This window comes from Stenella coeruleoalba, assembly GCF_951394435.1.
Source record: "Stenella coeruleoalba genome assembly, chromosome: 11".
NCBI lineage: Eukaryota > Metazoa > Chordata > Mammalia > Artiodactyla > Delphinidae > Stenella > Stenella coeruleoalba.
Window position 1 is genome coordinate 6,772,911 of NC_137157.1, and position 70,178 is coordinate 6,843,088.

Below are 70,178 nucleotides of genomic sequence, written 5' to 3' on the forward strand. Positions count from 1 at the left end.
AAAAATGAAACATAAATTCAGGAGAGCGGGTTCAGAGCCTAAGAGCATCAGCTCTTCCCAAGGCATCTATGTGCCCATACCATGGGGACATAGGGAGCAGAAACTGTCTGCTGAGACAGTGCAGGGATTCTCATTTCTCCAGACAGCTGTCTTCAGCAGACATTCGTGGGGGAAAGGCAGAAGTCTGGAGCAGCACTGTCAGAGATGATAGCTCTGGGGCTTTGGTTTTCTGAATGGCTCCCAAATGCTTTTGAACTGGGATTTCTGATCGGGTCTCTTGTCCAAATGTTCTACTGTTTTATGTTCTCAGTATAGTAGGTATAACAAGGCAATAAACGGTAAGGCCTTTCATACCCAAGAATTGATTCTGGATGAAATCAATAAGTTCAGGTATATTTATGGATGCCATGCCCTTAACAGGTTATTAAAAGATGTCTTTCAAGTTACACTGCTGATTGTTGAGGTTAACAGCAAGGAAATGCTAGCTGTTGCTAAATAAATCCCAACTATTAAGAGTTTAACACAAAAAGACATGTGTCTCACCCCTATAACAGACCGATATGAGCGTTCACAGTTGGTGGGAGGTGTTTCTCCATTCAGTGATTCAGGGACCATAGCCTTTCCATCTTTCGGCTCCACTACCCCCTAAGGCTTCATCACCTGCCTCCATCATAGAAAGGGAGAGGATGAAGAAAGAATATTTATTTCTTAACTTCATTGGCTTGGAAGTGGCATACAGCACTTCTCACACTCCATTGGCAAGAACTGTTCATACTGCCTCACCAGAGACAAGGACAACTTGGAAACTTAGTCCCTGGTTGTGTAGCCGCTTCCTGGCAACACATCTATGCCGTTGAGGGGAAGAGCATGCCTTTTGGTAGATAGCTGTCTTTGTCTCCTCCAAACATCTTGGTGCCACTTTAAAAAACAATCCTCTACAAAGAACTGAAAATGAAAATATGTGTGGGATGCAGGTTAAGTGGAGCTGAAAGGGAATATATAGCATGAAGTGCTGACATTTGAAAGGAGGAATGTCTCAAATCAATAACCTAAATTCCTACCTCAAGAAACGAGAAAAAAGGCAAACAAGATACACCCAAAGCAAGCAGAAGGAAAGAAATGATAAAGAGTAGAAATCAATGAAATTGAAAACAATACAGAAAGTCAATGAAACAAAAACGGGTTCTTTGAAAAAAATAATAAACCTCTAGAAAGACTGACAAGGTGAAAAGAGAGAATACACAAGTCACCAGTATCAGGAATGACACAAGGGTATCACCACAGATCCTACAGCCATTAAAAGGATAATAAAGGAATACTATAAATAACTTTACACTTATAAATTGATAATTTAGATGAAACAGACCAATTCCTTGAAAACCTCAGACTACCAAAACTCAAGCAAGATGAGATACATAATCTGAAAAGACCTATAACCATTAAAGAAATTGAATTCGTCATTTTAAATCTCCCATAAAAAACCCTCTAGGTCCAGGTGGGTTCAATAGAGAATTCTACCGAACATTTAATGAAAAATTAACACCAATATTATGATGCAATCTCTTCCTGAAATAGTAGAGAAGAGAATACTTCTCAAATCATTTTATGAGGCCAGTATTGCCCTGATATAAAAACCAAAGGTAGCATGAAAAAAAGAAAACTACAGACCAATATATTTCACAGACATAGAGAAATCCTCATCAAAATGTTAACAAATCAAATTTATAACAAATATAAAAAGAATTATGTACCACAATCAAGCGGAACACATTCTACGTATGCAAGTCTGTCTCAATATTCAAAAATCAATTAATGTAACCCACCATATCAATAGGCTAGAGAAGAAAAATTATACGATCATATCAATGAATGCAGAAGAAGCATTTGACAAAATCCAACATCCATTCATGATTTTAAAATAACCCAGGACTTCCCTGGTGGTCCAGTGGTTAAGAATCCGCCTTCCAACACAGGGTACTGGGGTTCGATCCCTGGTCGCGGAACTAAGATCCCACACACCACAGGGCAACTAAGCCCGAGCGCCACCACTACTGAGCCTGCACGCTGCAACTAAGACCCGACACAGCCAAAAACAGACAAACAAACAAATAAATAATTTTAAAAAATAAAATAAAATAACCGAAAACTCTTAGCAAACTGGGAATAGACGGGAATTTCTTCAACTTGATAAAGAGCATCTGCAAAATATCTATAGCTAATAGTCCCACAAATTTTGTTTTTGTTTTGTTTTTTTTGTTTTTGCGGTACGCGGGCCCCTCACTGTTGTGGCCTCTCCCGTTGCGGAGCACAGGCTCCGGACGCGCAGGCTCAGCCGCCATGGCTCACGGGCCCAGCCGCTCCGCGGCATGTGGGACCTTCCCGGACCGGGGCACGAACCCGTGTCCCCTGCATCGGCAGGCGGATCTTAACCACTGCGCCACCAGGGAAGCCTATCCTTTTGCTTTTGTTTTTTTAGGGGATTTCTTTCATTTCAATTTAATGTATTTATAATTAAATAAGGCAGTTACATGGTTCCAGAGTCAAAACTACAAAACAAGGTATGTTTAGAGAGGTCCCGTTCTACCCCTATCCTCCCTACACTGTTCCCTCTCTCCCACTTCGTGTGATCCTATTTTTTAGGTTTTCTTTCTTTTTTTTTTTTTTTAAAGAACTAGCATTTTATTTATTTATGGCTGCGTTGGGTCTTCGTTGCTGCACACGGGCTTTCTCTAGTTGTGGCGAGTGGGGGCTACTCTGTTGCAGTGTGCGGGCTTCTCATTGTGGTGGCTTCTCTTGTTGTAGAGCACGGGCTCTAGGCGCACGGGCTTCAGTAGTTGTGGCATGTGGGCTCAGTAGTTGTGGCTCGCAAGCTGTAGAGCGCAGGCTCAGTAGTTGTGGTGCATGGGCTTAGTTGCTCTGCGCTATGTGGGATCTTCCCAGACCAGGGCTCGAACCCATGTCCCCTGCATTGGCAGGCGGATTCTTAACCACTGCACCACCAGGGACGTCCTTGGTTGTTTTCTTCTTAAGAAGGAGAAAATCCAGTGTATTTGCATGTTTGTACACTGATGGAAATGACCCAACAGCAAGCGGGGAATGATGCAGGAGCCAGGGAGAATTTCCAAAGCAGTGGGTTGAGTTGGCAAGAAGGACAGGATACGGCCCCAGGAGAGGTCCCGGGTGGGCGCGGGCAGCGCAGGAGAGCAGAAACTTATTGAGTTCCTGCTATGTGCCAGGCATTGCGACAGTGCTGGGAACTCAGCAGTGGGCAAATGACAACTCACTGGTCTCGTGGAGCTCATGTTCCAGTAAAGGGAGATGGACAGCAAACAAGGTAAAAATAGATAAAAAAAGACACTGCAGTAGTGCCAAAGAAGAATACGGGCAGAGAGGAAGACGCAGCTTGGAGAAGGTGCCATTTTAGATGGGGTGGCCTGGGAAGACCTCCCCAGGAGGGGACCCTTTTAGTGAAGCTGGGAAACAGTGACGGGAGGGACTGTCATGGATATTGTTGGGGGGCAGGGCTCAAGGCAGAGGGATCAGCAAGTACCAAGGCTCAGAGGGGAGCGAGTTTGGCTGGAGAACCAGCAAGGAGGCCAGTGTGGCGAGTGGGTGAGCCTGAGAGAGAAGGGGAGGAGGCTGGACGGAAAGTAACAGGTGGGGTGGCAGCAGGTCCTAGAGAGCCTGTGAGGGCTCAAGGACACTGGCTTTGACCCCGAGTGACATGAAGGGTGTGCAGGTGTGACGCGACCCGGCTTAGCCCTCTGCTGCTGAGCACAAGCTGGGGAAGGACACGTAGGCAGAGGCGGGCGCTCGGTGGGGAGGCTCCACGGTGAACCGGGTGGGAGACAGGGGCTCGGAGGGGGCCGGTGGCGTGGAGGGGACGTGAGGGGCTGTATTGTGGGGATACTTTCAGGTGGAGGGGTGGGGTGTGAGAGGAGGCGGGGACGTGAGGACGACCCTGAGGTTTTAGTCTGAACAAGCAGAAGGGTGGAGGCAAGGGATCTTGAGGGATCCTGAGTTCTTTGCTGGCCGGTTCTCCTTTTCCTCAGGGAAGTACAGCAGGTGGGCGAAGCAGAGAGGGGAGGTGGGGTTATTCCCCAAAGAGCGGGGGCAGGAACTGGACCAGGTGGCAGCGGGGCCCCTTCGGGGTGGGCGATTTGGATCGTGAGTGAGAGTGGTCCATGGGGATGTGTGTTGGCCTCCAGCCACCTTGGGGAGAGTGGGCGTCTGCACAGGTGGGTGGAGGGTGGGATCTAACCAGAGCCGGGCTCTCCCCAGGCAAGTAGGATGAGGATGGAGAGGGGGCTTCCAGGTGTCAGAGTGGCTGTGGTGTTGAGTGAGGATGGGGTGAGGGTAAGATCATGGCTCGTAGGCCCTGAGGTAGCCAAGGATTGTTGGAAGCAGGAATCTGGAAGCAGGAAGTGGATGGTAAGAGGTGGTGACGAAGAAGTGCTAGAGATTGAGGGGCTGAAGGATCTGGGCACAGGTGCAAGGTCCAGAGCGTGCCTTGGGTCCTTGGGCTTCAAGGAGGACAAAGCCATTGGAGGAGAGAAAGTGAAGGACTGAGAGGCCTAAGGACTATCGACACGGATTCTGGAATCACTGAGAAGACAGGAGCAGTTGGTGGATGGGACAGGAGGCCATGCTCTAGGATCTTCAAGGACCGGGGGCGGCGTGGCCTGGAGGTCTGGGTACCTGCCGCAAGGAGAGGTAACAGGTGACACGTAAGGAGAGCTGAGGACGGGAGGCGCAGAGGGAGGCTTTGTAAGGAAGAGGGAGGAGAATAGTCCAGAAACAGCCGCGAGAGCAAGGATGGCGCAGACCCACCTGCAGGCCCAGTAGCGCCAGAACTAAACAGAGCTGCTCCCACCTCCCCACCCCAGAGGGCTGCAGCGGAACATATGGATTATACCACAAAGCTCGGTTTAGTCCCAGGGCCCGTCGCTGGCCACCCTCCTCCCCACCCTGGCCTGGTCGTTCCAAGAGAAGGGAAGCAGACCTGGAGGAGGCTGAAGTGACAGCAGTGCTCCTCAGTTGGTTGACCTTTGTCATCCCTGAGCTGCGACAGGGACCCAGATCTTCCCAGACCGTGCTCCTCTCTCTACCCCACCTCTGAGCAGGTCTGACTCAGAGGCCATTAGAAACCTGATGGGAACCTGGAACCCCACTCTCAGGTGTTACCCAAGGGAAATGGAAACTCATGTTCACACGAAAACCCAGACATGAATGCTTATAGCAATTTTATTCATAGTCACTGAAATCGGGGAAGAGCCCGCATCCTTCACCTGGAGGGGTCAGCCACTGTGGTCATCCACACAGGAGCACACTCGGCGGGAACCCCTCCTCAATACGGGGGAAGCCGCACGACAGCATGGACGGACCTCAGAAGCGTATGTCCGGTGAAAGAATCCAGACGCGATAGGCCACGTGCTTGCGATTCCACGTCTATGAACCTCTTTTTGGAAAAGACAAAAGGAGAACAGGCCAGTGGTTCCTGAAGGCTGCGGCGGGGGTCTGACCACAAAGGGGCTGCAGGAGGGAATTGGGGAGGTGATGGACTGTTTTTTGTTCTTTTTTTTAAATTATCTATTTATTTTGGCTGCGCTGGGTCTTAGCCGTGGCACGCGGTATCTTCGTTGCGGTGTGCGGGATCCTTTTTTTTAGTCGGGCAGGCGGGCTCCTTAGTTGCGGCATGCATGCGGGATCTAGCTCCCTAACCAGGGATCGAACCCCGGCCCCCTGCATTGGGAATGTGGAGTCTCAGCCACTGGGCCACCAGGGAAGTTCCTGGAATGTTCTTTATATTGACTATGGTAGTGGTTACACGACTCTATGCACTTGTCAAAACCCAGAGAATTATATACCCAAGAGAGTGAATTTTATTGTATGTAAATTTAAAAATAAATCTTTCTAAAAGTTAAAAAAAAAAAACAAACCATTGTTTCCAAATAAAGGAAGAAGAAAGTTGTGGTACATCCACATTTAGGGATTTTAAAATGAACTCAATCTCATCATTTTGGAGCTTTTTATCAGAGAGGGGGAGGAACCAGTATTCATCAAGCACCTTACTAAGATTTGGTGAGTAGCCAGGCACGTGCTAGGACCTAGTGTGTATTTTCTTGTTTAATTCTAATAAATTTGGGGGGGGGGCAGGATTATTATCCCCACTTTACAGATGAATAAACTGAGGCTCAGAGAAGTGAATTACGTTCAAGTCAAAAGGAAGATGGAGCAGGGATTTGAACCCAGGTCTGTAGACTCCAAAGGGTATCATGGGATAACAGGTAAATGTGCTTTTCTATTTTCCAGACTTTTCATAAGGTTATGTGGCTTTATAATAAAAGGTTACTGACTTCTCTCTTACTACTCCTTGTTGTAAAAGGGTTGCTCCCAAGTGGATTCAGAGGTGTTTAAAATCCCTTGCCTGCCTCTTCTTCAGGAGAGTCATCATCCTCCCTAATGATCCCTGCTTGGTTTCTTTATTCAGTGGATTCGTTTCCTGAGGCTGCTGTGACAAAGTACCACGAACTGAGTGGCTTCAGACAACAGACACTTGTTCTGGAGGTAAGTGCTCCAAAGTCGAGATGTCGGCAGGGTCATGCTCCTGCTGAAGGTTCTGGGGGAGAATCCTTCCTTTCCTCTCCCTGCTTCTGGTGGCCCCCAGCATCCCTTGGCTTGTAACTACATCACCCCAGTCTCTGTCTCCACCTTCACGTGGACTTGCTTCCTGTGTCTCTGTGTGTCCCCTCCTCTTCTTACAAGGACACCAGCCACTGGATTTAGGGCCGACCCTAAATCCAAGATGATTTCATCTCAAGATGAAAGGAACTAATGATATCTGCAAAGACCCTATTTCCAAATAAAGTCACATTCACAGGGAGTTAGTCTTTGAACATATCTTTTGGGGAACACAGTTCAACCGACTACATTCAGTAAGACTGTCTCAGAGAGGGCGGAGAGAAGCTGGGGCCCTGGTGCTCGCTGGTGGCCCTGTAGCCTTCGCTGCCCCATGCTGTCACGCCCAGACCTCGGGCTGGGGCTGCGCCTCACTCTCCCCTCTCCTCTGTCCGGCAGGCGGGGGGAGGGCAAGCTAGTGTTACCGCTTAGCAGCAGAAAATCACAAAGTCACCATTCCTAATAAACCCCATTGCTTCTCCCTCCTTCCTTCTCCCAGCAATTTCCCCAGTGGTGTCTGTGGTGAAACAAGGCGACCGGGAGAAATGGGGGGGAGGGGAGTCTGGATTAGAAAAGAGCCTGACGAGAACATATCCTTTTATGATGGGGGCGGTTCTGCCAGTTTTTGCTGGGCCTCCCCTGTTCCCCCTGCCGCCCCACCCCACCCTAGGAACAGCCTTGACTGTACTGTGGGGACTCCTGCCCTCTCCAGGTCAGTCAATCGGGCAGGGCTGTCCCCACCGCAGCTGGCTTCTTTCAGTTCCCTGCCCTCTGCCTCTTCCCCCAGGGCCAGTCCCCCCAACCCCACCCCGGGGAGAGCAGATCAACAGATCTTTGCTTTTCTGCAGCCTTGCCTGGCCCTCCCTCCCGATTTAGCTCACCGGCCAGGCGCAGGCTGGAGCAGCCCACACCGGCCTGCCCACCGGCCCGAAGCAGGATGCATTCAGGTGAAAAGGGCGAGGATGGCCCTACCGCAGTAAAAACCAACAAACCCAGTTCCCTGGCTGTGTGTGGCTCTGTGCTTTATTTGTTTGCAGGTCAGAAGAGTGAGGAAGGTTGCAGGTGAGCCTGAGGGTGTAGACCCCTTTGGGGGAGAGGGACTGAGGGGTGAGAGGGCGGGTGTGATGAGCTTTGTCTTTATAGATCTTTGATTATTACACTTTCTGAGCTCTGATTTCACTCTGTCCCCCAGCATCCTCACTGGGCCCTTGTTTCTGCCCTGCTCTGTTCGTCCTCCTTCCTCACCCTTGGGATTTCAGAGCTTCCATCCTGAGCCCTGGTCCAAGGTCCACTGCCACCACCCACAACCTTGCCTACCAGGCCCCTGGCTCCCTGCCCTGACGCCCGCAGCTCCCAATCAGGGTACCCCTGGCTTTTCTGTTGCTGGATCAACCTATGAGCATCCTTGACAGTAACTCATGAACTTGCCACAGCTTCTCCGATGCCTGGCTCCCTTCTCTGAAAAGTTGGGGAGCTGCTACCTTACAGGGGTCTGTGCACAAGGGGAAAAAATGGTTGAAAAAGTGCTTTGTAAAACTGGGATTTGCTGTCAAATGAGAAAGCTTATTACTAAAGATGTGAGATGCAGAACACTTAACCAGCACTGAAACAATCTTTTTTTTTTTTTTTTTTTTTTTTTTTTTTACTGTCACGAAGGCTGAGCAGAGGGGCCGTGGAATCCAGGATGTCAGGACGGAGATGCCACCTTGTTGTATGCTACCCCAACGCCCCTCCCGCCCCACCCCTCCCCTCCCAGCTGACCTGGGGGTGGGGCGGGACAGAGGATCCCCACCCGGTGAGGACACGTTCACCGCCTCTCTGACCCTCTGCTAAGCGCATTCAGCTGACCCTCTGTCCCTCACGGTGGCCCTGGCAAAGAGGAGAGAGCCAGGGGCTGTGGGGGCCATGGCGGGGGCCGTGAGGGGATGAAGGGGCTGTCAGAGAGCAGGGCATCTCCAGTATCAGCTTTGGGGCTTCATCAATATCTTGCCAGGGTGCAACACGTACAGTTCTGCAAGATTCAGAATAGCCTCAAATCACCACATTTTCGGAAAACGGATGAAAAGCTGATCAAACAGACGTTTGGTGCCAGGATGAAGGGGAGCTGGGTCCTGCACGATCGAGTTGGAGGCAAAGTGCGGGCTGGAGTTCTCTACAGCTGGAGGAGGAGCCGTCAGTCATCCGTCAGGTCTGAAAGGGAAAGGAAACGAGGCGGAGCCTGGCTGCCGAGGTGGCCGGGTGGGCTGGTCAGAGCGCCCCCGTGTGGAGGGCAGGCCGAGGCCAGGGCGGGAGGCTGGCGCCCCGCCTGCTGGGAAACCACAGCCTAGTTGGAACTGGTTCAGAATCCTGATCAGAGACATCACCCCCTTCTCCATGCCTGGGGAGACAGAGGAGCTCCCAGCACCGGGCTCCTGGGCCCCCCTGCAGAGCCCCAGACGGCAGGATCCCCGGACAGAAGTGAACAGCCCCGTGCACGTCCACAGGCTCTCACTCACAGGCACTCCCGTTCCTTGTGGCTGTTCTTTTCATCGGCCTCATGGAGGAGGAAGGGGAGGCTCAGAGGACCCTCATGACTTGCCCAAGTTCCCGCAGGTAGGAAGAGGCCGGGCTGGGCCTTGAACCCAGATCTCCTGCCTCCAAGTCCAGACTCAGTTTCCTATAAGGCAGAGAGGCCACCCCTACCTGCAAGGGTTATTTCCAAGGCTGCGCCTTTTGAGAGAGACGGAAAACTAGCAGGAGTTTGGCTGCCGCATCCTCTTTGGGGCAGTTTCTCTGGAACAGCCAAGGAGTGGCTTGGTTCCGCCTGCCTGGATGTACCTGCTCAGTCAGTGCCATTCAGTCAAAATTCAGGCTTTATTTCGGCCACTGAATTGCAATATGTAACTGCATTGCGTTCACATGACCATAGGTTTCTGTAAGGTTTGCAGATGTGAGACGTTTCAACCTCAGTTAGTTAAACCTCTTTCCCCTCGATTCCCTTCTCTTCTCTCTTCCAGGCGGCTGGCGCTGGACTGGCCCTGGGTTATGTGGCTCCCAGTTACCTCCACGTGGAGGCCAGTTCTTGGGCCATTGAGGGTCCAGATGGCTTCCAGGAATTCTCCCACCGATGAATGAAGAAGAGGACATCCGATGAACACGATGGAATAAGGTTTAAATCTCCTGGTGATTTGACATGAAATATTGACATCAATGAACATAACTCACAATAGGCCCCTGCAGAGAGGACAGCACAGCCACACTGGGTATGGAGGGTCGTCCATCCAAGGAGCAGGGGAGTCCCCGCGTGAGGAACCTGGACATGCCCTGAATTCTTCCTGCTCATCTATGAAGGAAACTTGGTCGAAGTTTATATTCTCTCGATAGAATATGACGTTCCAGAATCCTTGTCCAACAAAGAGGTGATCAGTGTACAAAATCACAGGGAATGCATTGTAGAGGTGGGCGGACAGTCCATACACAATAGTCTATGTTCCTGGGTTGCTTAATGTTATGGTTCTGTCAGCCTTTTAGAACTTGTAACTTGTGGGTTCTGTTCTCACAAGAAGGGGAAGTTAATATTCACAGTCATACCTAAAGTTGGCTTTGCACTTGTAGGGATTTTTTCCAGTGAAAATCCCCTGGAAATTGTAAGCCTCAGACCCCAGTTTCCTCTGTGCTGAGAGCAGGCGGTTTACAGAGAAGAGAGGGGCTTGTTCCTACCACTGCCTCGCTCTGGGTCCTGGCTGGCCGGGTTCCCCAGCTCGGTGCTTTCTCTGTCAACAGGGGGATCGCGTCCCTCCTGGGGGGCTGTGACATCACGTGTGTGAAGTGCCTGCAGGCCTCTGCGTCCGTAACAGATGCCAGTTCTTAGCCCCTTCCCTCCGTCTTTTCCTGGCGCATGTCTCACAAAGATGGTTTCAGTTCCTCCCATGGGCCCCGCTAAGAGGGTGAGTATTATCTTTGCCTTTGCTCTGAACTTCCGCATAGAGAGCGGATCCCGAGAGCCCGAGAAAGCCTTTTTCTAAATCAAAATGACCTGTGAACAATCTCAGCCAATGATGTGAGGGGTTGGGATCAGCCTGTCGGGATAAAGAGGGGGTCTTCTGCGGCAGTGCCTCTCCCTTCGGGCCGCCCTAATGGGCCCCTTCAGGGAAGGGCAGGCTTTGCCACGTGAGAGGCAGACGTTAGTCAACATCATGAGTTACTTCAAAAGAGGACCCACGTGGGGGGTGGCCTCTGGGGCATAGAGGTGGCACAGCAGAGGGTCGACCAGCAGCTCAGGGGAAACAGGGGACCCAGAAGGAGGTAGGGGATTCTCAGGAGGCATCTGTCCAGAATGTGGGCGGGGCCATGGTCCCATTGACCTCAGCCCTGGTCAGACCCCAGCTGGGCACTAGGGAGATGCAGGCTGGAGGAGCCCTCTATGGGGAAGGGTCTGGAAGCCGGGTGGGGGGAATGATCAGGACCAGGGATGTCCTGGCCTGAAGAGGGGAGGCAGGACACCACACCCCCCTGTCCTCACCTGTGAGAAGGAAAGAGACCTGCTCGGGAAATGGAAGAAGAAAGACCTGGAGGTGAAAACTCCGAGGGAAAGGGCTTCCCTGGTGGCGCAGTGGTTAAGAATCCGCCTACCCGTGCAGGGGACATGGGTTCAAGCCCTGGTCTGGGAAGATCCCACATGCCGTGGAGCAACTAAACCTGTGTGCCACAACTACTGAGCCTGTGCTCTAGAGCCCATGAGCCACAGCTACTGAGCCTGCGTGCTGCAACTGCTGAAGCCCGCGCGCCTAGAGCCCGTGCTCCGCAGCAAGAGAAGGCACTGCAATGAGAAGCCCACGCACCGCAACAAAGAGTAGCCCCCGCTCGCCGCAACTAGAGAAAGCCTGCACGCAGCAACGAAGACCCGACGCAGCCAAAATTAAGTAAATTTAAAAAAAAAAAAAAAGGAGGACTTGTATCCTTCTTAAAAAAAAAAACAACTCCGAGGGAAAGACATTTCATCCAGGGCAGGGGCAGCTCTGTGAGCCTGAGAGCCTCCCGTCAAGGGAACACAAGCAGAGGGAGGGGTGGGGGGGGGAGGGAGCAAAGCCATAGGGACTCCAGGGAGAGGTGGCAGGAGCCCCAGGCCACCTGCAGACCCCAGGAAGCCCACTGAACCCATCCCCCCTCATCTCCTCCTCCCCCAGTGTGTTCCGCAAACAGCCAAGGCCTCCTGCTCTCACCCCTGCTTCCACCCTTCCCACCTGACCCCAAGCACAGCTGTCCCCTCAGCTGCCCGGACCCCAGCACCATTTGCTAGTCTCCTCCCCTCCCCCTCTGGGGGGGAGGGGGAAGGATGGTGTCAGAGGGGACCCTTGCCTGGGTCCAGGCCCTGGGCCAGGTGACAATGGGCCTCCTGCCTACTCTGAGGTCAGCTGCATCTGGCAAGGAGCCCAGCCCCGGTCCCATGGGCAGCTCAGGGATGGCCATGGCCTGCGCATGGCTCATCTTCCAGAAGGTGGTGACACAAAGATCAGCAGCTAGATTCAGGGAGGGAAGAAAGGAAAAGAAGTGGCCAGCAGGGCGCAGGGATGCGGTGACTCAGGCCCGGGCTCCCAGCCAGGCTGGGCCGCTGCTTGGGAATACTTTCACCCAAGTCCAATGGAAGAAGCCTGAAAATACTTTCCTTTGGGCTCCGTGGGGGTGGGGGAATTTCCTGGGGAGGAGGTTTCTGGGTGAGTGAAATCTTTGGGCTCTCAGGCTGCTGCCCATCTGCTGTGACCTGGTGGAAATTTCACGGTGCAGCATCCAAAGGTCTAGACTCAGTTGACTTTTCCCCTTTCTTTTTCTACCTGGACGAAGAGCAGACTGTGGTCCTTCTCGATCAGCACGCCCCATGAAGATTTCTGGTCCTAAAAAGCCCACCGCCTCTCCTCAGTGTTGCAGGCGGTTTTGTAAAGAACGGGATTTTCACTGCAGTGAACGCAGGAAATCTCTTTACTTCCAAATGAGCTGTGTCTTCTGGAGAAAGTCTTTCCACTCAGAAACCGTGTCATAAATGATGCCGGGCTTCCAGGAACAGCCAGGAATCTGCTTAACTCAGAGTGTGGCTGAAAATCTGTACTGTGAAGTGAAAACAGTAGGAATCTATACTAGTTGCAATACCAGTAATTTTTTAATAGAAAAATAAATGGTTTCATTCATCTGATTGTTGACACTGGAGAGAGAAGGTAGCTTCGTCAGAGGATGGGGGAGGAGGGAGTCCGTCCCAGTCTGGCTCCCCTGGACCCCTGTCCTGTCTCAGCTTCTTAGCCTGGACCTGACGTCCCAGCCCCTCCTGCCAGCCCTCTCTCTTCTACTCCTGGAGCATCTTACCAAGACTCTGTGAATGTTGTGGCCTTGGTTTCCATGGCAGGCTCAGCCTGATCTGGGCTTGTGTCCCCTTCACACTGGGTTCCCACTGGGTTGTGACTTAGATGTGTGGGTGTCAAGCTCTGTCCTAGATGGAAAGTGCCCAGGACAGGGCCTGGCTCAGAGCAACGCCCTGGAGATATTTGCTGAATGAATGAATGAGCGAACCAAAGTTCCTTGTGGGCCATTGGAGGGACTTCTGGACTCCTGTAGGAACTAGAGGTGCTGGCTTGGGTTCTTTGCTGTTTGTGGACCTAAGGCCTTCTGACCTTGACCCAGGTCTCCCCAGGCAGAGGGTATGAGGGAGCGGGCCTAGACACAGTTCGATGGGAAGAGAAGTGAGAGGAAAGGTACCTCTGGGCAGGGAGGAGAGGGGAGAGCAGAGCTTTCCTGAGGGGTCAGCTGGTGGGAGAGTCACCGGATGCTGCCCAGCCCCCTGCACCCTGCTCTGGAACCTACCAGGGGTCCAGCTCGAGGACTCCAGGCTGCCTGGAAGGCCTCCCGTCCCGTTCCAACTCTCCAACCTTCCCGCGTGTCTCCCTGCTGCCCCCAGACCCGCCCCCCAGGCAGAGTTCCTCATCCATAACCGCTTACCTTTGGGGGCTACACCTGCCTCATCTCCTGATGCTGGACGCTTGTTCTCTGCAGAACCTGCTCCCCTCCGAGCCGCCGGCCCACCTCTTGTAAAGAGACCTACTCGAGAGAGGCTCAAAGGCTGAGGCAAAACAGCTACTTCCAATCAACATCTCATTCTTTGCCAAGCACTCTCACCTGTGTTACCACAACTGTTCCTCATCCAATCCGTGCAAGGAGGGTACTTCACCCCCATACTGTAGGTGAGGAAACTGCCCCCACTGGCTTAGGAGGTAGGGCTGGGATGCAAATGGAGGGGGCTTGTTCCAGTCCCACCACACCGGCCTTCCAAGGGGGAGGGAGAAGGGAGGGAGGACAAGTGGAGGAGAAGGGGGGAGAAGGAAGGAAGGAGGGACGACCCAGCCTCTTCGAAGGGCTCCTGCTGGCCAGTGGCCCCTTCAGAGCAGGGCCCCTGGAGAGCTGCCCATCACCCTACCCACAGCCCCTTGGAAATCTGCCTTGGGAAGCACTTCGGGCAGTTTCTCAAGTGTGACAACCAGCCTCTGTTAAAACACAGGTCCTCTGGCCTCCCGAAGCCTTGTGGAGCTGGATCGCTGGTGTGGGACCAGGAATCTTTGTAAGGAGTGGCTGCCACACAGCCCGCTCCGCCCGCAGGGAGCTGAGGCCCTCTGTCCCAAAGAACCACAAAGCTGTGTGAGGTGCCAGTGCATGAATCAGCCTCGGGGGAGGCTAATTGCGTCCTTAATTGGCTGAACTCTATGGGGAGCCCTGCTGGGGGCCATGGGCTGGTTTTCCTGGCGCCCAATAACTGGCTCCTATGAAGCTTTCCAAGAGGAATTTCTAAGGTGTTCCCAGCCAAAGCAGCTGTTAGGACAGAGTGGGGCGGGCTCTGAAGGAGGCTCCTGTGTGTGCCCAAGGAGGCAGGCGGGCTGGGGCCCTGCAGCCGCATGCCCTGCCCTCTGTTCCCACAGGCCCCCAGCGCATGCCTGGTCCCGCCGGCCCTGTCCACCCCCTGCCCCCTGCGACTTTATCACGTGGCCTCTCAAGTCCTGCTCTGACCTTGCTGAGTAGTGGCCTCTGGGCAGCCCAAGACCCCAGAGAGGGAAGAAGTGACCTGGGGAGGAAGACATTACAGGTGAGAGCCACATGTGCCACCAGGTGGCACCATCAGCACAGGACAACCCAGGGGCTGTCCTCGTGGCTGGAGGGGGTGGCGGCTTGAGTACGGGACCTTCAAGCTCTGGTCCCCGCCGCCCAAGGACCTCCAGTGATTAGCCTCCTGGTCGGTGCTTGTCTCTGCTGGGGACACAACGGTACCAAGAGCCTAATCCTAACAAGGCCTTGGCACGTGGTGAACATGGAATAAAGGTTGAAAACTGATGCCACCTTTGTTTTTCAGATCTTCAGGATTATTTTCAGTGTGGCAGGGGCTGGGGAGGGGGCACTAGCTCCTTGCTGCCTCCCCCCAACAGAGTTAGCAAGGAGAGTCTTATCTAACTCTGAGTATGTGTCCAATAGGAAAACCCTGCACTGTGGTCCCCTCTGGGACCCCCAAGCAGGCCACTTTATTTTTCTCCATCACTAAATGAGGGTTGTAATACGAGCCCCCCCTGGGAGAATCAAATGAATTGCAGGAGAGCGTAGTGATTAGAAGTGCAGCCGAGGAGCTCAAGTCCTTGTTCCACTGCTTACTAGCTGTGTGGACTTAGGTTAGGTGGCTTACAGTCTCTGAACTTCAGTTTCCTCATCTGTAAAATGGGGGCAATAATAACACCTACCCACATGAGGTTTCTGTGAGGACTGAAGTATTCGATACACGTAAAGCCTTTAGAATGATGTCTGGCATGAAACAAATATTTCATAAACAGGCCAAAATCGGAGCAGCTTGAACGGAGAAGGGACTTTGGAGATGGGCCAGGTCAGCATTCCAGGCCAGGTAGGCATCTTCCAGCAGCGTGCGGGTGGATGGTTTGCACGGCTACAGCAACAGAGAGCTCGTTCCCTCCTGAGAAAGTTCACAATTAGATGGGTCTCGTTCGACTGAGTTATAGCCAGTTCTCAGGCCCCCTGGGCTTGGTGGTCAGGTCCACTCTCAGACTGAGGTCAGCGGTGGGGGGTCCGTCAGCACCACCCACCTGCAGGCTGCTACATGGTGCAGAAAGGGGGCCTCCAAGGCGAACCTGAGTATTGCTAGGAGAGGAGGGAGGCTGCCCTCCGCACCGCTCTCTCCAGTGTGGGGGTGCTTGAGGGAGAGGATGGAAGGAAACAAGGAGCCGACCCAGCTGCCCCTGGTACCCCGGGCAGTGGGGACGTAGAGGCCCGACAGAGGGGGACATTTTCCATCTCGACCAGCAGGCCAGTTCAGAGGGCGTTCTCGGGGGCCCCTCCAACTGGTGGGCTCCTCTGGTGCTGGCGTCTATACCGAGGAAGGAAGTGACTTCCTGCAGGTGGGAAAGGGAGGAGAATGGAAACGCAGAGAAGACACAGAAGATCCTGAGCGTCGGAGCCAAGCGCGGCTCCAGGGGCCTCACCTCACTCGATCACTCACCCTCACTCACTTGGGGCAGTTGGAAATCCTGTCTGGGGCTTCTGTTTTCCTCCCTAGACAGGGAGCACCTTAAGGGCAAAAGTAAGATTTATGTTTTATACTCCCACTGCCTGGCATACAGTAGGCACTTAATATGTGTATGGAGGCCAGCAATTGTGGTCCAGTTTGGAAAGCTTTAGTCTTTGTGTGGACAAGGCACCTTAGGACTTTAGGGGATGTGTGTGCTCCCCCATTTCCTCTTCCTTCACAGCTGCCACCTCCTCCATGAAGTCCTCCTGGGTAGCCCCTCCTCTCCACCCCGAGTAGTTCACTTCTTCCCTTGCCTCCCTCTTTGCTCTGTACACACTTCTGCCATTGAGGCGGGCTGGAGCAGTGGTTAGGAGCAGAGGCTGGGTCATTTCCCCTGGACACATTTCTTAGCTGTGTGACCTTGAGCAAATTTTATTTTAACCTCCTTGTGCCTCAGTGTCCTTATCTGTAAAATGGTAGTGATTATAGTACCTGCCTCGTAGAATTGCAGTGAGGATTAAATTGATTAAAATCATTTTGGATGGTGTATGGCATTGAGTAACTGCTCTGAACTGTGATGTGATTGTATAATTGTGTTGATTATATTATATTATCTGGAGGCCTATATATTAGGCCTCTCTCTCTCTCTCTATCTCTCTCTATATATATATATTATAGTTCTCCCCCTGCCCGGAGACATGGGCTCCTCGAAGCTGGGGTCTTTCACTTCTGCATCCTTCTGTTGAGGCCAGTGCCTGGTGAAGAACAGGTGCTCAGCAAAATGTGAAGGGATGGATGGATGGATGGGTGGACAGGCAGACAGATGACTGGACAAGAGCAGGGGCTGAGTCCGCCGGCCCCAGGGCCCTCGCCTGCAGACTCAGCTGTGGAGGCCTGGCCCAAAGGCCGCGAAGCTCCTGGCTGCCCACTGGAGATGCCAACAGAGCCTCATGTCCTCTGCTCTTCCTTTCACCCACTTATTCGAAGCTCCTACCGAGGGCAGGGAAGAGGAGAAGCCTATGGACCAAAGTCCAGCAAGTTCATTGCTTGGTGGCCACTTCAGTGAGAGGAGGTGGAGAGTCTTGAAGAAAATGAGGTTTCTGGATGTGCTGTGGTTTCTCTTCCATCACCCTTGTTCCTGAGGCCCAGACAGTACAACCTGGGCCCTCTGGCTCCCCACCCAAGGTCCATGCCTGCCTCTCCCCAGGAGACTGGGTGGCTTCAGAACATCTACGAAACTCAACAATGACCCAAGACCCCCAGCCACTTCTTTTCAGGTCACATCTGCCCGGGGAGGGCATGGCCCTCCTCCTGCCCCACCCTGGAGTCCAGCCATCCCACGGGGGCCTGAAGGGAGCCTACTATGAGCCAGGCTCGATGTTAGGCACCCACCTTCAGAGCAAGCCTGGGCAGGAGGCACTTTACCCCCGTCTTATGCTCATTCATGCATCATTCATGCACCAGTATTTATCGAGCACATACTAGGTGCCGGCACTGTGCTAGGCTCGGGGGGGTCAGAGGTAAAGAAGACAAACAAGGCCACAGGCAGGCAAGAGGCCGTGGGCTGGACTTGGGCTCAGAGGTGGCAAAGCTCCTGGGGCTCCGAGCGTGCAGATCCGGAGGTGGGCTGCCCCGTTAGGGGGCCCAGGGCCTTGTGTTGATGGCCGGGGGAAGGTAGAGCAGGCCCGGAGTGGACAGGCAGGTGTGGAGGCAGAGCCCGGGTCCGTGTTCCGAGGCTGCCTGGCGCTCGGCTGCCTTCCGATGCCGAGTCCTAAAGAGACCCCAGAGGCACAGACTGATGCCTTTACAGTGCTCCCTCCGTGCGTGGAGGCATTAACATGACGTCTATCACCATGGCATCGAGGTGCTTAGACAACCTGCTCCCCCCAGGAGCTCGGAAACAGCGTGAAGCAGATTATCTGTGTCTCGCTGTGACATATGCTATCATGTATCACTGTGATAGATCAACAGTCAATACCACTGGGGTCCCTGCCGCCCCCCAGCCAGTAGGAAATGTCTTGTGTTCATACGTCTTCCTCACCTGGTGGGCGGGCCCTGCTGCTTGCCATCCTCCTGGCACTCCTGGAGTTGGTGGGAAACGGCTTCTGGTTTTCATTGTTTGTGTGCTAAGTGGCTGAGGGGAAAGCACTCAGACGAAGGGCGGAAACTGGACCCCGTCCTGCCATCCCTGGGGGCCGCGTCAGGGGTGGGGAGAGAGGTTCCGGCTTCACACAGCTGGGCACTGAATGCCCGCCCCAGGTACCCACCCTGATCTCGGCAAGTTGCTTTGCCTCTCGGGGGCGTAGTTTGTCAAATTGGGATAAAAACCTTTATCTTGAGGGTTGATGGGCACTAATGGGGAAAGGAGGGGAAGCGCTCAGCTTGCGCTGAAACACATCACCTTCCATTCAGCCCGCCTTCCTCCCGTGCCAGCTGGCTCCTCTCACCACCTCCCCAGACCCCTTCCCTCTGCCACTCCGGACACGCGGCAGACCTCTGTCCCCCCACATTCGGCCCTGCCCGGTGCTGGGCTCCAGAAGGCCAGGCCGAGCGGCTCCCAGTCTGCGGGGGAAAGGGGCCCAGGCGGCAAAGAATTACCTGTGCTGGGGCCTGTGGAGGGGGGACAGGGGCTGCTGTTCTGGCTGGATGGGGAAGAAATTCACGTGTCTCCTGGTAGAGAAGCGGTGGCTCAAGTTTAGGGAAGCTGCAGTGAGGAAAGACATCTCACGTGAGGTCGGTCAGAGGGGAGGCGTTGGCTGGGCCTCTGCGGGGCACCCAGGGTGGCCTTCACTGGACTAATGACGGGCTCTTTGGCCCCGTGGAAAGCTGGGAACTTGTGGCTCCTGCCCTCCCCCTGACGGCCTGCCCCGTCCCATCCTCCCGACCACTTCCACCCCCTGCTCCCACACCCAAAACCCTACTCTTGGAGGAGCACCTTAATCCAACGGGCTCCTGGACTATTTCCGAGGGGAACTTTCTGTGAATGGGGTTGGTTTTTTGTTTTTGTTAAGAGTTTCAGGCGTGAGCAGCTAAACCAGCCCTGTAAATCCCATGGAAATCCTGTGCCCACCTCTGTCACCAGTGTCTTCTGGACAGGCCACTAGCTGGAAAGGGGCTGAGGAGGGAGAAGCCCACCCCCCGGGGGGATTGGGAGGCCTAGCCCCTCCCAACTCTTCCCCTGGACAAGATCCTCACCTGGAGGCCGGCCACCTGGCCTGGGGCTGTTCCCACTACTTGAGTGGAAATTCTGGGGTTATTTTTTTTATTTTTATTTTTTTTTGGTACGCGGGCCTTTCACTGTTGTGGCCTCTCCCGTTGCGGAGCACAGGCTCCGGACGCACAGGCTCAGCGGCCATGGCTCACGGGCCCAGCCGCTCCGCGGCATGTGGGATCTTCCCGGACCGGGGCACGAACCTGTGTTCCCTGCATCAGCAGGCGGACTCTCAACCACTGCGCCACCAGGGAAGCCCAATTCTGGGGTTATTGAGAGGACAAGGGGGCCAACTGAGGCCTTGAGGAAGCGGAAGAGCGGCCAGGGAGGAGCTTATTGGCTAAGCCAAGGGGAACTGTGGATGCCAGCAGGCTGTCTCCTCACGTGAGCTAAAGAGGAAGGACGGACACTGACCCGGGGGCCCCGATGGAGAGCCGGCCTCCTTGGTGGCGGGCCCCACCGGGCCCCATCCCAGCCCCCCGGCTCCTGGGCTTGTTCCTGCTCCCCTGGACCCTGCAGCTCGCAGGCACAGGTACGCCATCCTCCTTCCCACGCGCTCCTCTCTGGCTCGTGTTGCCCCGCGGCTAGTTCCCGGGACCTGTCTCGGGGGATTTGCTGGTTGCGTTTGAACATTGCAGACTTCACAGGGGAAGCCTTCAGGGACCAGGAGATGTTTAGCTAAGGCCTTGCCAAGGTGGCTTTGAAGAGGCGGGGGCAGCGTTCCCCACCCTCGCTGCTGAAACAGCCTCCCTCCCAGCACAGCCTGACCTCCTGGCCCTTCAAAGAGGTGGGTGGGCGTTGCTGCGGCCTGGGGGCATCCAGTTGGGTGGGCAATCCCTGGGGAGGGACAGCTCCCTCCCAAGGCAGCTTACAGTGGAGCCACCGCATGGAACCTGCCCAGGTGTGGCCCCTCTTAGCTGGGGGAGGAGGGAGGCAGCTGCTGGCCATGGGAGCACAATGCCTGGGGCACAGAATTGCCACTGTTGCCAGAAAGGGGGCACCTCCCACTTCCTGAAATACAACCAGAGGCCACATCATTACTTTCCGGGGGCTGACACTGTGCCCCTTTCCTGGTCCCAGGTTCCCTCAGAAGCTGGGTGGACTGGATCCAAGCCAGGCGCTGGGATGAGTGGCTTTGGGGCGAGTTCATCCAGGCCAGGGAACTCCCAGGAGCGTCCCTGGCCAGGGCTGCCCACCCCGGGGTCCCTGAGGCTCGGTCTCACCTGGGCAGTGCCGTCTCACCTGGGCAGTGCCGACCTTCTTGCAGCCCCAGGAGTCCTCCCCCTGCCCCCCGCGGTGCAGGCTGGGTGCTTTCCTTCCCCTTCCCCTTGACTTTTATGAGCTTTCCAGGAGCTGCTCTCCACCCTCTACTTCATCCTCTGCCTTTCGGTTATACCATAAACAATAACAGCTATTCTTATTATCACGAATTAGCCTCTTTGAGCACATAAGCTGGGCTTCACATGCATACTCAGGCCCCCTCGAGGCTCCCTTGGGGTGCTGTCCCCACTGGCACCATTCAGGAACCGGGAAATTGAGGCCCAGGGAGGCCAGGTAGCTTGCCCATGGCCTGGAGGGTAAGTAGAGGCCAGGTTCAGCCCGGAGCCAGGACTCTTGGCAGTGGGCTCTGGGGGGTCCTCTTACCTTTCTTTGTAAAGAACATTCTTCACAGAAAGATCTACCCCCCTGGGGAGGCAAGACTTGACTGTGTGGCACCTACTGCAGGCCTCGAGGCCCGGCCCCCTGTGAGGTCATCTCCTTTCATCTGGGCACCTCACACACCCCCCCTCACCCACCCATGGACAGATGCAAAGATGGCCTGAGGAAATGTGGCTTGTGGGTGACAATGTGTTGGAACGCCTACTTTTTCATTTTTAACTTAATTTCCCCCCAATTCCCATCATTTCTCTTTGTGTGGTCCCTCCTCCCCAGAAGGGACCTGGCACATCCTAGTACCTGAGTGGAAGAGGCTTTTCGGGGTGCTGCTGTTGGCACATCCTAGTACCTGAGTGGAAGAGGCTTTTCGGGGTGCTGCTGTGAGAAGCATTTCTGTAACTCTCTTGACTGGAAAGAAACAACAGATTTCCCCCCCAGTATTGCAGCAAACATGCAGAAGAGAAACTGCTCTTTCGCAAGAGATGGAAACACCTTGTGGTCTCCTAGAAACTCTCTTAGTTTGGGGCAGCGCCTTGCAGCATGCGGGATCTGGGACCTTAGTTCCTCGACCAGGGACAAAACCCATGCTCCCTGCATTGGGAGCGTGGAGTCTTAACCACTGGAGCACCAGGGAGGTCCCTTCTAGAACCTCTTGGAGCAGCAGACAGCACCCCATTATTCCTGGTCCTTCCCCTGTGGGCACCTGGCTCTGTCTCTCTGCTGTGCCACACCCCTTCCCCACCCTCTTGTCTCTGAGCTTTGAGGGTTTGGTGGAGGGAATCCTACCCCTCCTATGTCCCCCAAACCTCCCCTGACCTCACCCATCAGCCTGGTGCAAACAGCTCCACCACTGCCAGCACCAAGACCCAGCCTGTGGCCTCAACTGTGTCCACCGGGGGCCTTGCGGAGCATATTGTCCATAAAGCTTTGGCTCGATGCACCGTTTCCCTGAACTGCCTGATGCAGCGTTGAGTGCAGGCCAGGGGCGTTTGCAGGCCTGAGTTTGGGTCTGAGCTCTGCAACTCATCCTGGGCCCCTGGGCAGGTTCTTAATGTTGCTGTGCCTCGATGGCCTCATCTGTCAAGTGGGTGCGACAGGAGTGCTTGCTCGTGGCCCATCCCCAGACTGAGGTTAGGGCATGTGGTTAGGGCTCAGAGAATGTCAGCCACCTGCCAGCCTAGAGGAGCCAATCGAAATGCAAGGTTCAGTTGGCTGGCTCTACATCTTGGGGAGCCCACGGGTTCCTTGGGGTCACTTCGACTTTTCCAGGGGTCTCCAGCACACCCTCGGATGGCACCTCAGGACCTCTGTTGCTCCCAGCCCTCCTCCTCCTGCTCTCCTCTGGGCTCTTGAGCCCTCGGCAAATTCTACTTTTCTCAAAGGGTTTAGAAGCCACCTCTGGTCTCGTGGACACCTGCTCTCCTCAGAGGTGAATCATCTGAGTCTGAGGCTCAGCTTTCCTGGGAGCAGCTGCACACCTGCTCTAGCCCTGCTTCCACCAAGCCTCAAGTCACCTGCAAGGGCTCTGAGGCCAGACAGACCATGTTCAAGTCCTGCCTTCTTATATTGACTGCTGTGTGACCTCAGGCAAGTTACTTAACCTTTCTGAGCCTCAGTGTCCTCAAAAAAGTCAGTCCTCTTTCTCTCCCTGGCCTTTCCAGAGCTCTGGGCTGTATTTATCTCTCAAATATTCATTGAAGAGGACCAGTTCTAGGCACTGGGGGGACCTGGTGGTGAACAAGCCACAGCCCCCACCCCAAGCCTGGTGGAGTCCGTGAGACTCACCCGCAGAACAAGACCCAAGGCCAGAGTACCGATGCAGGCTTGCCTCCCCTCCCCCGTTTGCTCTGGGCTCAGGGTCACCGCTCCCTTTGTTGTCCACAAGATGCTCGGGAGCCTGCTGCCTCCCTTCCCGCAGCTCTGGGCCTCTGTCAGGACTGGCCTCTGCTTTTCATCTTCGTCTAATCCCAATAAAGAGCTTTCAAGTCTTGGCGGACGAGAAGCACCTCTCTGCTGGAGGTGGGGCAGGGGGAGTGTTGGAAGGGGAGACAGGGAGGAGACAGAGCAGGTGGGCGGGTGGCAGCACAGCATGAATAAAGGCTGGGAGGTCGGAAGGCAGAGCCAGGGCGAGGGAACGGTGAGAGGTTCAGTCTGACTGGGGAGGAGGGTCTCTTAGCAGAGCTGTGGGATACAACTCCCACTGAGATATGATTCCAGGTGGATTATAAATGCTCGTCAGGTAGGGGTTCAGATGCCATTCCAGTTGGTCCTGTTGTCATTGCTTTCTTTTTTAAAATTGTGAAATAGCATAGATACACAGGAAAGTACAATAGATATTATAGAACAAAATCCTGTGTGTCTACCCCCCAGGTCAAGAAAGAGAACATGCTAGTGCCCCAAAGCCTCTGGACACCCCCAAGACAACCCCTCTCCCCTCAGAGGCACCACGATCCTGAATTTGGGGCAATCGCTTCCTGGCATTTCTTTATACTTGTATCCTTTAGTTTGCGTCCCCAAGTAATATAGATGGGTCTGGCTTGTTTTTGAACTTTGTATAATCAAAATGATACTGTGGGTGTTCTTTGCGACCTACATCTTTCACTCAACATTATGTTTTTTTGTTTTGTTTTTTAAAATAATTTTATTTATTTATGTTAATTAATTAATTAATTAGGCTGCTCCAGGTCTTAGTTGCGACACGTGGATCTTCATTGCGGCGTGTGGGATCTTTAGTTGTGGCGTGCGGACTTCCTAGTTGCGACATGCATGCAGGATCTAGTTCCCTGACCAGGGATCGAACCTGGGCCTGCTGCGTTGGGAGCGTGGAGCCTTAGCCACTGGACCGCCAGTGAAGTCCCTCAACATTATGTTTTTTAAGATATATCCAGTTGACGGTCTATGCCATTTTATGAATCCTATGCCATTATATCATGAAAAATAATACAGACACAGAAAAGTACAATACATATTAAATAAATAGCCCTGTGTGTCTACCACCCAGCTCAAGAGAGAGAACATTCTAGTGTCCCAAAGCCCCTGTACCCCTCAACCCGCACAAGATACCCCCTCTCTTGAGCATCTGTGGATTTTAGTATCCATGATGGGTCCTGGAACCAATGCCCCGTGGATACCGAGTGATGACGGTATCCCCTTTTCCGTGTCCACAAGTAAAGTTTTATTGGAACAGAGCCATGCGTAGCCATTCACGGCTCATCTATGACTGCTTTTGCCCCACAGCAGCAGAGTTGAGTAGCTGTGATAGAGACCATATGGCTCGCAAAGTGTAAAGTATTTAGTACTTGGCCCTTTACAGAACATGTTTGTCAACCCCTGCTGAGGAGCGTCCCATTGAATGAATATACTGCGATCTATTTAGTTATGATTGACGTCCCAGGTGTTCCCGTCTGTGGCTGTGAATACTCATGTGTGGTCTCCAGGCACACGTGTATTCGGTACCTCCAGGGGGTATATTCCCATTAAGGCTGCTTCTCTCTGCGCTGTCCGCCTCCCTGTCTGGACTGTTAGCTTCGAGAGGGCAGAACACGTGCGGACCTACCTGGCTTCGAATCCTTGACTCCCAGCATGGCCTGGCACCCAGAGGATGCCCAGGAGACACTAACAGTAACAGGATGAATTCAACTCACAGCCAGACAACCCCTGGAGTTCTGAGCAGGGTGGAGGTGTGATGCCACCAGGAGAGGAGTGACAGAACCCTCCTGATCCGTGAATGAGGGGGTGGATGTCGGGGTGCTGGGTAAACGTAAGCCGGGAAACAGGATTTGACCCTCCACCTGATTGCTTGCTTGTTAAGGATCTAGGTGGGGCCTCACGGTAGTGGGAGTGCGGGTGTCAGGCACTGGGGTGGGGGCCAAAGCCAGAGGAAAGGAAGGGGGCGATTGAAATGAGCCTGGAGAGGTGGAGGGAGAGGGAGTAGATGTGACATTGGCAGGTGGAGCAGCTCCCTGGCTTCCTGAGCTACCTGGGTTTGAGTCCTGGAAGACTTTGTCCGAGTCACCTGACCGCTCTGAGCTCCTATGTCCCTGTCATGGCGCTCAGCACCCTCCTATGCAGGCCTCTTGCCAGTGGCAAGAGGAGGGCACATCCAGGACCACCGATGGCCCCAGGGCTGGCACCTGGGACCCCGCAGGGAAGGTTTGTGGGTCTCCATCGTGGGGACAGGCTGCCTGGAGGAGGGGGTGGGCCTGGTATCTGCTCCCCCGTCAGCACACACAGCCACCCCAAGACTGCGTGGGCTGTGGTGGAGGCAGGGTAGGGCCGGAGCTGGCGCCCTCTTGAGGCTCTAGGCCTGGTCCCTGCTTGCTGCTCACGGGCAGGTTGTGGGGTAGGGGTGGGGGCAGGAAGGAGGCACCAAGTGGGTGCAACCCAAGCTCAAGTGCAGGTTTGGCCTCCTCCCCTCAGGCAGCCCATCCTCAGACAGTCAGGCGAGACACTTGCTACAGCGTTGGTCATAGGGTCCGAGGGCACGTTTCCGAAGGCAAGTTCATACTTGGCAACACGTACCAAAATTTAAAACATGCATACCCTTTAAATCAGAACCTCCCCTCTCAGACCTGTCCTATGGAGCTAAGGGCCCAAGAGAGAATGTGTATATATAAGGATGATCACCCCTGGGTCCATGGAGCACAGCTGCAGACAGCCTCATTGCCATCAGCTGGTTCTTGCTGTGGAGAATTTCGGTAGAACCCTCCCCCTCCCGCATCCCCCCCTCCCTGGCCCTGGGCTACCCTTTCCTCCCAGGTTCCTGCCCCCCTTCCCCACACCCCACTTTGAGCCGTGCTGGTGACTGTCTGCCCCTGAGCTTTCGTTCCTGCTGCTCCCTTGGCCTGGAAGGTGTCCTTTCACTTGCCTACCTGGTGACTCCAACCTGTTGGCCAAGGTCAAGCTCTGGTACTTTCTTACTTTCTCTGTGGTGCCCTTTCTGGTCAACTCTCCCAGTCCCTGATGAACCAGCCTTGCTCCCCAGGGTGTTCACCTGTGGTTCTGAATGTGCAGGAGCTCAGAGGTGTGGAGCACGACTGAGCTTACCTGGGGCAGGTGAGGGTACAGACAGCCGAGGAACAAGTACCCAACCTTAGGAGGTGGCTGTGTAAGAAAGAGAGAAGGGGAAGGCTGGAGAGGAAGGGGTCTCTGGGGCCAGGGTCAAGGCCAGAAAGAACAGGAGCCACAGCTTAGCCACCAGGGTCTTTGCTGACCTCCTGGGCGGAAAGCATCAGATGTTGGGAGGGGAGGGGATGGGGCAAGAGGGAAGGACCAGGCTGGCAGATGGGAGGATGCGGAAGGGGTGGGAGAGGAAGATGGAGGGCAGTTGAGTGATTCTGTGCCCGGAGGGTATAGGATCTTTGGGGAGGGGGAGATTTAAGAGAAGTCAGGATAGAAGTGTGCTCTGGCGGAGGCATCCACAGGAAGGAGTTAGTGTGTTGTCAGCCAGAAGCATTTATATTTTAAAAGGAGGCTGGAGGTGGGGGCGCCGAGTCCCACAGAACGAGTCACTAATGCGAGGGTTTTAGGCAGCTGAGGAAGGCTGCTTGGAGCTCTCTAGTACTTCTCTTGTCATTTCCCTAACATCAAGTGTGACCGTGTCACTTCCCGATTTTGAGGCCCACAGAGGCTCCCCAGGTTTCCAGGACAACATTCAACCCCCCACCTCCCTCTGGTCCCGACTCAAACCCTTTCTTTCAACTCCACCACGGCTCTGGAGTCCCCCAACTCCTTGGCCTGGTTCAAGCCTTATAGAAGCTTCACCCAGGAGCTTTCCTGTGCTTAAACCCCCTCGCGTGCACCCTCCCCTCTAAACCTGGCTGCCTCCGATGACTCTTTCTCCAAAGCTCAGCTCGGTAAAGAGATGGGAAAGAAAGACCAGAATGCTCACAGCTGTGATGTCACGGGGGCGGGGGGTGGGGGGAGAGAACTGCACACAAGCCTGACGCCCTTATGATCCTTCGCTGCGGTTTCTAGAATTTATACAGTGAGCATGTTGCGCTTTCATAATGCGGGGGCGGGGGGAGGGGTGTGCCCTAAAGAGTTATAATTAAAAAAACAAAGCACCAGCTCCAAGGGTCGCCTCTCCAGGAAGCCCCTGCCCCTTCTGTGTGGGCTGGGTCTCCTCCCCTGGGTTTCTGCCATCCCTGAGACTCCCCTTTATCTCACCACTTGCAGCTTTGTCCGGCAGGTGCCTTCCCAGTGGCAGTGGGACTTTGGGGGGGACACACATTCCTTGCTGAAGGATGCGTCCTGGTGGGGTCTATCCCCCTTGCTCCATTTCTCCCCTTTCAGAGACAAGGAGCAAAACCTCACTCCAGCCGTTGGCTCTATGATGCCTCCAACCACATCCTGACCCCCTACTTTAAGGGTAAAGCCGGTTGTAAAGGGAGAAACAGAGTCCCCAGGCCACACCCTCCAACGAGCTCCAAAGTTTGAGCAACTTGCCTTTCAAAACAGGCCAGGAGGGAGGTGACTGCTATAAAAATACCAATTAACACGGTGAAACTTGTACATTTCTGGGACTAAACATTTGACATTCTGCACTCGGTTTGTGTCCCCGTGTGGTCCCTGTGCACCCAGGGTCCAGAGTCTGGAGGCCTGAGAACAGCATGCAGGCAGGCATGGAAATGCCCTCCCCCCCACCCCCAGGCAAGCCACATCCGTGAGCATCTTTGTCAGTTGGAGGTGTTGAAAGATGTGACAGCCAGTCTGATGGCAGTGTTCCGAGGGCATCAGCGCTAAAAGCTCCAGGATACACACGCTCTGTTCAAAGATTGCCTTCCAACGCCTGCTCTGTGCTTCTCCCTAATCAGCTGCTTGGCCACGCACCGTCATGTTTGATGCATGTGTCCTGAAGGACTCACCTGTTTTTCTGTGGCATCCCGGGATTCAGGCTCAGGCAAATGGCCAGAGCTCTGTGATAAAACCAGCAGCCCCGCATCTGTGTCTTCCTAGCAGCCCATCAGAAGGGCCTTGAAAAAAAGGCATGGCTCTGAGAGATGCCAGAATTAAACTGGAGGGCAAAGCTCCATGCCTAAAATAAAGACCGTGGGAACTGCTCTCTTCTGTAGCTGGACAAAGCGTTTTCATTTAAAATCGACCTAAGTTGGAACGGATACCTTTGATCACCACCTCTGGGCTCTCATACCCTTGGCTCGGTGCCCTGGAAGGGATTGAGTTCCAGGCAGAGGGGGAAGCTGGGGCCAGGGCCTGGCTCTGGGGTTGGATGGCGAGAGGAACAGTGAGTGGCCCAGGACAGCTGGAGAGGCTGGGGAGGGAGGGGCGTGTGGGGGAGAGTGCCAGGTTCTAGGGGTGAGAGGATATCTGTGCCGCGGTGAGGGAGGGACTCTGGCTGGCCCCGCCACAGCACCAGTCTGTACAGGGCTCCTGGGGCCACTGGTTTCTGCTCTGGGAGCCACAGGCTCTCTTGAGCTGGGCAATGGTCTCGGTCCCCCTAATGCTGCAGGGTTACTCACCACCCTCAGACCCCCTTCGGGCTGTCAGATGTGTTTCCCTATTAGATGACCCAAATTTAGGGGAAAGTCCTCTGAATTTTTATCTCCCTTTAAAAAAGAGGGCAGTTCTTTCATTTGAAAAGGTTTTTCTTTTGCTTGCTTTGAGATTTTAACATTGTAGCCCAGAGTAGTGGATAAGAGTGTGGGGTTATCTGCTCGAAGAGACACAGCTTAAAATCCCATTTCCTCCACTAGTAACTACTGTGCCGATTGGGCAAACCTCCTCCCTTCTCTGAGCCTCAGTTTTCTCATCTGCAAAAGGGAACACGCCCAGTGGAGGTTAGTCCTTGTCATCGGAGGCTTGACAGCGAAGACTGAGGGTCTGTGCTCTACGGGCAGGGCCATGCACCCAGGAGTGGCTCAGGGAGGAGGTGAGCGAGTCCTGCAGACTGAGAGGGTGACTCCACAGCCTGGGGAGAGGAGGGGAACAGACGGGCATTCTGAGCAGCTGGAATAGTGTGGGCAAAGGCTCAAGAGCCTGGTAGACTTGGCGTCTGTCGGGGAGCGAGTGAGTGAGGACCGAGGGCAGCTGAGTGGGGCTGCACAGGGCCTGAGGGAATTAACTGGATCCGCCAGGACAAGGACTTAAAAGAAATTTTTTTAACAGCGGCCTAAAGTTAAGGGATGCACGTTCTAGCGTGACCCTGTCTGAATCCAGTTGTAGGAATGTAACAAACCAGAAGGTCACAAACAGCGTCCTTACTACAAACGAGATGCTCCATGTTCTGTGTTTCTTAATTGCATGTCTTGACCCTGTAAATTGATTTCAGACTCCTTCCTGGGCCTCCTCTGGTGAGGGGTCCAGGCAGGGCCAGGCAGGGCAGGATCAGGATGGCTGGTGGATCCCCCTCGAGGGCAGTGCCCGGCAAGCCTGGCTGGGGAGAAGAGGAGGATGGATGCTGGAGCTGCCAAGGTGGAAGAGGGGGCTGCTGTGCTGGGGATGGAAAGGTCTGATGGCGTGGGCACCCCCCCCCCACACCCCGTCAAGTTCCTTGATTACAGATCCCTGCCCCAGAGACTCAGCATGGAGTCCCTGGGCTGGAGTGGGGAGTGAGGCACCAACTGCCAGCCAGCTCTCAAACCCACAGTTCAAGCGCCCACAGATTCAAAAGAAGAACCGGAAAAGGGAGGAATCAGGTGCCGGCGGGTGGTAGATAAAGTCTTTCCCAACAGGGGCGGCAGACAAGCAGGCAGGATGGGGGAAGAGCAGCTGGAAGCTGCTGGGGCGAGAGGGCCTCCCGGCTCAGAACCCCTGCACACACACTGCTCTCCCAGGCAGGCGAGCCTCGAGGGCCAGGCCAGGGTCCACGCCCCACGGTGTCGCCTACCCCTGGTATCCGGCCCAGCACAGGGCCTGAGGTGTTAGACAGGCTTGGGGCAGGAGGCAGGGAGTCCCTGGGGGTCCTGTCATGCCCGGAGGCCACCCTGTGCTGCAGTGCCCTGTGCTGTGGGCTTCTCACTTACGTGGGCAGAAGAGTCAGGCTGGCATTTGCCTTTCCACGTTCACGGTGAGGACTTAGGACTGGTCTGGCTTCCCTGCCTCCTTGTCACTGGGGAAAGGCAGCCTGACCCTGTGGCAGGCATACTGTGTTCTTGGACCCATTTTTTCTCATGACAACCCTGCAAGTTTGGCATTGTTTTTCTCCCCTTGTTGCAGGGAAGATACCGAGGTTCAGAGAAGTAAAGTCACTTGCCTAAGGTTGCACAGTTTTTAATGGCAGAGCCAGGATCCAAACCCAGGCCTGCTACCTCTGGAAACTGGTCTTCTCCCAGGCACTCCTCCCCCGCCCCCCCGCCCCCCGCCATTTCTGTTCAGGCCGCAGGCTTCCTAGCAGTCCCTGGAGCTGCCAATAAGTGAGGGATGGAGGATGTACCATCCCTGAAAACACCATCTCCTGCAAAGTAGGAGTGGGCAGGGCTTGGGGTGTAGCCGTGCTGCCCAGTGCAAGCTTCTGGGTGCTTGCAGTTGTGTGGGGCTGGGGTGGTGGCCCTGGGGAGTGGAGCCCTCCCAGACGCCCAGCTGCAACTCTTTCCCAATCCTTCTCTCCTCCGACTCGCCATGGACCTCACCCAACAGTGCTGCACCCCCTCCCGGGTCCCGAACCATCCACACTGACACAGGCTCACAGTTCTCCCATCCAGAAAAACTCCCCCTGGACTCGACCTTCAAATTCTCCCTGCGCCTCCCGCCCCATCTTGTCCTTTCAGACCTGCATTGGGAAGAACAGCCACCTCCAGCCCCTTCTCCCTTGTGCCACCAATCCGTCCCTCCTGCAGAAAACACTCCAGGCTCCTTGAAGTGCTTTCCTCCCGGTGCCTGTCCGGGCCTGTAGGCTGCACCGGGATGCACAGAATTAGCCAAAAGCAGCTTTGTGGTGCTGCTGCAGCCCAGATCTCTTGGTGTGCGGAGGTTCCTCCGCGCCTGGAGCTGCTGCAGCCATCCTGAGCACCGCAGAGCCCTGCGGTCATTTACCGTCGCAGATGAGTTCTTCAAGTCTCCAAACCCGAGTTACAGCCAAGATTCAGAACTGACTGACGCCGAACTCATTCCTGGTGCCATGGGGTGAGAGTAAGGGGTGAGGGCCCTCTTCCCTCCTTCTCTGCTCAGATCCCCTCTTCGAGCGTCCCCACGTGTTAACCGGGTGGAGCGGGAAGGAGCGAGAAGCCCTGCCCATCAGGTATTGCGGACACGGGGCCTGTCTCTGGGTGCAGGGTGTGGGGTGGACTCTCTTGGGCACTTTCGTGGCCACTCAGGGGCCCCCAATCGGGCTCCTGTGGTTCTCCCTCCTGCTACAGCCTCAGGAATCCAAGGTCCGCCCCAGTCCTCTTCCCTGGGCCGTTTGCCCCTCTTGACAGCCCATGAATCTAAGAGAATCCCCAGGCTGGCCCACTCGGCCCTGGCCCACCTTGTCCCCCGGGAGACACACTCCCTTTGCTGAACTAGGGCCAAAGCATGATGCAGCTGATACAGGGCTTGAGACAGGCGCCAGCCAGCGTGCCATCCCTGTGGCGCTCAGGGGGCACACCTCAAGCTCTGTGAGCATCCCAAGGAAGCCCCTCTGCATCTAGGGTGAGAAGCAGGCCCCCGCAGGGCAGGTTGGGTGCCCCAGCAGCTCTGTCCAAGCCCTCTCTTCACCCACACTGTCTGGTCCGTGGTTTCCATGTGATCTTGCAGCCGTGCAGCCACCTGTCAGCCTCCAACTGTGGAAAAGTATGCCTCCTACCAGGCGTCTGACAAAGCCCTCTCTTAGCATCTGATGTCTCCTGTGCTTGGTGCTACCGCGAATGCTCACAGTCTGGCACCGGTCACACTTGGCTGGGTCTGACTCCGCTGCCTGGCCCGAGTGCTGGCTTTTCTTCCTTAAGCACAGTCAGACAAACTTGGGTTCAAATCCCAACTCTACCATTTAGGAACTCTGTGGCTTTGGACCTCTAAGACCTTCTGTTTTCTTTTCTTCAAAATGGGGTTGCAATCGTTGCCTCATAGGATTGTCACGGTGTTTATTTTTATTTTATTTGTTTATTTACTTACTTACTTATTGCTGCGTTGGGTCTTCGTTGATGTGCGCGGGCTTTCTCTAGTTGCGGCGAGCAAGGGGCTCCTCTTCGCTGTGTTGTCCAGGCTTCTCATTGTGGTGACTTCTCTCGTTGCGGAGCACAGGCTCTAGGTGCACAGGTCTCAGTAGTTGCAGCACACGGGCTCAGTAGTTGTGGCTCATGGGCGGCATGTGGGATCTTTCCGGACCAGGGTTCGAACCCGTGTCTCCTACATTGGCAGGAGGATTTTTTTTTTTTTAATAAATAAATTTATTTATTTATTTATTTATGGCTGTGTTGGGTCTTCGTTGCTGCACTTGGGCTTTCTCTAGTTGCGGCGAGTGGGGGCTACTCTTCATTGTGGTGCGCAGGCTTCTCATTGCGGTGGCTTCTCTTGTTGCGGAGCACGGACTCTAGGCATGTGGGCTTCAGTAGTTGTGGCACACGGTCTCAGTAGTTGTGGCCCACAGGCTTAGCTGCTCCGCAGCATGTGGGACCTTCCCGGACCAGGGCTCAAACCTGTGTCCCCTGCATTGGCAGGCAGATTCTGAACCGCTGTGCCACCAGGGAAGTCCTGGCAGGAGGACTCTTAACCCCTGCGCCACCAGGGAAGTCCTGTCACGGTGTTTAGTTGACATAGGGTCTGTGCCACACGGAGCCAGAATACGTTTTCTATACGTTTTCTTTCCCCTCTGTCCTTGGGCCAGTTCTGGCCTCACTGTACGTGTGTGTTCCTGCTTCCAGACCCCCAGGGCATCACCACCCCTTCGCCTCCTCCCTAGTCACAGTTAGTGGTTCCCTCTCCGCCAGGCTTCCCACTCCAGGCTCCCTCCCGTCCCTGTTAGACTGGGGACATTGCCAGGGCAGGGAGCCCCTCTGGACCTCAAACAGGGCCTGTGATCTAACTGATACTCTTAAATGTTTGCTGGAGCTGCAAACAACTGGTAGCTGAAAAGCATCTGTGGACTCAGCACTTACTCTGAACCTGTCTGTAGCACGGGGCCTTAACTGGTGGATGCTTCTAGGTGGCCACCGATTGGAGCAGCCTGGACCCCAGAGGGGCTTCTTGGAGGCACAGGTCCAGGAGAGGAGGTGGGAGCTGGGCTGCCATGGTCCAGGCACTGGGGTGCTGACACCCAGTAAAAAGAAGGGGCCCTGGAAGCAGTTAGCTACATCATCAGGTCAGAACCCAATCGCCTTTGCTGCAAGAGCAGGCCTCCCGTCCTCCTCCTTGTTTGGGCCTGCTGTCTCCTGACTGACGGACCTTACTGGTCCACAGAGATGGCCTCATCCCTTCACTTTTTGGAGACAGCAGTTTCACCTGAGGTCTGAGGTTCTCTCTGTGGCAGACCTGAGCCAAGACCATACACTTCCACAGTCCTGTCCCTCTGACCTTAAAATAACAAATCCCAGAAGAATACAGAACAATGATCATCTATTTTTATCGATTTCCCCAGAAATGTAAAAGATTGGCTTAATTGCACTAGCAGATTCCTTCATTTTCTAGAAAGACACCTCAAATGGGGATAATTTTTTAAGACAGTTGGATGAACGTCTTCCTGCCAGGACAAACAGGAAGGTGGCCTCGCCGTGCTGACAGCACGTCCAGCCTCCCCGGGCCTGGAGGGGCCTCTTAGATACGGGAGAGAAGGAGCAAGCGGCCCTGGGGGAGGGGGAGAGGCCTCAGCGTAGCCACTTTCCCGGTGGTTTTGGTTGGGTTCCAACCTGCCGACCCTCATGAGGAAACACCAGCCTGTTGCTGGCGCTTGGCTGGCTGCCTCGCAGGGTCACCATGAGAACCAGATGAGGGGAGGTACGGAAGAGTTGGCAAGTGGTTCCTGAGCCGAGTTTGGGGGACTCACTAGGCGTTGGCCAGGTGAGGAGGTGGCGGTCCCAGGCAGAGAGGACGGCAGAGGTGGCTGCAGAGGGGGGTGGTGGCCTGTGCGCAGGAAGGACACAGCATGGGCTGGAGAGCACTGCTCATCTCGCCTCCTGTCCTCTCGGCCCACCTGGGACCCTGGGGGGGTCATGCACAACCCCTCTCCCGCCGGCTCTGCACCCCTACCCTGCCCCTGCCACACCTCCAACCTCAGGCCTGAATCAAGGCTCCTTGTTTTATGACAAAATGAATATATCGTTCTAGCTAAACAGCAGCCACTAGCAGCCCAGAGGTCCACGGTGCGGTGTGAAGTCCTCTCCCCGCCGCTCACCGGAGGGGCGCCCCCGGGGCTGGCTCAGTGGCGTCTCCACGCGTGAGCATCACACAGGACAAAGTCAACCCACTGTGACGTCCAGACACGCCAGTCGATTCCCTGGAACTGGCTTGAGTTCTTCGGGGGAGGGGGTGTCTCTTTAGTTGCTCCCCAGGAAGCTCAAAATATCTGTTTGGCCCGAGCTTGGAGGGATTAGCGGGTGTGGAGGACCCTGTCCGCCCCTGCCCCCGAGTCTCCCAGGGGGCCTGGCCTCACCTCCCTTGAGGATCCGGCCCAGGGCTGAGCTGAAAGGACCCAAGAAGAAACCAAAGAAACCGGCCTGGCCTCTTGCCAGAGCCACACGGACCGCAGGTGGGAGGCCCACGCCTCACTTCTCCAGCCACCTAAACCCTGCTGCTCCCACGCGAGTGGCTCCAACGCATTTTCTCCCGATTAGCAACCTGGCCAGCACGTTCTAGGCTGCTCGATGCCGACCTCAGTCTAGAACTGTCTGTCATTCATCTGCAGGAGAGGGAAGGCGCTGGGGGACAGGGCGTACTGAAGGTGGGCGTGGCTTGTGCAGCTGAAGTCCGGGCGGGGGGGGGGGGGGCAGGGCATACTGAAGGTGGGCGTGGCTTGTGCAGCTGAAGTCCAGGCGGGGGGAGAGGTGGCAGCTGTGCTGACCCTGCACAGGATCTGACCAGCGCCTCAGAGCCTGCGGGAGGACGGGCCGCCCAGCCAGGCAGGCTGCTGCTTTGAGGGCTTTCAAATTGTTTTCCTAGGTGCCTCTGATGAGAGGGGGGTGGTACACGGGGGTGGGGGAGAAGACAGCTCCCGGAGAACTGCCTTCGTCATGCTCACGGCCAAATGGCTGCATAAGGAGCACCTCTGCGTTGTTGGAAAACTGCTTCTGGGGCATTGCTTATTATAGTCTATAAAAACTTGACAAATTCTCCAAGCTCAGATTCAGGGAAAGGTGTGTCTCTCCTGATTGTTCCCTGGCATGCCTCCCCTTCAGGCTGGGGAGAGCCCTGGGCAGACCTGCCTCCCTCTGTGCATCTGTCTATGCCAGGAAGTGCTTCTTCCTGCCAGGAAGGGTTTCATTATTTTGTTTCCTGCCTCTTTCCTCTTTACTTCTCATCCTTCACCAGCTTCGGGTTGTCTCAGACCTGTGATTTTATCCAACGTGGCTTCTTGACCTTTGGGAGGGAGAGTGGTTGGAAGCGTGGGGTCTGGGGTCATCCAGCCCGGGGTCGGGGGGGTGGTGGTGGCAGCTCCGCTCCATACCTGCAGAGAAACTGAAAGCTAGAGGCTTGACCTCCCTGACCCCAGACTCTTCCTCTCTGTAAAATGGAGCCCTTACACACTTGTGCCTTGGGTGTGCTGGGAAGTATAGAGTCATCACGTGTAAAGCACTTGGACACCACCTGCGCACACTGAGGGCGTGGGACGTGTGAGTGTGAGGCACGGTCCTCAAGGGGAAGCAGGGGATCGAAGTTACCACTCTCTCCTTTTCCTTCCCCTGCAGGAGGGCAGTCAGTGACCCACACCGGCCTCCCCATTGTGGTGTCTCTGGCCAACAAGGCCGTGTCCTTCGGCTGCAGGATTACCTACCCATACACCCCCACCTTCAAGCACTTCACAGTCAGCTACTTTTACGTGGACCTCCTGGGCCGGATGAGCTCTGAGGAGAAGACCAGCTGCAAACCTGGTCCAGGCAGAGAGAACCAGACCCACACCGAAGAGTGTCAGATCACCCCCAAGCTGCCTGACGCAGCTGCCACTGGCACCTACTACTGCTCCGTCCGCTGGCCGGGCTCCAGGGTGACAGGCAACGGCACCTTCATCCTGGTCAGAGGTGAGCTTCCTCCGCGTCTCTTCCCAGGGCGAAGGGCCCGGAGGTTTCAGCCGGCAGACTTTGGGGCACAGGAGCCGAAGTGGGGAACGTTTGCCTCATTGTTCAGCTTTGGCAAAACAGAACAGAGCAGCCTCGGGGAGCCCCTGGCCACACAGGTGTGCCGAGACGCCCATCTTTGTGTGGCAGAGGCCTGGGGTGTGGGTCTGACTACCTCTGGCAGGCCCTTTTCTCAGTGTCCCTTTGGCACTATTAGTTCGGTGAGCACAGAATGGGGCATGTGCACGTGTGTTTGCAGAGACCTGTGAACAAAGACACGGCTCGTGTGTATCTTTCTGGGGACAGATTCCTAGTTTTCTTCACGTTCTCAAAAGAGTAATGACTCCAAAAGGTTAAGAACAGCCCATCACTGGAGTCGCGATTCTCTGAGGCACCTCTGCGACTCCCGCTGGTAGGCGCCAGGGTTACAGAATCCCACGCACCTGAGTTTGGCCCTCAGTCCTGCTGCTTGCCAGGATATCACCTTGGACCTACTCTTCATGGCAATACCCTGCCTGCCAGAGGCTTTTCCTGGGATGAGTGAGATCCTGAATGCGAGGGCTGGCGCCCGGTAGCAGGACGTGCTAGTTAAATAACAGACGCTCGTGAGCCTGGCATGTGGTTGGCACTCTGTAATTTTGGGCCAACCAGCTGGACAGAGGGGTGGACAGAGGCATGGAAGGAGAAAGTGGTGGATGAAAGGCTGGATGGCTCAAGGGAAGGGGCTGGGCTGTGCTCTCCCCTACCCCTGGTGCCGGCAGCACCTGCCAGGCCTTGTGCAAGCCCACCCCCTTCACCCTCACCACTCCTGCCTGCATGATCACCACTTCACGTGTGGAAAGGAGGAGGCCTCAGGAGGCGAAATGGCTCACCCAGGTCCCATAAGCACCTCTCGGTGGACCCAAGTCACCGAGGCAGGGGCACCTAAGAAGCAAAGGATGTAGTCCTGACTCCTAACAGGAATCAAGGCAGCAAACATAGAAACGTAGCCAAGGCGAGTGTGGGAAGGAGGACCTCAGCAGAGGCGGGGTCTGGGGGTCCTGGTGGGGGAGAGTTGTAAGTAGGGTTGGGGGGTGGGGGGGTGTCTCTCCCAGGCAACTAACGTCTCTGCTTCCCTGCCCTGCACCCAGACACAGGCTACCGAGAGCCCCCGCAGGGCCCCCAGGACCTCCTGCTTCTTTGCTTCATCGGCCTCCTGGCTGTCCTTGGCATCCTGGCCACGGCCCTGCTGCTCTGGAAGAAGGTAGGGGCTGCGGGCACACGGCGACGCTGCCCCCACCCCACTCACCATGGCTTAGGGATGCCACCCCATGAGGGGGTGCCTGGAATAGGTGTTCCTCGTGGCCGCTTGCACCAGGGCCCCCTCCCTCGTCCTGCGCTGTGGCTGGGCCTGTGCTGCCAACTCACCACCACCAGGTCCTTTTTGATCTTGTTGCAAGAAATCAGGGCTCTTGAGCTTTTTCCGGGCCACGGGTCCCTCTGAGTGTCTGATGGAAGCCATGAGCCCGCGTGCTTACCATTTCTAGCCCTCCAGATTAGGAAACCTTATCTCAGATTTTCTGGATCCCCGGCAGCCCAGAAGGAAGGAAGACACCTTTCCTCAGGGCCGCTGGGTGCCAGGCACCCTCCCAGGCGTGCTCTGGTTCGCGTCGCAGCGTCACCTGGTGAGAGACTTTTCTTCCCATTTTACAGCTCTGAAAAGTGAGGCTCAGAGAGGCGGTGACTGGCCCTTAAAATATTTCCTCCCCACCCTGTTGTTCTTCCAAGGATGGGTACAGGCAGGACAGCTCTTGTTTGCCCTCACCGAGCAGCTCCCAGGCTTCAACCTGGGTGTGGACACAGTAACTGGGCTTCAGGCAGGGGTGCTGAGGGACTCATACTCCGTCTGTGGACCCCCCCGCCACTTGGCTTACTGTATGACCACACAAACGCCTCCCATGAAGTGTGAAGCACAGCCGGTGAGGGCAGAGCAGAGTCAGGGCAAGACCTTGACCCTGAGCCCTCACTTCAGCCCCTGCTCTGCAAAAAGAGGATTTTTTTTCTTTTTTTCTTTTTTGCGGTACGCAGGCCTCTCACTGTTGTGGCCTCTCCTGTTGCGGAGCACAGGCTCCGGACGCACAGGCTCAGCGGCCATGGCTCACGGGCCCAGCCGCTCCGCAGCAATGTGGGATCTTCCCAGACTGGGGCACGAACCCGTGTCCCCTGCATCAGCAGGCGGACTCTCAACCACTGTGCCACCAGGGAAGCCCCAAAAAGAGGATCTTAATGACTGGATCTCAGTGTCCTGAGAGGCCAGGGAGACAGTGGTGCAGAGTAGGTGCTCAGTAAAGTCTCGAAGGGAGGATGGGAGAGCGTGAACCTCGAAGCCTCAGCTTGACCTCAGATCCCAGCCCCTCCTCCTGCCACACGGCCTCGGAGACCCTGCCTCCTTCGTCCCTCTCCCTCTCGCCTTCCCTCCTCTCCTTCCAGGAATAGCTGTTGAGTGTCTAGTGTGTGCCAGGCACTGGGCTAATCGTCAGACACAGTGGAAAGCAAGACAGATGCAGCCCCTGTCCTCTTGTCAAGTTTCGACCCTCTCCGAGTGTGTTTTCTCCTCCAGAAATGGGGATAAGGATGGATCCCCACCCTTACCCGAAAAGGGTGGAAGAGACCGCATTTGCGAGTCACCAGCTGGTGCCCGACCCCTGGTGGGAGCACAGTGCATGGACACTTCCTCCTGTCCCTCCCTGCACTTGAGGGAGGAGGGGCTGCTGTGAGAACCTGGTCCTGAAGGAGAGAGAACTCAGGAGGCCAGAAGCTGCTGCTGGGTTTGTGTTGCCAGAGAAGTTCCCAGAGCTTCCCGGAGCTGGATCCAAATTCGGACGTGGCCCCTGTAGGTGCTGCCCCAGAACTGGATGGCCAGCGTTTGAACCATGAGCTGAGCGCAGGAGCAAAGCATGCAGTGGGAGCCCCGGCCAGAGACAGGCCCGGCAGCCAGCCACGGGGGCCGGGAGGACAGGGCCGAGGAGGAAGAGGCATGGAGGACGCCAGCAGCACATCTGATAAATGAATCGAAGCCGGAGCCACTGACTCAGAAGACGCAGATGATTCCTGTCCTGAGAGCAGGTTCGAGGGCTCAACCTGGGGTCAAGGTTGGCTCCCCGGAGCAGGCAGCCTCCGATGCTGATCCGTCCTCATCCTCGCAGGGCATCAGACACAGTCTCCCTCCTCCACGGCACACTCCTTCCTTGGTCCTAGGATCCCCCGGTGGCCCTGTGCTGGGTCACCCACATTTTCATGGCCTCTGAACATTGGCACCTCCCAGGCCCCTTCCTCAGAGATCTCCTCATCTGTCTACGCTCCTCCGTGACGGCTCTGCTCCCGGGATTACAGTCCCACCCAATGTGGCTGCCCAGAGCCCCCCAGCCCCCCACCCCGAGCCCCAGATCACGTCCACTCCGTGTGGGCACCCACGGGCGTCTGCACCCACCTGGTCAGGAACAGCACTCCTTAGTCCCCCCAGGTCGGCCCCAGCTCAGCACATGGTACCAGGCCCCCAGATGCTCAGGCCAGAAGGCTTGCTGCTGTGCCCGCCCCCTCCCTCCCCCTACGGCCGATCCCTCGGCAAGTCCTGCCGATAGTCTGTCCAGGATCCAGCCCCTTCTCTCCTGCCCCAACCCCAGCCCCGGCTTCCATCACCCCTCGCCCAGAATGTGGGTCTCCCTGCTTCTCGCTTGGTTCTTCTTGCTTTGCTCCCCACACCCTGGCTTCTGTGTCATTACCGTCTCCTCCACCAGAGCATAAGCCCCAGAAAGAAGGGACTTGGTGTCCCCAGTGTCTGGGAGACCCTGACACATAGTGCTTATGGAAGGAGTGGTGGAGTAAATGAGAGCTGAGACCTGAAAGATGAGTCAGAGGTGGCCAGGCTGTGAGGTGGGCAAGGTGATAGTATCGCTCCCATTTTACAGAGGGGGAAACAGAGGCTCTACAGGTTTCCTGAGCTGCCGATTGGTTTATTCATTTGAAAATCACAATTGGAAGGGTAAATGCTGATGGTTTGGGACAGGGCACCCAGATGGGGCAAGGCTGGCTCCAAGGAGCATCACCACCCCAGTAATAACACTGCACTGTTTCCCTGGCCTGGGACACATCCTCAGACTCCTGTCCTATGTTCAGGGCACAAGCAAACCCTGAGAAGTCTGCCCCAGCCCCTGGTAGACATGAACTCCTCACGAACCCACAGTGGCAGTTACCTCCCTGGCGGCCCCACCAGCCTCAATAGGAATGCCACGAGGCCAGGCCTGGGTGCTGCTCCCCATGGGGTCCAGGAGAGCCCCTGCCCATGAGCCCACACCGCCAGCCTTGGCAGTGAAGTAGGTGGTGCAGGGCAGGGGCACGAGATTTGAGAACTGGGCATCTGGGTTTGATCCAAGGGCAGTCAATGACTAGCTGGACAAACCTGTTTCCTCCTCTGGCAAGTGGGAAGTCCATGCCCACCTCCTTAGGCTACTATGAGAATTAAATGACAATAAGTCCCAGAGTTCTTTGTAAACTGTGAAGTGCTGCCCGGATGCCTGCACCGATCTCTCTGTGAGACCTGCACTTTCAAACAAAACAGGGGAGTGAAAACTCCAGGTACTGCCAGATCAGCATCTTGGTGAATCACACAGACCTGGGTTCCAATCCTGCCCCTGCCCCTTCTGGCTCTGTGACCTGGGGCAAGTTGTCAGCCCTCTCTGAGCCTTCGCAGCCTCATGGGTGGAACAGGGATGATATGAAGACTGGTCTTGCAGGTTTGTTGAGAGGCACAGGAGATAAGGCAAGTGATGCCTTTAGAGCCCCACCTGGCACCCAGTGAGGCTCCAGGTACTCCCGAGCCGTTATTATGCTGCGACTGGGGGTGGCGCTGGCTTCTGCCCGAGTGTTAAGCAGCTCTCGAGAGCTAATCCCAAGTAAATGGTCTGGGGATTGGCAGGCGGCTAGGGTTTTTAATTAGGTCCTGCCCCGAGATGAGGCTGTGTTGCTTCACTGTTGGCAGTGTGGTGTGCCTGAGATGAGGGGGGCGTCCGGACAGCCTCCCTCTGACTTGGAAGGAGCTGAGCCCTCACCCTCCCGAAGGCCCACTGCCCTGGCCTCCACGACCATTAGCGCTTCACGCAGCACCCAGCGTGAGCTTTCTGAAACCACTTTCTGATCCTGGCGCCTCCTGGTTAAAGCCCTCAGATGTTTTCCACCGTCCACCCTCTTCTCGAAGCCCAGCATGGCCGTCCTGACCCAACCAGGGCAGGTTCGCCTCTCCGGCCACGCCGACCGTCTTTAAATTCTTCCAGACCTGCTCCCTCTGCCTCTCTTCCCAATGAACATCTCGGCCTTAAACAGCTTTCCTCTCAGCCTCCCTGCCAGGCGAGGCGTTTTTTCCCTCCTGTGCGCCAGGGGCTCTGTCCCCGTGGGTCAGCGCATGAACCACACGTGGTAAAACTGCTGGTTCGTTGTCCATCTCCCCACCGGGTCTTAAGCCCCGGGAGGGCAGGGATGGTGTCCCCTTCTTCACACCACCTGGCTAACCAGAGTGTGTGTGGTTGGCCAAGGGCCACATAAGTGGCCCACGAGTGTCAAGAGTGCTTGACTCCCTCATCACCTCCCTGAATCTGTGCACCAATCTCGCAAAGGAGGGTGATGGCTGGAGAAACTGAGGTCCGGAGAGAGTAAGTGCTTGAGTGAGGCCGCAGAGCCAGTGAGGGGCAGAGAGGGACTGGACACCTGGTCTGGCCTGCGCTGGCTCACTCAGCAACACCCACAGTAATGGGCTGCAGCCAGGGACCCTGTCACACTGCGGGCACTGTGCTCTGGCACTGGGTGGTGGGCAGTTGCCTCGCCGGGATGTTTATCATGTCCGGTGTCCCCGGGCAGACGAGTGGTTTGATGTAGGTCTTGCAGGTATTTGCCCTGTTTCCCTGGAGAGGGTGGATGGAAGGTGCTGAGTGATGCACTTCTGAGTGGCCTCATGACAACCTGCCATCCTTTCCTCTGGTGGGGTCTGGTTGGGGGTGGGAAGAAGGAGAGCCTCTGGTCCCCAGCCCTGACTCCTTTCCCCACAGAGACAGACGCAGGCTCCACGGAAGCACACTGCCCAGAAGGGCCCCAGCGCTGCCAGCAGCCGGGAGCAGCCTCCACCCGAATCCGTCTACACAGTGAGTCCTCCGCCCTCTGAGGCCTGGCTCGGGGTCTGGTTCCCTGGCTCGGCCAGTGTACCAGCTGTGTGACCTCTCTGGGAGCCTCTACTTCCTCACCTGTAAACTGGGGACAAGAATTCCTGCCTGGAGGGATTTCTGTGAAGGTGAACCGAGGTTACAAGTGTGTGGCCCTGGGCCCTGGAAGGAGTGCAGGTGCGAGGTGCCGCTGGGGTCCCCTCCTTGGCGTGCCCGTGCACTTCTGGAATGAGGGCCAGTGAGGGCACAGTTGGTGAGGAATGGAGAAAGTCCCTTCATCTGACCAAGTGACGTTGACCCGCTCACCAACTCCTTCCTGTTTTCATTGCACAAACAGCATCGGAGCCACAGCAACAGGAATCACAAAAAGAGGAAAGAGTCAGGCAGTGTCCCACGCCCTTAACACACAACGATTTTCAATTCTTCACACCCCCCTTCCCCACCACACACACACACACACACACACACACACACACACACACGCACTGTTTTATGTCCTTACAGTCAAGCAGAGACACGGCTGAGATGCTGTGCGCTCCCCCAGCCTGGCTTGCCCATCTGGTCAACACGTGGTCACTCTGCCCGGTGGCTGGGATGGTGACAGACATTCTTTTTTCAGTTACATCTATTTTAGTTGAACAAATAACATATGCTCATTGTGGAGAAAGTGAAGAATAAATGCCACCCAGTGTCAGCTGGGGTCTCAACTCCACGGGGCCTCCAGCCGCCAGGTAGGGGTCTTGACTCAGCACCTGGGAGGTGCACAGCCATGCCTGGGTCCTGCAGGTCCTCCAAGGGCATGTTCCAGGACTCTGCCTGTATGGGCTGTAGCTGTTCCTGTCCCCACCACCCTGACTCATACATGAAGCTCAGGTCCTTCCTCGATGTCCATAAAACCCCGCGCAGAGGGTGTTCAGAATATGGTCCGGTTTACTGAGGATGAGGCAGATGGGGACGAGGCAAAGGCAGCATTCCTACAGGGCAGCGCCCATAACCCCAAACAGAACGTAACACGGCCAGCTCTCATGGGGCCTTCAGCCCCTCCACCCCAGGGAATTTCCAGCAGCCACTGCTTCCCACGTGGCCCCAGACTTCCCCATATTCTCTCTTCTCTCCCAGCAGCTCATCGTGGTATTTTCCCTAGGAGGAATTCTGGTGTCAACTGTTAAATGAAAACATTTCTCTCTCTCCATACACACACACACACACACACACACACACACACGAGATCTTTCTATATATATCAAAAAGAGGAAAATAACCATCATCGTAAGCCTATCTTCTTCCAGTATAAACACTAGTAGCGCTGACCTCTGTACCTTCCAGTCTTTTCTGTAAACACATACAAAGAGACCCATACACACACTCACACATACTTTTTTTTAAAAAAATTGGAGTAGTACAGCTAGTTTTGTTCATGTTACAATATCTCATGAACATCTTTTCACATGAATAAATATCCTTCTCCAAGATTACTTTTAATGGAAGAGACTCACTTTTGCATGGAACATCTTTCTTGCCCGTGTTTAGACTTCTCTGGAGCGTGAGGAAGAGGCCCAAAGGCCCTGCCGGGTTGCAGGGTGGCTTCAAAAGGTTTTAGGGCTGGAAAGGAGATGTGAAGGGAGGCCGCAGACTCTGCTAGCCCTTGAGACCAGCCCCTAGCTGCTGGGGTTGGGCCTGGGCAGATAAGAATACGTTAACAAGAGTGATGATGATGTCACGAAGTCATTTGTTGAGTACCTACTACGTGCCAGGTACTGTTGTAGGATTTTATACCTGTTATGTCATTAATACTCATAATAGGGCTTCAGGATACAGGTGTTGTCCCCATTTTAATTTTCTTTTTTTTTAAATTTATTCATTTATTTTTGGCCGTGCTGGGTCTTAGTTGCAGCATGCAGGCTTCTTATTTGCGGCATGCGGACTCGTTAGTTGCATCATGAGGGCTTATTAGTTGCGGCATGCATGTGAGATCTAGTTCCCCGACTAGGGATCGAACCTGGGCCCCCTGCATTAGGAGTGCGGAATCTTACCCACTGGACCACCAGGGGAGTCCCTAATTTTATTTTCTAATTGTCTATTGCTGGTATGTAGAAATACGATTGGTTTTTGTATATTGACTTTATATAGAGAGTAACCTTGATGAATTCACTAATTAATTCTAATAGTTTCTCTGTAAGTTCCTTTGGATTTTCTATGAACCTAGTCATGTCATCTATGAATAGTGGAAGTTTCATTTCTTCCTTTTTAATCTTCATACCTTTTCTTTCTTTTTTTTTTTGTTTTATCGCACTGCCTCAGACAGTGATGGTGAACAAGAGTGGTGACAGTGGACAACATCCAGGGAAGGATTTTTTTTTTTTTTTGGCGATACGTGGGCCTCTCACCGTTGTGGCCTCTCCCATTGCGGGGCACAGGCTCCGGACGCGCAGGCTCAGCGGCCATGGCTCACGGGCCCAGCCGCTCCGCGGCATGTGGGATCCTCCCGGACCGGGGCACGAACCTGTGTCCCCTGCATCGGCAGGCAGACTTTCAACCACTGCGCCACCAGGGAAGCCCAGGGAAGGATTTTTGTATACGTCTCCTCTACTTTCTTTGGAGGGATACTTAGATCACTGATTTTCAATCTTCCTTTTTTCCTAACTTATGCACTTAAGGTTATGAACTTCCCTTTAAGTACGGCTTTAGTTGTATCCCACAAGGTTTGATATGTCATAGTTCTGTTGTCTTTCAGTTTAAATTTCCCGCTTGCCCCATGAGTTATTTAAAAGTCTTTTGCTTAATTTTCAAACGTTTGTTTTTTAGTTATCATTCTGTTTTTTGTTTCTCACGAATTCCACTGTGATCAGAGAATACATTCGGTAGGATTTTAATCCTTTGAAGTCTTTGGAGACTCGCTTTATTGTTGGCTTGTATTTCGTGTGCATTGTGCATGGCTGAGGGAGTGTTCTATATGTGTCAGCGAGGTCAAGTTTATTGACTGTGTTGCTAAAGTCTGCCATATCCTTATTGATTATTTTGTCTATCAGATGTTGAGTGAATTGAGTTAAAATCTGCCCATTTGCTTGTAGATTGTATATTTCTCCTTCTGATTATGTCAATTTTTGCTTTTTATTCATGTGGAAAAATGTTCATGATGTATTGTGACAGGAAAAAAAAAAACTGTACTACTCCAGTTTTTTTGTGTGTGAAAAGTTGACCCTTTTTTTTTTTTTTTTTTTTTTGTGGTACACGGGCCTCTCACTGTTGTGGCCTCTCCCGTTGCGGAGCACAGGCTCCGGACATGCAGGCTCAGCGGCCATGGCTCACAGGCCTAGTCGCTCCGCGGCATGTGGGATCCTCCCGGACCGGGGCACGAACCCGTGTCCCCTGCATCGGCAGGCGGACTCTCAACCACCGCGCCACCAGGGAAGCCCAAGTTGACCTATTAAGGAGCATGGATTTGGAGTAAGCCAGACAGACTGGGGTTCAAGGCCTAGTTCTTTTGCTCACGGGTTCTGCTACTTAAACTTTCTGAGCCTTGGTTTCATAACCTTTAATATAGGGCTAATGATACAGTATTACATTTCCGGTTTGCAAACATGCTATGATTTCTTCCATCTTAAATTCCTTATCTTGAGCTCACAGCCACCTCCAGGGACCCTGTCCTTTCTCGACGACTCCTTATAACAGATCTGTCAAAATTCCCTGTCTTCAGTTTCTGGCTCTCCTTTCCGACCCACTCAGTCAGGCTTTCTGCACACCTCTCCTTTCTGCCCCCCAAAGCCTTCCTTCTCAAGGTCCCCGTTGACCTCCACATTGTTAAACCCCGTGGTCAGTTCCCAGTCTTCCTCTTTCCCGATGAGCAGCAGCATGTGACACCAGCGAGCTCTCCCTCCTCCTAGACACACTTTCTTTACTTGCTTCCAGAACATTCCACTCTCTCCTAATGCCCCTCTGACTCACTACCATGCCTCCTCAGCCTGCATCCCTGGTTCCTTCTTAGGAACCAGAGAAATCCTGACCTCTAAGCATTAGAGTCCAGGCCTGGGGCCCTTTCTCTTTGATCTTCACTCTCCTCCTTGGGAGTGAAGCAGCCTCAAGGTTTTGAGACCCTCTACACTCTGACAACTCCCAAATTTATATGTCCAGCCCAGGCCCCTCCTCTGAACGCCAGAAGCAACAGCATTTGGACCCCATATCGGCTTCTCTCTCAGACCAATCTCCAATTCTTTACCCATCGAAGTACCTCTTCCCACAGTCCTCCTCATGCAGTGAATGGTTGCTCCATCCTCCCTGATGCTCAGGCTAAACCTTTTGAAATTGCCCTTTCCTTCTCTCCTTCCATCACTGCTCACATCGGATCCATCAGCACATCTCATTGCGAACATATCCAGAATCTGACCTTCTCACCCCTCCAGGGCTGACGCTGGTGGGAGCCACCACCATTTCGTGCCTGGAGTCCTGCAGTTGGTTTCTAATCAGCTGGCCCGTTATTATCCTTGCCCCACAGTCTGTGCTCCACCCAGGAGCAGCAGAGTGATCCCACCCAAACACAGATCACATCCCGCTCTGCTCAGAGCCCTTGGTGAGTCTAGGTCCCCCGAGAAGCAGACACCAAGACGGGGGTAAATGTGTGATAGTTTTATTAGGGAAACCACCTGTGAGAGAAAATGGAGAAGACTGGGAGAGTCGTCAGACTCTTGCAGATCTCATCCTGGGTAAAGGAAAGGGTGAAGGAAGGCAGAGAGATGCACCGACCACCGCACCATCTAGGGAAGATTCAGCAGGCCATGGGGAGCCCACTCAGAGGACTCCCAGGTCTCCCAGGGCGGGAGGCTGTGACGGCATCCCTGCTGAGCTCAGTCATTGGCTGGCGGTAGCCCACGGTGGCGGGGGTGGGGGGCCCTCTGTGCACATGTAATGATGGGTTTCAGAGCCCAGCAGCTGGGGCCCTGGGTCGATGCTGATCCCTGGAGTTGGAGGTCTGCGGATCACGTTCTCATGACCACCTCGGCCGTCTAGTGAGATAGATTCTGTCTCACTCAGAGTCAACACCGGAGCCCTGACAGTGGTCTCCGAGAGCTCTGCCCACAGGTCCTCCCACTGTCTCTCCCCTCACTCACTCGCTCCAGGCACACTGGCCTCCTTGATGTTCTCCAGATGCACCAGGCTTGCCCCCCATGCCCACCCCGCAGGGGGGCCTTGGTGCTGGCTGCACCCTCCCCTCCGCAGTGTCCTTTCTGGAGCCGTCCAGGGGCTGCTGTCTCACTCCCCAGCTCTCTGCTCAGAGGGCACCTTTGCAGGGAGGCCTTTCTGACCTCCCCACCCTCTCCGTGAGCCAACATCCCCATCTTCCTTCTCTGGGTCTCTCCGTGGCCCTTACGGCCACCAATTTCTTTCTGATCGTGGTCTGCCTGGCGCCCTCCCCTGCACCAGCCCAGTGCCTGGCACGTAGTAGGTGCTCAGCGATCAGCTGAGTGGAGGCCTGTTCTTAGCTCCCAGCTGGCTGGGGTTCCCTGGGGCTCGGTGCTGGGTACAGAGTAGGTGCTCTATGGCGAATGTGGGGCATCAGCCTTGTAGTTTCACGCTCCCCAGAAGCATCTGGACACCGCCCCCCCACCCAGCTGTGTTCCAGCCTCTGCCTGGCCCAGCGCCTCATTCTTGCTGTCAGCCTCCAGCCCTCCCACGCCTCACGGCAGCAGGAGGGGCCTTTCCGACACACCACTGATGCTGTCGCTTCCCACTCAGAAACCTCCAGGGGCTCCCCATTGCCAGCTCCTCAGCCTGGCACGAGAGGCCTTCATTGGAGGCCAAACCCAGCCCTGCCTCACCAGACTCCTGTCGCTGCCGTGGGCCGTTTACTTCACACACGCCAGGACCTTGACCTAGAGCAGAGGTGCTCCGTCTCTCCTGAGTACCACTCCTTGCTGAACAAGGCCCCCAGGTCTCAGCCGTCTGCCCCGCAGAAGGCACCATGCAAACCTCAACATGCAGGTGTCCGTGAGACCACAGCTCTTGTGTTTCCTTGGTGACAGGGGAGGGTATTACAGGGGGACCAATGTCCCGGACCCTCAGATTAGGTCCTGGCCCAGGGCAGCTGACTTCAGCTCTGGCCTCAGCCCACCTGGACAAAAGCCTTGGACAAAAGCACGGACTTCACGCCTCTGCCAGGGCTGGTGAGCACTCGGCCCAGCATCACTGCTCATACTGGGCAGCAGGAGGCAAAGGGCTCAGAGGGCCTGGATCCCAGACCCGTATCCCAGTACAGCCCAGCCCAGCCCGTTCAGAGGCCTGGCCTTCTCCCCGCGGGCGTACCCTGTGGGAGGCAGTCCCCATCACCAGCAGGCAAGGCCAAGGAGGCATCCTGTTGACGAGGCTGCCCTGCATTTCACAGCCTAGTGATGCCGGTCACTCCCTGCACGCAAACGCAGCCCAGCAGGTCAGGGCTTGTCAGAGGCTTCACTCAGCAGCTGCTAATTGGCAGCAACCTCTGCGGCCTCCCCTGCCCTCAGCCCTGCAGCTGCTCCCACCCACAGCATGACCCCTGCAGTGTGGGGCCCAGGCCTGTGGGGTCCCAGGTCAGGATGCTCTTCTCTGGCTGGGAAATCACTTGGCTGTGTGCCCAGGCCAGTGGGAGCACATGGAGCGAAGGGCGGGAGGGGCTGTGTGACCTGAGACATCTCTGGGCCTCTCTGGGCTAATGCGTGGTGGGCAGCCCGCGTGGACTGGACACGAGGGAGAAGGGAACCATCTGTGGGACCCGAGATCTGCTCTCCTGCTGACGTGTCAGCCAGGAGGCCCTTTTTCTCCCTTCACTGTGTGACCAGAAGCATCCAGCTTGGGGGGCTGGCAGATCTGTGGATCCAGGTCTGGGCGGACAGGCGGTGGAGGCCCAGGGCTGCTGAGGAGCAGATTCCCATCCCGTGTGCCAGGCTTGCCGGCAGTGGTTGGTGCTCTGGGCAGGCATGAAAGCCCAACAGGCCAGAGCAGGCCTTGGAAAATGCCTTTCACCGGAATTTGGGCTCCTCCCTGGGACAGCCTTGCCCCCTTCCTTACCCAGAGGCAGGTTGGAAGCACCCCTTCCAAGACCCTCCCTCTTTATTTTTCTTTTTTTAAAATTTTTATTTATTTTTGGCTGCGTTGGGTCTTCATTGCTGCGCGCAGGGTTTTTCTCTAGTTGCGGCGAGCAGGGGCTACCCTTGGTTGTGGTGCGCGGGCTTCTCGTTGCGGTGGCTTCTCTTGTTGCGGAGCACAGGCTCTAGGCACGCGGGCTCAGAAGTTGTGGTTTGCGGGCTCTAGAGAGCAGGCTCAGTAGTTGTGGCGCACGGGCTTAGTTGCTCCGCAGCATGTGGGATCTTCCCGGACCAGGGCTCGAACCCGTGTCCCCTGTACTGGCAGGTGGATTCTTAACCACTGTGCCACCACAGAAGTCCTGACCCTCCCTCTTTCTGACGCAGAGATCCCTAGGGCAGCCTTGCCATCCCTGTGTGTGATGCCCTTGAAGTGAGGGTCTCCCAAGTGCCAAATGGTTTATTACACAGGTTTTCATGCCCCGCTACCTCTCGGAGCCTCCTTCCCCCCACCCCACCTCCCCTCCCTTCTCTTGCCTCAGAGCACCACCTGTCTCTGCAGCCTGCCTCGGCAACCCCTGCTTGCCTGTTGCCAGGGAAACCACCTCCTTGGCAAGCAGCCGGCATCCATATGACATGTACACGTGGGAAGGAAAGGTTCCTGCCTCTTGCTTAGGCTGTTAGTAGCTCTGTTCCGACATCCCCCAAGGAGCAGCGTCTGCCCCTTGCCTGGGACCCCGGTGCCCATCAGGGTCTGAGGAAGGGTCCAGGCTGTGACCGCAGAGAGGGGAGGGAGGCATCAAGCCTCCCTTGATGACCATTCAACAGTTATTAAGCACCTGGGATTCACCAGACCCTCTGTTGGGCCCTTTATGTACAATATCTCATTTAATCATCCATTGAGCCTGAAAGAGAGATACAATGATTCCCATTTTACAGATGAGGAAACTGAGGCACAGGGAGGTTCCGGGGTTGCCCATAGCTGGCAGGTGTCAGAGCTGAGAGTTGAACCTAGGCTTGTCTGATTTCAAAGCTCCATCTCTTTCTACCATCCTGAGGCCTCTGCTGGGCCAAGAGTGAGTGTGGCCCTAAGGCACACATCTAGCTGAGCAGGAGCCCCGTCATCAGAGCTCATGTGGTGTTGTTCTCCAAGTGTGCCAACCACAGCTAGTGACCCAGCAACAAACCCAGCACAGCTGTGGGAACGAGTGTGACTCCAGTGGGTACCTAGGTCATCTGTGAGCACAGGCTGGGGTGAGGGGTGAAGGGAGACCTACAGGGGTGGATGCGTGGGTGGGACCCTCACAGGGACAGGGCTTTGGCCCAGGGGAGTGAGGGGGGGATGCCAGGAGAGCATCCTATTGAAGCCTTGGCCATGGGAGTCACATCTGGGGGCTGCTGGCTGCACCAAAGGACCTAAGGACAGGCAGGGATGGTGGGAGGGGGGCCTGGGCCCTTCCTCTTGCCAGCTACCTGGGGGCCTGGAGAGCCCACCGGGCTGAGCACAGGCTCTGCTAGAGCCTTGAGGTGATGTGAGGGGCTGGCAAGGGGCACAGAGAGGAGTGGCACTGTACTAGCGGGGAAGGGGTAAGATGGCTCCGAGAGGGAACGGCAGGTGCACAGGTGCAGCCGTGTGACCGCGAGTGGCGAGGCTGGGGGTGGTGGGTGTCCCCTCACAGGTCTGCCCGGCTCCTAGGCTCCCTAGGACGGCGGGGAGGTATAGCAGGCCGCTGCGGCCGGGGCCCTGCCCCTCTGTTCACCTTTCTCTGACCTTCCCACGTCTCTTGCAGGACCTGCAGCGCCGAGAGACCGAGGTCTACGACTGCATCCAGAGTGAGGCCAGCAGCCCGCCCTCCAACCAGGACCTGCTCTCCCAGGTACGCAGGGGCTGGGCAGCGAGCCTCGTCTTACTCCATTTGTCCTGTTCCTCATCTGGGAAATGGGTAAATAGGACCAGAGGAGTGAGCCACCTGCTGCTGAATCAGAGCCCTCTCTGCGAGGCAGCTGGCCTAGTGGTTAGGAGGTCTGGTGGATTTGAACCCCTGCTCCACCCCTTACCAGCTGTGCAGCCCTGGCCAAGGGGCTAACCTCTGTGCCTGCTTCTCCTCGGCTGTAAACTGAGGAGCCTGACAGCACTCACCTCCTAGATTTGCCATGGGGATCAAATGTCGTACTGGGACCCCGTAGGCGCCATGCAAGATGAGCAATCGTGACTGCCACTGGGCACGGTATAGTGTCTACACTGGCCAGTAAAGCAGGGGTGTTTGGCTTCTAGCTCTCCCCAGGCTGAAGGTGGCTAAAGCCGGGAGCTGGAGTCTACACTGATGCCAGCCTGGGAGGGTCTGGACAGGGCTTCGTTATTATCACGATGGGGACTAAGGCATATCACTTGATCATGATTCTCTCTTTCTCTCTCTTTTTTTAATACACTTATTTATTTATTTATGGATGCGATGGGTCTTCGTTGCTGCACACGGGCTTTTCTCTAGTTGCAGCGAGCGCGGGCTACTCTTCATTGCGGTGCGCAGGCTTCTCACTGCGGTGGCTTCTCCTGTTGTGGAGCACGGGCTCCAGGAGCACGGGCTTCAGTAGTTGTGGCTCACGGGCTTAGTTACTCTGCAGCATGTAGGATGTTCCCGGACCAGGGCTCACACCCGTGTCCCCTGCACTGGCCGGCGGGTTCTTAACCGCTGAGCCACCAGGGAAGTCCCGATCATGATTCTCTCTTAAACCTCAGTCTGCTCATCTGTAAAGTGGATGAGTGACATTTTACTGCAAAATCAACTGCCCCTGAATTCAAATGAGTTCCAAGTTAAGTAGCAACGACACCAGAGCTTTGGACACCATCAAGTGCAAGGTTGGATTCAGGAGCTCAAGGGCTGTGGGTAGGCACCTTGGAAAAGCCATCAGGAAGTGAGGGGAGCAAGTGCTTGGCCCCGCTGGCCCAGGCTGACTCTGTTTGTTGAATCTCCTATTCTCAAAGCCCTTTGTATACTCATCCCTGAACTAGGCTCTGATTGGAGGCAGGGCTTCCCCAAGGATGTCTGGGCCATCCCAGGCAGTGCCCACCATGTGCCAGGCCCTGAAGTCCTGGCAGGATGACTAGAAATGTTCCGGCCCTCCAGGATCCTTGGGTCTGCAGGAACAGGGTCACTGATCTTACAAACACACAGAGACATTTGTAGCCTCCTGTGAAGGGTGGGCTCTGGGGAGGGACTAGGCCAGAGCTGGGAAGGGGGCTCTCGGGGGTGCAGAGTGAGGAGGAGGTAGCCAGGGAACAGGTAGGATGGAGGGAGCATGCCAGGCAGAGGGAAGAGCACCTGGGGAGGCCCAAGGCAGGAAAGAAGAGGTCTGTGGAGTTGGAGGGCAGAGAGCAGGCATGGGCTGGAATGATGGGAGAAGAGGCTGGTGCGGTGGGCTTGGGCGCGAGGACAGGTCTCCCTGTCAAAGCTGCTTGGGAAGCCATCTGCTTGTCTGCCTCTGCCTAAAACTAAAGTTGTGCAAGTTTGTTCTTTTCCCTCCCTACTGTTTTTTATTTCTTTTTTTCTTTTTATTTTTTTCCAGGAGAAACAACATGGATCTGAGGGTGATGGTGAATTTAACCTGGTCTATGAAAATCTCTAGGACAAGCTCTGCCTGCCCCTGGGTCTTGCCTGGATCAGAGGCCCTGGGGCAGCCTCTCCCTCCAAAGGACTCGATCTGTACCAGAAGCGAGGCCCCAGGGGTGCCCCATCACCTCACTTGCCCTCTTGCCTTGGCTGGCCCCACCCCACCCCCCCATTCTGCAGCCCGGCCACACCCGCCGAGCGTGCCACATCTCCGGACCTTTGCCCGAGCGGCTCCCTCTGCCAGGCGGGCCCTCCCTCCCTCCCCAAGGGCTCTCCTGAACGCCACCCAGAGCCCTTCTTACCCTCTCTAGACACACGGGCTCTCTTGCACCAGCCTGAACCACCGGGAGGTTCCCGCCAGGGACCCTTGTCAGTACTGTGTGCACAGGGGTCCCAGCGTAGGTGAATAAAGGAGCAACTAGGCAAAGGGCCCCCGTCTCCCCGCCCCCCGCCCAACTAGGCCAAAGGCACGAGGCGACCACACGAAGTAGATCAGGGGATGGCGTGGGGGGTATGGGGCGTGGGCAAGAATGAACCATGCAGAGGCTGGGCTGGGCTCAGGAACAGAGCTGGAGGCCGGGGAGGCGGCTCAGTGGGGGCCTGGGACTGCGAGGGTCCGGGCACACGCAGGGAGCTCTCTGCCTCCCCCAGCAAGGACCCCAAGGTTGTTTCCCATCAGCCTGGCCGCCTACGCTCTGTGTGCCAACTGCTTCCTCACCACGCCCTGCTCACCACCACCTCAAACCTTCCCCAGCCTCAGGGCCTCGCTGCTCCTGGTCTACCTACAGCCCAGTTCCCCAGAGCCCCTCCACCTGGCCTATCTCGACCCCTCCCACCTCCTCTGTCTTTGTCTGCCTTATGCCCCAGCCCCGGCCCCTGGGGATCGAGGCCAACCCGGCCCCTTCCCTCCTTGCCCCGGGCTGGTCCCAGCTGCCTGGAGGCCAGCCCTCTCTGTCGTGGTCCAGCTGCATAGCTCTGTTCTTGGGCCTTCCCCTGGGGTGGGCAGAGGGGTCCCTTTGTGCTGCAGAAGCTCAGGCCCCATGGCCCCTCAGTGTCTGACCCTGAGCCATTTCTGCTGCTCGAGTGTTCACGTTACCCCTCATTTCACCTCACGGCAGCCCCGCACTGTAACCTACCTCACAGGCAGACCAGGGCTAAGGGTGGGCTCACCCAGGCTGTCAGGCTCTGAGCCCTCCCTCCCCTGTTGTCCCCCATCCCTCCCTTGCTTTCCACTATTTGGTCATTCGTGCAATGGGCAGGCTAGTCCTCTCTCCACACACGCCCAGTGCTGTCCCCAGAGGTCCCTCAGGTGCCCTCTCACACAAACCCCAATGTGCCCAGGAGGGTGGTGGCCCGAGGCGCAGGCCCCGGCCAGACCCCCGGCTGGTTTGTGGGTAGCACCTTCAGCCCTGCAGGTCGGCCCCCCTGCAGGGTAAGGGCTGGGGCCGGCAGGGTGGGCCTGGGCTGACGTCAGGAAGAAGCCCCTGCCCCTCCACTAGGGCTGTGTGTGGCCCCCTTGGGCCTGTGGCACGGTTCACAGCATCTCAGCTTGGTTCTGAGCCTGGCCTTGGAGCACACGGCAAGGAGGGCTCTGAGCGGGAACACGGGGCTGTGGGGAGAGGCCCCTGCTCGCCAGAAGGCAGTTTAACAAACTCCTAGCCTGTTTAGGGAGGCGAAGCTGCCTTCCAGGCCGCTGACTCCGTCAGCCTGAGGCAGAGGCCGGGGCTGGGGGCCGGGTGAGGGAGGCAGGCCGCTCAGCGTGCAGTGGAGCCTCTCCAGGGAAAACCAAAGGCAGCAAGACAGGAGGAGGCTGCCTCGCTGGGCCCCAGAGCGTCCTCAGCCCCTGGCCCCGGACCCTCAGGCTGGGAATCATCCTTTTCCAGTTGGCCCCTGGGGTAGTGCGGGGAGCCTGGAGAGACTGCGCCCCCCGCCCTGGCCCAGCCCCCTGCAGTCCCCTCTCCACGAAGCAAAGGATCCTGGTGAGACCTACACAGGACCATGGCCCTCCCCGTGTGCAAAACCCCCCACTGTTCCCATCTCACTTGGAACAAAATCCCAACTCTTCCCTGCGGCCTGTGAGGCCCTCAGGGGCCAACTCATCGCCCCTCTTGTGAACACAGACGTTGTCAAGTGTGGTGACCGAGCTCAGTTCAGGGCAAGGCTGGGCAGGCGCTGAGGTCTTCAGCGAGCAATGAGAGAGGCAGGGAGGAGGGTCAAGGTGGAAGGGGGGACCCCCCAGAGGAGAACGTTCTGGGACGCCCAGTACGGAGCCAAGAAGACTAAGCACCCCTCCTTCCCCAGCCCCCGGGACTGGGAGCCTGCGGAGATGGGCTGGTGCAGGGGTGAGGGGTGGCAGACGACTGCAGGGGGTGCAGGTGGCCACGAGAGAGGAGGAGGGGGCAGAGGGGGCTCGAACTGAGCTCTTGGAGGGCAGGTTTGCGTGGTGGACTCTGAGTGGGCAGAGGAGAGAAGAGAGAGGAACCGCCCTTGGGGGTCATCTGGGGCTGGGTGGCCGCTGGCCTCTCTCGAATCCCAGCTCCACCTCCCAGAAGCCATGTCCACCTGAGCCTTGGCTTCAGTAACAATCAAGTCGCTGAGTGTTACTCAGAGAGGACAGATGGGGAACTCCCTGCCCTGCAGAGGCTCAGCAGGTGTGTATTTCCTTCTCCACTCATCCTTCAGGAAAAACAGGCTGCCACTGGGCAGTGCGGAGGGAATCTGCTAAATGAGGGGCAGGCCTCCCTGGAGGTGGGGACCCCCTCCTTTGGCCCCCTGCAGGCTGAGGAGCAATAGGTGAGACCCAGGTGAAGGGGAGACTTAGACCAGCAGGGTGGATGGCAGCCATCCTGAGGGTGGACCCCTGGCCCAGGAGCTTGTAGCAGAAGCCCCTGGCAGCCCCTGAGGGCCAGGCCTCGGGCACTGCTTCCTCCTGTCCACACCCCGCCCCAGCCTCACCACAGGGGGGCGGACATGTATGTCACGGTCTCGGCCTATGCTTCTTTCTGCCTGACCCGCCCTAGCTCTGACCTGGGATTCCCTACCATCTCTAGGTCACACCCCTGCCACCCCTCTTCCAGGCCTCTGGGCATCTGAAACATCTCACCCACTGCTGACACCCTCAGCCTCCACTGGTCTCTCCAGGGTAGCGGCTTAGAAATGGCCATTCTGCCCCTTCGGGCAGATTTCAGCCTCCAGCCCTCCCTCCTGCTCCTGCCCCTCTCAGCACTTGGAGAAAATCATCCCTGGAAACCAAACCCAGGAATGCAAAGCGGGTGTGGGAAGCGGTTCCCCCTCCTCGGAAACAATTTCCAAAGGATTCTGCAAAGCAGAGTTTCCATGGGAACACGTGCTGGTTACACTGGAAACCTTGGTGGGGCTGGGGTCCCCTTCACAGCACATGGCAGGACCTTGGCGTGAGGGCCACGGCCAGACGCAGTCGTTGCATTTTGGCCACCGGGCCTCACTCCCCTGAAATCAAGTTACAGGCAAATCTGCCTTTTTTTCCCCATTCGAATTGAAAGGCTACGCTCCGTTCTAAGGACGCCTCTCGGATTTCCAGGATGGATTTTTATGTAGTTCAAGAGTTTTCTTGGCAGAACGCCCAGCCAGGAGAGGCGGGCTGGGGCCTTGGCCCAGCCAGGCTAACAGAGTGCGTCCCTCCCGCACGCCAGGGGATGGCATTGGCCCACCTGAGGGGCTTCCCCAGACCCGAATCCAGACTGTAAGAGCTGCGGACAGTGGCAGGAGGCACTGAGACACCTTCCTTCCTAGGTGCCCTCCTTGACCTGCAGTCAGAATTGTGGCCTCTGGGCCTTGATGGTGCGTGGGTCAGGCTAACCGTTACTATTCTCTGCACTTGGTGTTGGCGTGTGTTTTGTATGTGTGTATCTCTGCAGGGGACACAGGCATGTACTGCAGTAAAACACGTAGACACTACAGCAAAGCGAAATTCTCTTTGATGTTCCTGCCACCTCCCAGCCTCCATCCCAATCCCCTCCCCAGAGGCAACCCTGGGTCATTGGGGCATATTTTCTTCCGGGCTGTTCTTATTGCATCTACATACATATATGCACATAGACAAACATAAAATATCTAGTGTTTGTGTGGGGTTCTGAAAAGCTTAAATGGAATCATCTGTAGGTGTTATTTGCTCTTGCTTTGTTCATGCAGTCCCACGTGGTGGGGATCTGCCGGTGACAGCACACAGGAACTGCCAGACTCTTTAATTACAGCAAAGGATTCCACAGGACTGATGGATCCTAATTTAATCAGGCCCCTGTTAATGCCCCTTTCAGTTGTTTATGATTTTCTAACCTCACAGAAGGTGCTGCAGGGAACACCCTTGGACGCATCTGCAAAACTTTCTCTGCAGGAAATGGCGAGAAGAAATCGCTGGGGCCCAGGGCGTGGACGTTTACTATTTTAACGGACACTGCCAAACCGTCGTGCGTGGAGGTTGCACTGGTTTCTGTTGTTCAGACTCTTTATCTACAAGATCTCATTTAATCCTGAAAACACACTGCGAAGTGTGTGTGTGTGGGCTTGTCTCTGCATTTTACCAAAGCAGAGACTGCGATTCAGGAAAGCTGACCGGCTAAAGGTCATTGTAGCACAGAAGGGGCAGCGCTGGGCTGGTTCCAACTGTGTGCAGGCAAAGGGCAGCGGGGGGGAGGCAGAAAGAGCCATGGAGGGACTCTGTGCCCCCCCGGCTGGGGGGCCCATGAAGGGACAAATTTCCTTAAGAATATTGCTCAGAATTGTGGGGACCCGGGGGTGTCCTCTTGCCCGTCAGTGGTCTATTTCCTCGGGGAAATGAAGGCAGGTCTGTAGGAGTGACGGGGCCAGGCCTGCCCAGCTGCCCACACCCACTGTGGGGCCTGGCCTCAGGCAGCCTGGATGTTTAGATCCCCAGCCTCCCCTGGAAATTTCCAGGCACAGCACGCCTGGAGGTGTGAGCTGCTTCTCAGAAGCTTTATAATCTGGGGTAACGCTGCTGTAATTGGCATTGTTTTGCATTTACAATCCTCTCGTTACCTGAAAACCTACTCGCATTGGCATATCTAGAGAGGGGTTAATTTCACCACTCTGGGACATTGAGGGGCTGAGGAGCACAGGCTTTTTCTCTGTCACCCCCTTACCCGCCCCATCCCACTTCCCCAGTGAGTGCCACAGGCCCCTCCGCAGGTCACATTTCGGCACAGCCCTGTACCTGGCTCCCCACCATGCGCCCCTGCTGATCTGGGGACTGCTTTTCTCCCTAGTTCCCCCTTCCTTCCTCCCTCGAGCCCACCCATCTAGTCTCCAACCCCTCCTCTTTCCAGCCCTTCCCAGTTTCTGCCACTAAATTGATCTTCCTATAGCACAGATCTGACCATGTTACTCCCCTCTCAAAACCCTGCAGTAGTTTTACATTTATGGTCAATTCGTTTCAATAAACAGGCCAAGATAATTCAATGGGGAAAAACAGTCTTTTCAACTAATAGCACTGGGAGAAATGGACATCCACATGCAAAAGGATGAAGCAGGACCCCTACCTTGCAACCTGTACAAAACCTCATAGTGGCTTCCACTGTCCACAGGTTGGAGGCTTGACCCCTCAGACCTGTATACAGGGCTCTTACAATCCCTTCATTCTTTCAACATTTGTTCAGCTCCGACTATGTGCCAGGCCCCGTGCTGGGGCTGGGATAAGAGACAGACAGTTCTGTCCTCATGGAGTCCATCAGCCTCCTTTCTGACCAGCTCCCACTGGCCCAGAGTCACCCCAAGTCCTGTCCATGCTCCAATCATGGCTGCTGTTCCCCCTGGGGCCAAACTCCCCACCTCTGAACCTGAGCAGGAATTCCTGCTCAAATGCCACCTCCTCCACGAAGCCTTCCCTAAAACTCCCTCCCCCCACCAAGCAGTTTCTTCATCTCTCTGACTGCTCTGACCTCCTTGCATTGAATCGGTTCACACACATCCCCAGGAGGGTCTGAGCTCTCTGAGCATGGCGGATACCTTACTCGTCTCTCTTTCTGTCTGACTCATAGCAGGGACCCAAGAGCCATTTGTTTAAAGAATAAATTCAGCTATTCCTTTGCTGGTGATTTAGTGCTGGTTCTTGCTGAAAAAGGGAGAATGATTTTTCTCCCAGATTTCCAGAAAGCGATCTCTAATTAGTAGGTGACCCATTTTACGTATGTGAAAATTGAGGAAGACGTGTAGCTGCATCCGCACCACCAGGATAGGCAGGGCCATGAAAGTGCACGTGGTGAAAAGGTAGCCCCCTGTCGCCTGATGGGAAGGGGCAAGCTCCGTGCTGGATTGTTGGAGGCCAAGCCCAGGCGCATCAGACAGGCCAGCGGCGGCCCCTCGCTTCACCTCCGGGCCGTGGAGGCTATTAGGGGCTCCGATCAGTCGATGATGCTGCTGCGTGCCTGTGGAGCACACATCAGGGGCCGTGAGCCCTGTTAGGGTGGTCCTGCTAACTGATCCCAGAAGCCTCTGTCACTGCCAGGGGGGTGTCTCAGCCGACTCAGCAATGTCCTGCCTCAGGGGCTTGTAGGCCAGGCCAGACAGCCCTGACCATGCGGGGCCTGGGACCTTCCAAGCAGCCAGCAGGACTGAGCCCAGTGGGGAGTGCGGGGTGGGAACACTGACAAAGCCCTGTGGGTCCCTAGTGTCCAGGCTAGGTCACAATCACCCTGAGAGCGGCTGGCTTGGTAAGGAAGGCTCAGGGTGCTCAGGCCTTTAGAAGGTCCCCTACTCTGGCTTCCTGGGAACCAGTCAAGACCCAGCTTCAAATGCCCCCCACCTTCCTCCTGCAGCCCCACAGCCTACTGCTTCCTATGGGGGGGGGGTGCCTTTTGGGGGGGCGGGGCCAAGATTGCTGGTGGCCCCCTTGGATCTGTTAGAACAAGTCTGTGCAGTGAGTCCCCAGGGGAGGGCGGTTCTGGAGCCGAGTGCCCAGGTCCAGAAAGAAAAATGGTAACTGTAGCGATACAAGGCAAGCCCTGAGCTCCCATGCCTCAGCCTCCCTCAGCCTGTGCCTGCGGGTAAGCCCAGCTTCTCTGGATAAGGGCAGGAAGCTGGGAGGGGCCGAGGAGGGAGTTGACCCCAGGTTTAATCTGGCCCCTTGGCCTGCACTCCTACCCCACATCTCAGTGTTTCAGGACGCTGTTGTCTTCTTTCTGGGTTCAAGCCCAGAGCTGGAGACTAAAGAGAGCCTTACGATGCTCCATCCTAAAACTGCCCTGCACACACACACACACACACACACACACACACACACACACACACACTCTCTCTCTCTCTCTCTCTCTCTCTCTCTCTCTCTCTCTCTCTCTCTCTCTCGCTCGCTCTCGCTCTCGCTCTCTCGCTCTCTTGCTCTCTCTCGCTCTCTCCGCTCTCTCGCTCTCTCTCTCCCTCCTCCCTGGGACATGGCCCGGCTCCTCATTCCTCCACACCAGCCTGCCCTGCCTTGTTCCCTTTCCTGCCCTTCGTCCCTTCTTTCTACAGAAGGGCCCTTCCGGGGTCTCTCTTAACCTCCAGGCCCTGGCACATGCAGCTCCCTCAGCCCAATAGATACTTAAATGCCTACTGAATTCTTGTCTGGAGCTAGGCACTGTTCCCATTTTATAGACGAGGAAACAGTATCAGAGATGTAGCAACTTGCCCAAAGCCAGGAAGCTGGCAAATGGTGCCGCTGAGTTCAAGCCCCCAGAAATGGCTTCAGAGTCAGTGATCTGAACCTCTTCGCTTGGTTGCCTTCTGTGATAGGCTGAATAATGCCCCCCCCCCGACAAGATGTCCACCTCCTAATTCCTGGAACCTGTGAATATTACCTTATATGGCAAAGACTTTGTACTTGTGATTAAGGATTTTAAAATGGGGAGATTATCCTGGATTATTACAATCACAAGTGTCTTTATAAGAGGGATGCAGAGGGAGATTACAGACAGAAGGCGGAAGGCAATGTGATGATGGAAGGAGAGAAAGAGATTTGAAGATGCTACCTTGCAGGCTTTGAAGCTGGACATAGGGGCCCTGAGCCAAGGAATGCAGCTCTAGAAGCTGGAAAGGGCAACGAAACAGGCTCTCCTCAAAGCCTCTGCAGTGGCATGGCCCTGCAGACACCCTGGTTTCAGCCCACTGAAACTGATTTTGGATTTCTGGCCTCCAGAACTGTAAGAGGAAAAGTGTATATTGTTTTGAGCCACCAAGCTTGTGGCAACTGGTTATAGCAATCTAGGAGTCAGATATACTTTTCCTCCTGGAAGAGCCGATTCAGCCTCCTAGTCACCCCCCACCACCACCCCCGGTCAGTGGCTCACTCCCACTCTGTGCTCCTTGTGATGCCTCCTCACGGCCCTGACCCTGGAGGTTGCTGCAGCCACAGCTTCTTCGCTGACCCCAGCCTTGGCCTCTCCTCTCACTCCCAGCACTGACCTTGCCAGGTTGGCGTCGTCCTCCAGTTGCCCAAGGACATGCACCAGCTCTAGGGCATGGCAGAGAAGGAAACTGAGGCTCAGAGAGGGGCAGTGAATGCCTGAGGTCACTTAGCTGGCAAGGGGCAAAGCCGGATTTAAATTTGGGCCTGTCTGATAGCAGGGCTCGTGCTCCCAACAACTCTCCTGGTGGACACTTGGTAAATGTCCCTGAGTGAGTGACAAGACAGGCAGACACAGTAACCCGCGGAAAACACATCATGGGAAGGTCTCTGGGATCTTGAAGGAGGGTGGTAACCGTGCCTGAGCAAACCAAGGAAGGCTTCCTGGAAGAGGTGCCCTTGAAGGATGAGGGCACTCCAGGTAGAGAATATTATGAGCAAAGGCCTGAAGATGGAAGGAGTGAGATGGCAGGAAAGGGGAAGCACTGGGAGGAGCCTGGAGAGATGACACCAGGCCCAGGTCATGAAGGGCCTTGGATACCAGGCTGAGGCTGAGGAGCCCACAGAGCTTGGGCAACAGGAGAGCGAAATCCCCTACATCATTCTTTAGGAGGCAACTCGATTGAGTGGCTCTGGGGAGGGTGGCCTGTTCCATTTGGAGGCTGCTGCCTCCAAAAGCAAAAGCCTTGGGGCTGGGACTGAGACCGAGGAGGTAGAGGTTGGGGCAGGGAAGCAGACTCTAGAGCCACTTTGGAGAGGGGACAACAAGACCTGGTGACCTACTGGCCTCAAGGCATAAGGGTGAAGGGATGTCCATGCCCCCATCCAGTGGACAGAGGCTGGTTTCAGTAAACAGAACCAAATGTACAGGAGTAGAGAGGCAACGTGGGGGGAAATCCAGGTGGCAACCAGGGGGAGGTGTCCCGAAGGCAGCCGAGAGAATGGGTCAGGACTCAGGAGATAGGTTGAGCCTGCAGACAGAGGATGGGGAGAAACTGGGGAGGCTGTGGTGGCCACAGCGGCAGGAGGAATGAGGTAATCAGGGAAGGTGTGCTGAGAGGTGACCAGGGCACCCGTGGTGAAAGGCTCTTAAGGAAAGGTCTCTTTCCCTCCTCGGCTGCTGCTGCTGCCCCTGGGTGCCAACCCCAGCACTCATCTGGGTCCATATGGAATTGGACCTTTCCTGGTGGGCTCCACTTTAGGGAAACCTGATAGCAAATTCCAAACCAATAAGCGCAAATAAATGAGGGGTGATTACTGACAATAGGAGAGGGTACACCACGGGGTGCCTCCAAATAACATCTCCTCCAGTACGTTTTAAGTGCTTTATAGGTCATTAACTACTTGACAGAGAGAGCCTGACACTTAAAGCAAAGAATTCTGCGCCTCTGCCAGGGAAAATCAATCAGAAATGAAGATAGAGCATCACTTGCGTTAAGACGTACAGGGTGGGCAAACGGGATTTGATTTACACATAATTTTAAGGTCCTCTCCATTGTGTAAACTGAGGCAATGTGTATTTGAGGACATTTATAAATCCCAAACTGGAGTTTAGAAATATTTAACTTCCCCGCGGCCTTTTTTTTTTTTTTTTTTTGGTTGTTGTTAATGAAATATTTCAAAGATGGGAAAGTACAGAGACAGGCTTAAACATCTAAGCCCATCACCTGATTCTGTCAAATAAAACCATAGCTATATAGCTAAGACTGAAGCTTTTAAATGTTACTTGTTTTTTAAAATGTTGTTTGTTTATTCTTCCTGGCTTTTCAAATTCTATCTTCTGTCCCCACCTCTTCAGGGAGACCTGAATGCTGACCACCCACCCCTGCCTAAGACATCACTCCTTCCTCTGAAATCCGAGAGTAATTACTGCCTCTTTAATTAACTTGGCAATTAATCACCACCTGCTGGTGAAACAGCTTTTATTGTCCTTGTCCATCTTGCATGTGGGATGCAGGTGGGGGTGGGGGTGGGGGTCAGGCAGGCAGGGGGAGGAGGGAAGGCAGGCTGCGCTCTCCTCAGGGTCCCAGGCTGAGCAGGGTCTGCTGGAAGGAGAGGCTTGATATCCAGGGGGTCAGCTCCCTCCTGGCTCTGTTTAGGTAGCTGCCAGGTACCAGGAACTGAGATGAGCTGGAGAGAAGTCCCAAAAGAGCAGTGGGCAGCTAGGAGGGTAACCTACCCTGTGCAGCTTCAGGGCCCCTGCTCTGCTTCCCTCTGACCAGAATGGTCTTTCCATATTGGGTCTGGTTGTGGGTTGCATTGTGACCCCAAAAAAGATATGTTGGAACCGTAACCACCAGTACCTGTGAATGTAACCTGATTTGGAAATAGGGTCTTTGCTGATGTAATGACTTTGAGATGAGGTCATACTGGATTAGAGTGGGCCCTAAATCCAATGACTGGCATCCTTGTCAGAAGGGCATGTGAAGACAGAGACACAGGGAGAACTCACTGTGCCACCAAGCTGGCTCCTCTGCACACCTGGATCTGACTGCCCAGGATCGCAGCATTTCTTTAGTCGATTAACCCTCCCCCACCCAACTCCAGCAGCAGCTCCTACATCCTCCTCTGTCAGAGGAAGCTCTCTCCCCTATCCCATATCAGAGACCACCCTGCAATCAAAACGACTCTCTTGGGAGGTGGAGGTTCCCAAGTACTGCCCTCCCCCCAGAACAGCGTGCCTGCTCAAGTCAGTTTGCTTAATGATAACCCCTGTGGTTCCCCCAGGAAAATCCTCCCACATGCCCGCAAACCCCTCAGAAGCGGGCAAGGTACACTGGTTTGAGCAGAGTGCTTTTAACTTCCGCTGTGATTGGGGGGGAGGGGGTGGTCAGAGAGGGAGAGGGCGCTGCAGGCTACCAGGATTTTAACACGAAGGCAGGGCCGTCTCACTCGTACTGCCAAACACAGCGCTCGGTGCAGCCTGTTCATTGAAACGATTCACCTTCTAACCCATCTGATCTAATCCACTCCCTTTTGATAGATGGGAAACTCAGGCCCGGACACTCCACAGGGCATCGCTGTGTAGGGATCTGAGGTCCAGTGATGTAGCATGTCCCAAGTGACAGCGTTTCTCTGCACCTCAGTCTCCCCATTCTAGAAGGAGAATAGTAATATCACCCTCTAGGGATGTTACCAGCCTTAAAGACAGCTCTAAAAACCTATATGTACATTTTCCATGAATTCAATCAACATGTTCTGAGCACTTCCTGGGTGCCAGGTCCTGGGGATACAGCGGTGAGTGGCACAAACCCGGTGTCCTGACTTCAAGGTGCTACCTATTTTGTAGAAAAAGACAAAGAAACGCATTACCCTCGAGGTAGTTAAGTGTTATGATGGGGTGTACAGAAGCAGTGAGGAAAAGGATACAGATCTCAGGAGGACCCAAAAGAGTAGTGGCGGACACAGGGGAAAAGAAAAGGCAAAGAATGGATCCCGCAACCCCACACCCCCACTGTCTGCACCCCTTCTTTGCCTTAGCCAATCAGGAGCCAGCATCGCCGGCCCGCCGACTAATCAGGAGCCGGAACAGGAGCTCGAGTCGCAGACGAAGGCTTCCCCAGGGAGGGCGGCAGGAGCCCGCGTGCCCCGCCCCTCCCGGCCCCGCCCACTCCCCGCCCATTCCCCGCCTAAGGCCCGCCCCGCCGCGGTCAGCCGCGCCTGCCCGGAGTTCCCTGGCCGGCGGCCGGCCGCTGGGGCCCAGTATTGTCTTAAGGGCCGAAAAAAGAGGAAAGGGGGGAGGGTGGGGAACTGCCAAGTGACCGGCAGAGGATATACAACATTTTCTTTCACCATCGACAATCTTGCACCAATGTATGAAAGAGACGGTATCGCCTGGACAGGAGCGTGAGGCCGCGGGCAAGGTAAGCAGCCCCCCGCGGGCGTCTCCGGGCGTGGGGGGCGCCCGGAGAAGATCGGGGCACCACCTCCCACGCTGAGTGGCTGTCGCGGGGTCTGTGTCCCGGTCCGCGCTCTGAAGGGTCTCGTGAGGCTTGAGCAGTGTGGACGCGGCCCCAGAGATGAGACATCTCCGAGGCGGTGTGGACGCGGCCTCTGAGCTGAGACGTGTTCAGTGACCTGGGGGCTGCCGAGGCGGTGTAGACGAGCGCAGGTGAGCGGGCTGAGGCACCCCCGAAATCCCGAGGTAGTGGAGACTGATCCCGAAGGCTGGGGTTGACGGTCCTCGTAACTCGCGGCGGGTGAGCCTGGAGACTCGGACTATGACTGAGGCACCTTCCAGCGACCCGGGGGCAGGTGAGGCTGTGTGGACCCGCGCCGCAGAACCACGAGCAGGTGTACACGCGGGCGGGTGGCAGACGCGGAAAGTTTGCAGGAGCGCGCGGCGCGGACGGAGGGTCCGCGTGCCGACGGAGGCGCCGCGCTGGGGCTGGGACCCCGCTCGCCGCCGCCGGCCTCAGCCGCTTCCCCGGGCCAGAGGCGCCCTGGGGGAAGCCCAAACCCCAGCCTCAGCTTCTGCAGCTGAGGTGGCAAAGGGAGTTGGGGAGGCAGTAACTGAACTGAGCCCTAGAGGAAAACCAGAGGTTGATTTCGAGCCTCTCAGGCAGGTCCGCCCAGCACCTGCTCTGTCCCCGCTGAAGCCTGGGGCATCTCCATTTCACCTGTGAGGGGTAGAGCCAGCTTGGTGTCCAGACACGCGCTGGTCATCAGCTGAGGGGACTCCAACCCGGTCTGGTCCAAGCCCGGAGCCCTGCTCCTTCTCTCCTTCCACTTCTGCCTCAGGGAGGAGGAAGGGCGCCAGGATGGTGGGCGGGGGGAGCGCAGATGAAACCTGGGGGTGGGGTGTCAGGAGGCCCTGGATCGGGACATCCGGATCTGCCTCCCCCTGCCCCTTTGTGGCTCCCAGTGGCCTCACAGCATCAGGCAAGGGAATGAATGGAGGAGGGAAGGCGGTGGCGGGGTGGGGGTGGGTGGGGGGGGTGGGGGGGTGGGGGGGGGTGGGGGTGGGGGGGGTGGGGGTGGGGGGGGGAGAGTATGGGACAGGTGAATCTAGTGCTCACCTACCTCGACCCAGGGGAGCTGTGTCTGGCGCAGATCAAGTGGGGCAGGGTAGCTATGTGACACTCTTCTGTAGGAGAAGAAAGACACCCAACCCCAGTCTCTGCCACAGGGGAAAGGCAGAAGGGGGCCCAGAGGCTGGAGGGACACCTACAGGTCGAGGGTGCTTCTCGGGGTGGCCCCACCTCTCTGTGCCTTTTGGCCCCGTTCTTACTTTCACACACCCTCCTAGTCTCTGTGATTCCTCACAGGTCCTTTGCACATGTTATTTATGTTTTTGATCAACAAGTAGTCATCAAACATCGACTGTGTCCCAGGCACAGGCAACTCGGTGGTGAACAAGACAAACCCTGTCTCTGCCCTCACAGGCTTCAGACCAGTGCAGGGACATAGCTGGTGAACAACAGTCAGGAAAGGAATGGGGACAGGAGGCAACCTTGAGTGGGCATGAGGAAAGGCTTCTCTGCAGAGGCGACAGTGAGTCAGAAGGGTTAATGCCTCATCATCAGTTCTTCCTCCTCCAGGAAGCCTTCCCTGACCTCCCTGACCTGACACTTTACCTATGCCAGGCTCTCATAGCCTGGGAACCACTCCCTCCGTGGACATTCTTATGTCATTATTGGGTTGATGTTTGTCTCCTCCCATCAACTGTAAGAGGCATGAGGGCAGGACCTGAATCCCTTCTGGGTAGATGGTAGGCCAAGCGAATAAAGGATGAGTAGAATTTCCCCAGAAAAACAGGAGCTGCTCAGCCAGGTCAGGCATCCTGACAGCAGAAATTTTTCTTTCCCCGTCCCCGGCCTGAGTCCTGGGCTCCACACCCCATTTGCTGTTCAGAGATACAAAGTAAAAGAAACCAGCAGGCCCGGTGAGGAAGAGAGCAGGAAAAGGCTTGGCACAGATGGCCCACTGGAGCGCCGAGCCTGGCCCTCAGGAAGGGAAGAGACCCTTCTGGGGGGAGGCCTGGGGACAGGTGACTGTGCTGTTCTCTGAGTTCAGATCAGCCTACTCCTCATTTTTCTGTCCCAGCTCTGGGAGGCTTGGTTTCCTTCAAATGCCACTCTGGGAGAAGGTGGTGGCCAGCAGGGTCCCCAGGATGGCCAGGGTACAGGGCCACAGTAACTCCCCTCCTCCCCCCACATCTTGGACAGACAGGACCCCGGGCAGTGCCTCTCTGATCCGGAGTCAGGCCTCTGGGCCACAAACAGCAGCCCAGGTGATCTACAGTTCATTTAAACTCCTGGCTGGAAAGTAGGAATCAGGCGTAGAGGGGCAACTCTTATTTTCATTTCTCATCGTTTCTACGCTCAGTGAATTCCTCCCTCCCCTGGCTCTGACAGACCTGTGCGCCTGGCAGCTTTCCTGTGGCAGATTATGCTCTCACAGACGCCTGACAAAGCTTTTAGTGCCCCCCCATCCTCCCCACTTCAGGGGACTGAGCGGCCTCCGCGCACAGCTAGAGAGTCTGCATGCTTTATTCAGGCCCTGGCAGCGAAGGAATAAAAACGGGCTCCCCACCCAGCCGCCCAGCCAGCCCTCCTGACTGGAATTGCTTTAAAAAATTAACTCGCAGATATGGAGATATGTGTATATGTATAGCTGATCACTATGTTATAAAGCAGAAACTAACACACCATTGTAAAGCAATTATACTACAATAAAGATGTTAAAAAATTAAAAAAATAATAATTTGCAATGATTTACTCCCTTTTGTTCTATGGGGATCACCAGCATTTTAAAGATGTAGTTAGGGGCTTCCCTGGTGGCGCAGTGGTTGAGAGTCCGCCTGCCGATGCAGGGGACGCGGGTTCGTGCCCCGGTCCGGGAACATCCCACATGCCGCGGAGCCGCTGGGCCCGTGAGCCATGGCCGCTGAGCCTGCGCATCCGGAGCCTGTGCTCCGCAACGGGAGAGGCCACAGCAGTGAGAGGCCCGCGTACCGCAAAAAAAAAAACCAAATTAAAAAAAAAGATGTATTTAAATCAGATTCACTGCTCCCAGTTAAACCTTAACTGCCTCCCCCCGACCCAGCAGAAAGAGCACTGGATTTGGAGTCGGGCAGCGACTCAGCAGTTCACGCCAAGTTCTGCTAATGACGAGCTGTGTGACCTTGGGCAAATTACTTAACCTCTCTGCGCCTCCATTGGCTCCTCTGGTAACTGAGGTTAATGATAATCCTTCCCTCACAGGGTGTTGTGAGGATTAAATTAGATAACGTTCAGGGAAGAGGCGTGCAATGCCACGCCTGTGTTTTCTGTTCCCCAGTACTGGCTGTCCCTCTAATTAGCCTGGTGACCTTGGCTGGGCCACTCAGCCACTCTCGGGCCCTCAATTTCTGCATCTGAAAAGCACAGGGGTTGTTCTAGGAGATGATGCCACTGAGCCCCCCACCTCCAGCCCTGAGCCCCCACTCACCTCCTCCTGCCCTCTGCCAGACACCTTCCCTTGGCCACCCCTTTCCTCTTTATCCAAGCACTCATCTCTAATTGGAGGTGGTCCCCTCCCCAGCTGCCTCTCCTCCTGGCTCCCTGTGAAGTCTGCAGGGTTGGGCCCCAGGGGCCTGCCGTTCTTGGCTCGTTTTCAGGAGCAATTAGCTACAGGCCTTGGAGGTGGCCTCAGTGGGCGTGTGGCCAGGCCACTGGAAGCCAGGACTCTGCTCCGTCTGTGGCCTGCGGGGCTCCCCCAGGCCCGGGGGTCCCCGTTGCCAGTGGTGGGGAGGCAGATTCCCAGGCAAAGCCATTTCCATTTCTGTACTTTATGACTCCTCGAAGCCCCGAGTCTGAGTGTAAATTAGTTCTACCCTGTGCTTTTGTTGGCAACTGTCTGTTCCTTGGAAGCGAGGGGCTTTGTCAGGAAGAACAAAGCTGTTTGGTGTTTTTCTGATTTGGGGGAAGCGTGCTCCTGTGGGAGGGCTCATCGCTTCTCAGTGTCAGTTCCGAGTCCTTGGTTCTCAGACTTGCTGGTTTTGTTTTGGGTTTTTAACTCCTATGGCTTGAGAGTCACATATGTTTGTGTGTGTGTTGGCTGAGGGATTTTTTTTTTCCCTCCTTTTTGGCTTGCATAGTGTATTCCGTGGAAGCTAATTCCAGGGACTGAACTTTTCAAATCACTGCTTCAACAGCTTTTAAAAATCTGGACGTAGTTACTCCTGTCATCCATGTGTAAAGATTTAGAAAAAATTCCCAACCCGAGGGTGGGCAGCCTCAAGGATGCACAGCTCCTGGCAGCCCGCACTCGCTGGAGACCTGAGGTCAAAGCCGAAATGTCGAGCTCCTCTTGGGACGGGAGGGGGCGGGAGGAGTGCGGTCTGCTCGGTGCCAGACATCTGGATATTTAGAAAACATCTGGGTGGCTGGATTTTTCAGGTTTCTGCCTGACATTTAATATCACAAACATTGAGCCTGCCTCCCGTCGTCCCCCGCCTCCCAAACACACCCAGCCCCTTCCCTCCCCTTCCTGACGGGTAAGAAACATCCATTCTTTCCAATTCCCCAGCGTTTCCCCCCTACCGGAAATCTGATGGGCTTATGACATCATGGCTGGCTGCTGAGCGATGAAGTGGATGCCACAAAGAAATCCGACATTATCAGATGGATTCTGAAATCAGTTTCCCTCTGGCTGTAGTAACAGGCGTGGAGTCAGGAGAATATGAGCTTTGTTTAAAAAAACAAAAAATAAAACTAGGACCTGACCTGTATTAAATACAATTTCTTAAAGCAAACAGACCTTTTGGACATC

The 70,178-nt window shown here is 55.5% G+C and overlaps 1 protein-coding gene across 1 annotated transcript; it reads left to right on the plus strand.

Moving 5' to 3' along the window:
* Positions 1-19,835: 19,835 nt before the first annotated feature.
* On the plus strand, positions 19,836-53,744 carry NFAM1 (NFAT activating protein with ITAM motif 1; the record flags this gene model as incomplete). Its single annotated transcript, XM_079937090.1, has 6 exons — positions 19,836-19,941; positions 35,840-36,169; positions 37,336-37,448; positions 42,283-42,375; positions 51,236-51,322; positions 53,010-53,744. 6 exons carry the CDS (start codon positions 19,836-19,838, stop codon positions 53,067-53,069), a joined length of 789 nt encoding a protein of 262 aa, XP_079793216.1. The 3' UTR covers positions 53,070-53,744.
* Positions 53,745-70,178: the final 16,434 nt, after the last annotated feature.